General features: G+C 48.3%; 1 protein-coding gene across 1 annotated transcript; it reads left to right on the top strand.

Annotated features, from left to right (window-relative positions):
* The first annotated feature begins 18,472 nt into the window (after positions 1–18,472).
* On the top strand, positions 18,473–50,833 carry LOC126541506 (uncharacterized). The gene is made up of 4 exons (XM_050188291.2): positions 18,473–18,948; positions 22,565–22,761; positions 47,107–47,415; positions 50,159–50,833. The coding sequence occupies exons 1-4, from the start codon at positions 18,735–18,737 to the stop codon at positions 50,663–50,665; spliced, it is 1,227 nt and encodes a 408-aa protein (XP_050044248.1). The 5' UTR covers positions 18,473–18,734; the 3' UTR covers positions 50,666–50,833.
* Positions 50,834–52,413: the final 1,580 nt, after the last annotated feature.

Raw genomic sequence — 52,413 nt, 5'->3', positions numbered from 1 at the left:
AGTGCCTGGAGTTGCAAGGTGAGTGCGACTTACAACAGAGAAAGAAGCTCTAATTTCACCTGAAGGCGAAGCACCGAACGTGGTAGCAATGTTTAGCCGTGGTACTGGCATGGTTGGGAGAGCCGCTAGCGGCGTTGCAGGCGTCGCAGGCGTACACCTCGACAGTGCATGAAACGACACCAAGGGACATGGCTAAATTCTGCTGTACTGTCGAATTCTGTAATGGCGGCATTTTGAACCAATCATAGACGCCGTAGCAGCCCTCTGGGCCAATAAGAGCTAGCAAGATGGCGAATTCGACGATACGGAGGAATTTAACAATGTGCCGAATAGCACCCAGAAGGAAAACCATCGACGTTTGTCAGCACACCTCCCAGTCCCCGCTCGCCCCCCCACCCCCCAAGAAAAAGAAAGAAAGAAAGAAGAAAAAGACAATTCAGCTTAATGCTTACTGTCCATTACCTCTTTACAATAAGAGTGACATTGTAAATTAGTGTCCATTCCATAAAAAATTTGTGTAGGCTTTGCGAGCCACATTCGGCAGTGTTTTCGGGCTGTAGACCTTTCCAGAACGTAATTTTATTGCTGTCACCATTTTTTTTTGCATTAAGACAATATGACTTTAAATGTGAATTATCGCGGGAGGCACATTTCGTTAAAAGCAGTAGCAAGAACGCGGCGTAAAACAGTGCTTAGTATAAACCTAAAGGCCTTGTAAAATTTTCCTGAAATCCCATTGGCTCTTGATGTTTTCCAAATGAGTAGCTGATCGATGGCAACTGCCATTTATTCTTACGCAATATGTCCACTAATCACAGAACAATCATCGCCTGGCATGCAGCGGATCTACAAGGGAGACGAAATATGCTAGATTATGAGCATTAATCAGGCGAGAAATGGAGCAGAAAATTAGGAAGCCATTGTGCAATGCCTTTTAGATTGACTCATATCCCCATTGCGGGTGACAGGGTTGGTCGTTTAGGTCTACAATCTGCGTGGCATTCTCATGGCGGCGTTCGTCCAGCAACGCTTGACTTGTTGGCGCCTCAGATCTAAAGGCACGGTCTGTTCCCGAGCGGCCAAACCTTGTCAAGGAAAAGAGCTGCACCAATGGCAAGTAAGAGTGCTCTTGTCAGTGTACTGCCGAAGAAAGTAGCTGCTGCCAAGACAACGAGGAGTCTTGTTGTCGGTAACATTGCCACAGGTAGTAGCTCAAGCTCCGATGAAGGAGATTCCGTTTGATGATAAATTTGCTAAAGAAAATTGTTGCCCTGATGATGACAAGTCCTCTTATACATAGACCCATGGAGGAAGGAAACTGAGGAGAGGCCCTACCCCTCCGCGCGCTAGGAGAAAAGTGTGGAGGAAATGACGTAGTAGGTTCTCCTCTTTCTTGCTGTTTTTTATTTCTTTGCTGTAGCGGCCACGCCTTTCGGGCCACAATGGCGACGCTGTTATGGTCACGGAGGAAGGAAACTCAGGAGAGGCCCTTACGTCACTCTTTGTGAAGCTAAAGTGAAGCCGGAAGTTGGCGTTGCTCATGGCGTTGCTCCGCCTATCGGGCCAGCTCTCCTCTCTTGTTTACATTTCTCGCGAAACCACGCCGCGCTGCGCGCAACCGTGCTGCTCGGACCCGCGCGCTCCGCAGCAGTACTAAACAATCGTTAGCACGTTAGCATGATTCCACCAAAGAGGGCAAAACTTCCAGCGGATATTCCTTCGTCCGTTGCCACTGCCGTGGCGCGGTACATTGCGTACAGCGTTGCATGCGCGTTCATTTCACTAACTTTAGTTCCTCCTGTCCCACCTGGCCACAGCAACATCCGGTAGAGCACGGTCCAGATAACGCAGCGCAACAAAACAAGGAGACCAACGCAAACCTACCCGCAAGGCGCCTTTGCCACAGTAGGAAACCTACGTAGCAACACGTGTGAGCGCACAGAACCAAAACAAAGCCGCCATTGTGGCCCGAAAGGCGTGGCCGCTACGGTAAAGAAATAAAAAATGAGCAAGAAAGAGGAGAACCTACTACGTCATTTCCTCCACACTTTTCTCATAGCGCACGGAGAGGGTAGGGCCTCTCCACAGTTTCCTTCCTCCATGGTTATGGATCTGTGCGCTCACACGTGTTGCTCCATAGGTTTCGTACCGTGGCGAAGGCGCCGTGCGGGCAGGTTCGCGTTTCTCTCCGTGTTTTGTTGCGCTGTGTTATCTGGACCGTGCTCTGCCGGATGTTGCTGTGGCCAGGTGGGACAGGAGGAACTAAAGTTCGGGAAATGAACGCGCATGCAACGCTGTACGCAAAGTACCGCGCCACGGCAATGGCTACGGACGAAGGAATATCCGCGGGAAATATTGCCCTCTTTCGCGGAATCATGCTAACGTGCTAACGATTGCTGCGGAGCGCGCGGGTCCGAGCAGCACGGTTGCGCGCAGCGCGGCGTGGTTTCGCGGGAAATGTAAATAAGAGAGGAGAGCTGGCCCGATAGGCGGAGCAACGCCATGAGCCACGCCAACTTCCGGCTTCACTTTAGCTTCACAAAGAGTTACGTCAGGGCCTCTCCTTAGTTTCCTTCCTCCGTGCATAGACCATTTTCGAGAGAGCTCCGCCATATTGGGACAGTGGCGTTATCTGTCATTAGGTTGGGAAAATCCACTATGATGTTATGTGCGGCTGGCTGTAGCGGCGCTTGGCTGCGCGCGAAGAGCCGTTCGCTACCCCGCAGAATTGCTTCATTTGCAAGTTTTATTGCGATAGCAATTATGTGGACACTCCAAGCACATTTATGCCGTCGGCGTCGCCGTCGCCGCGAGGTTCCCTATAAAGTACAAGGGCGAAAAAATCTTCGTTGCGCGGTGTACGCTGTATGTGCGAGCAAAAGCGTGCTAGGGTGAGCCGGTGACCGCGGCTCAATCTCGCGCACGAAATCGAGGAAAACGGAGAGGAAGCGCGCCGTGTTCTGTCGCGCGCAAGGCTCCGGGGGTAGGGTAAAGAAGTGGGGTGGTTTCTACTCTGGGCGGCCCTGCAGCCGTGCGCGCCCGCCCGGGACGCTGTATATTGAAAGCCATTCTGGTCGAAAATTAAAGCCGTACGCCTCCATCAGCCACCGACAGGAAACAGCATGACCACTGTCGTAGGAACTCTTCTTCCCCAAGGAAGAACAACTCCTCTGACAGAAACGACAGTAGCTCAAAGTGGAGCCTCCCCAGAAGTGGAAACAGAGCGCGGCGACGATGTCCCACGGCAACTGCGTCGCACCGGTTACGCCATAGACCAAATTCCCCCGCAGCAATTAAAAGTCGCGAGAAGCGGCCACGTGAGCCGCGACCATATGTAATAAAGCGGTTAACTGCAAGTCCCGGAAACCAGTTTCCACGGCCCTCTAAAATGCCCTGGCAACGACGCACTGCTGCGGCACATGTTTATTGGATTCTTGAAGGGGGCAACTGGGACAGAGCGAAGATGGACTATGCCCCACGACTCTAGCCTATCACGCGTTGGGAGAACTTGACACCCTAGACACCACATGACCTGACACCCTAGACACCACCATCAGCCTGGTTCACGCATCCGTAATTAGCCGACTCACATACGCCCTTCGGTATCAGGCCTTGACAAACCAAGAGATTAAACAGGCAAACGCAATAATAAGAAAAGCCTTCAAAGCCGCCCTTGGTCTTCCCGAATGCACTAGCACAGAGAGATTCGAGGGACTGGGCCTGCACAATACTTTTGACGAGTACGCAGTCGCGACGTTATATGCCCAGAAAGAAAGACTTTGTTCTTCAACTCAGGGCAGGGAAGTATTGGCGAGGTTAGGCTTTCCCCTGAGACCCCAGTATTGCGGAGAGGAAACGGCATAGATAGACCGCAATGTTCGATCGCACATCGCGGTGGCCCCAATTCCCAAAAACATGCATCCCAAGTACCATCCCGGACGACGCAGAGCAAGGGCAAAGACCCTTCACAAACGTTTCGGCATGGGACCGGGGGTGTATTATACGGATGCCAGTCGAGCCAGCTCAGACACTTTCAGCATAGTCTCTACATGCAACAACAACATAACAACGGCATCCTTCAAAACCTCCTCGGCATGCGTGGCGGAGGCTGCAGCCATCGCCTTGGCCATTCAGGACGCCGAGCGCCAAACCAATTCGGCTGTCATATTATCCGACTCACAAGCGGCTTGCCGCCTGTTTTTACAAGGAACGGTACCCAAATCAATAATCAAAATTTTAGGCACTCAACTAGAGGGGCACCACACTATCGTCTGGTGTCCGGCACACGAGCGACTGGCAGGAAACGCTAGGGCAGACCGTATTGCTCGAGGTTTGAACGTCCGAGCAACGGCATTGCCTAGCGACGTCCTTCCACCGAATTCTCGTGACATCCTCCTACAGCAAAGGCAGGAGCGGAGACGTTTTGGACATCCTCACTCCGATTTAAACAGCGAACAGGAGAGGGACTGGCGTCGTATTAAGACGAATACATACCCCAACCTGCACCACCTACACAGAATACACCCCACGAGGTTCACTGACGAGTGCCCGTGGTGCACAGACACACCCACACTAAAACACATCAGATGGGAGTGCCCCAGGAGGCCTCCGCACATAGACAGTCCCATATTACACCAACATCCACTAATGAGGAATAGGCAGTGGGAGGCATGGCTTGCGGACGAGGGTCGGGAGAGCCAGTTGGCTCTTCTGGACCAAGCTCAGCGAGCCGCTCGTGCCAGTGGGGCCCTGGAATAGGGGCTCCAACCATCGTGCCTTATTTTATTTACATTGAATAAAGTTTTACTCTCTCTCTCTCTCAGTGAAAATTCGAAGGCTACGGGATATCTTCATTCCTCAGATACAATGTGATGTGATCGGCGAAGGCTGTCACTTTCACAACACCGCAGCTAGGCTGTGGGAGACCGCACACGTAAAGCTCCCTCAGTACCGAGTACAGAAAATGCTCAAGGCTGAGCACAAAGACTACTGGGGATAGAGGGCATCCTTGAAGAACACCACGAGTAATGGGAAATGGTGCACTTTCACGACTATCAATAAACAATGTGCTTCGGATATTTGAATAGGCATTCCTAATAAGTTCAGCAACAAAAAAAAAATTACGAAAAGCCAAGCTAGTTCAGTGCATTAAATGTGTAGCTATGTTCAAAGCGATCGAATGCCTTTTCTTGATCTAATGAAACTAAGAGACCACGGGCTGACCTGGTTAGCGTGTATGTCATTATGTCACGCGTAACGAAAGAGAGACTATGTATCTTCTTGCTAGGGACTGAGCATGCCTGATGGCGTTCTACTAAGGAAGGAATCAGGCTTCCCAAGCGTCGAGCGACAACAGCTGTGAAGGTTTTGTAGTGAACGTTGAGAAGCGTGATTGGCTTCCATTCCTCTGGACGAACTGGTGATGGATCGTGCTTAGGTATCACCACAATACGACCGTCGCAAAAACTAGAGGGGAATTGAAAGTTCTCAAAGCAGCGCCTCACAACAAACACAGAACTGGCACCAATGTCTTCCCAGAATGTTAGATAAAACTCAACGGGTAACCCGCCTGGCCCTGGGGCCGAGCCACGCTTCATGGAAGATAATGCTGCTTTCACTTTGTCAGCTGACGATCGCGCACAAAGACGTTCAGCGACCTCAGGTGGAACCTGAGACAGCCCATTAAGCATTTCTACGTTACCACGATCCATACGCATAGTCGTAGGCGCCATGTTTTCAATATGCGATACAAAGAGCGAAGAACCGTGCGCGGGAGGCGACATAACAGGAAGTGCTCTTGGGGCCGCAGAATCGAATGCATTCGGCTGTTTTTTTAAAAAGCGAGTTTCTTGCAAAGCGCAGAACTGCATCGCCAAGCAGCAGCTGACAAAGGCGACGCTGCGATGAGGCGTTGGAAACGCCTCCGTAGCTCACGCTGCCACGACCGCATCAGCGGAGTGAGTTCATTGACCCAAAGGGCAATACGGAACTTCGTTGCAGTATCCGCCAGTTCTGACATACGTCGTCTGAGTGGACGTCCTTCAACTGAACAATGCAGACGCCACTGCACCTTGAGCGCGTCCCATGACTCTGGGTCAGATCTAGAAAGAGAGACGCGTGAGATTTTTGAGAAACAAGAGCGCGTGCACACGTCATATACAACGCCGATGTCGAGGTGCTAAGTTTTACTGATGAGGAAGAAGGGAAGCAAACTTCAAGCATAACTGGTCTGTGATATGAAATATAAAGAGATGAAGATAAAGTTATCACATAAGATTGGAAGACATACTGAGCTAAATTGCCTGGTATATAAGCATCTAGTCCCGCGTCCGGCGTCGGCAGTCGTTACGGCAAAAGGAATTTGAAGTGAGCTTTACAGTTTTTATAATAACGCGTTGCTTGGACTGCGTATGCACTCAAAATGCTCCCTCGCTTCACTGCAATACACTGAATGCTTTTCCGCATTATATAAGTGCCATGCGCTGAAGCCATCAAAATTACCGTTTTCGTTTTATTTTATAACTGAAGAATCGTAGCAAGCTGGGTGTTTTAGTAGAGTTTCCCGCTTGGTATACGCTTTATTCCAATAAGAGACGAGACAATTACGTGTTGGCCACACGTTTTTCTTTCACGCATATCGGGTATAAGAAAATCATATCCCACGGAGAATGGGGCCTCAGAGCTAAGCCGCCCGCGAGGCAGCAGGAAAGTGCTTACGGTTCGAAGCAATCTTTGAAGGCTTATGGACGCACATCTGCAAGTATATGTGCGCTTTCCATTCCGCATGGCATACGCTCAGTCTCTCTGTGTCGTGTCGACATATTTTGGACAAGTGCGCGCTCCGCGTAACGTATGCGGCGTTAAGTCTTACATGATCGTACTAGCGTTTGCGGAAATATGCACTCTGAACTGCAACAAAAACTTAGTGTCGTCGTTATTCCTGTGTCCTCAACACATGGTTCCACGATTATGCCACCGCCTTCTTCCTTTTCTATGTGGCGCGTGTCCACGTTCCGCATGAATGCTTTTTCAGCGTCGTTGAAAACGCAGGGACGCAGCTTTCGGCAGCGAGGCGTGGCGTTGTCAAAGGCCTGCACACAACCCTTTCGCAATGTTGCACAGACGTCACTTGAAGCATTTAAAGTTGCTTCACGCGCCTCGGATACACCACAATGCAAGTGGTGCGTGCTCCTATCCCCAAATAGGCGTAAGCGCCCACTTCTGCATGCGTTCACCGTGACGGCAGCCCAGCGTCGGAGCTTAAACAAACTTAGATCTCGGAGGCAACATCGGAGGCCGCGGTCCTGGGTTCCGCCATGCTAGCGAAAGTGGCCTGCGGCGAGAGCCAGTAGACGCGCAGCTCTGACCCCTCCTCCCCCCCCCCCCCCCCCCCCGACGCCATGGGGATATGTTTTCCTTATACGCGGCCCGGTATCACACTACCCTCGGGATCGGCCCTAGTATAGGGAATGCTTAATTCCTGCTTCACATCCGCCGCGAGTCGGCCCGGAATTGCACTAACTTCGGGATCGGCCCATATATGGGGCGGGCTTAACGGCGGCTTCACCTCCGCCGCGGGTCGGTCCGTAAGTGCACTATCTTCGGTATCGGCCCATCTATGGGGCGGGATTAACGCCGGCTTCACCTCCGCCGGGTGTCGGCCCGGTGTTCCACTACCTTCGGGATCGGCCCACATATGAAATTCAAGGGCGCGTTTCAGGTTTCCAAGCCCACAGGGGTACGTGCTATTGAGTTTGGACGCTTTCTGCACTATCACCAGGATCGGCCCACATGATGATTTTTTCTGTTGACGGACGTGGAAAAAACTGCGGAAGGTTAGTCATATACAGGTTTCGCTGTAGAAAGGTTAGCACGTCGTATGGTCTCAGCACATGAGCTCCATAAGTAGGTAGCAAATACACGATGGAAAGAGGGCAACTTAAGCTGCGAGCAGTGAAATAGTGCAATACCTGTAGGGCATACATAAGTCGAGTTGCTACGACCACATTGCAATTCTGCTCGAATAAATATGGACAACTTCCGTCCCTGCCAATTGCTAACCTTACGTTGTACTTCTGCAACTTCCGCTGACCAGTGTGGAATACTATTGCGACATTGAGAGAGAGGTACACCCCAGTCTTGCCTCCACTGAATACCTGCGAAGTGGGTTAGCATCCTATACCATAGGCCGAATCGAAACCTTGAACTCTTCTCAAAGTTTACTGTTGCACCAGAGGCTGAGCAAAGCTGTTGCGTTATACCAGGGGCATTCTGTATGCTTTCCTTGACAGCACAAAAGAAGGCCATGCCATCTGCTTAGGCAAATACGCCCACAGGCGCCGACTCCGGGGGGAGGGGGGAGGCTCCGGGGCTCTGACCCCCCTCCCCCCGCGCAACGTCGAAGCCTACAACTCGCCCCACCCCCCCTCACACGTGCACACCGGAAATGTCACTACCAGAGTTTTGTCTTTGTCAGCCACATCATTTGAGGTTTCTTCTGGCTTGCTTCTACCTTTTCACTTAGTTTTATTGTGGCTAATAGCTTATTACATTATCGTTGGCGAGGATATGCACGGCTTCTAATCAATACTTTCGCTTTATTTATGCAAATCCTGACAATACGGGGACAAGTGCATTAGAAGCACTAGCGGCGGCTGCCTCATCCATATTTTCTCACTTCAACATTGTTTTAAATTTTCACTGTAAACACCATGTACATATACAATATATTTGAATATACACACAGGACAAAGTATATCAAATGTTTGAAAGAGAAGGAGGTAGCCAATTAAATATTATTTCTAAATGTATGGATAGCCTGTGCCTAGAGAATGAATATGTTGCTGTATGTTCACCTCGCTTCAAATTGCTTTTCGTGCATTTTTGGCCCTAAAGAAAGAAAGAAAACTGCAGACTTCAGTGACCCCTTCGGCTGAGTCTTTCATCAACGGCGTCTGAAATGCACGTGAATAATATGTCTTTCAGCATTGCCCCTCTTTCCAATAAGCAATGCTAACGACTCATGAAAAAACTCTTCTAATAATTTATAACATTAGGGATGAAAATATTGTAACTTGTACGCAGAGGTCATCAATGTATACAAGGTGTCCCAATTAAGTATCATGCACCCAGATAAAAAAAATGAGAAATTGCGTTAGTCAAAGAAAAACCAGTGCATATTGTTTTGGGTAGAGTGGAGCATCTGCGAGTAATTTTTTTCATTACTGATATTTAATTAATTGTAATTAATTACCTAACTCGAGACGTACTATCCTAATTATCAAAGTGTCAATGAGGCATTTGTAGTCACAGCCAAGGAACATCTAATTGCGCTATTTTCAGCGACGTACTAATTGCGTAATAATGTTTTTCCGATTGATAAATAAACCCTGCGAAATATGAAAAATACCACGTGACTGCGCTCCCACCCGCATCATAAAGCAGCGCCTTCGAACGAGCTCCCTCTGAGTTAGTCAGAAAGAAATAAAGGAAATAAAGAAAGACACCTCGAAAGGCAACGACCGAGCGAAACCGGAGGGAGGCTGCCACCCCAAAAGAGGGGCAGGCGCGGTCGACCAAAGGGAATAGTGCGGCCGCGGCCGAAGTAGAGGCGCCACACGCCGCGAAGACGTCATGGCCGCGTCACGGTAACGCCTCCCTAACAGGGGAAGGCTAAGCGTTCTGCAGGCGTTCACAACAAAGTTTCTTCACTCACTCACACACACACACACACACACACACACACACACACACTCACTCACCGCGATTGAGCTAGTTCCTTATCTGGCGCGCTCCGGTTGAAGCAACACGTCGCGTTTGGTGTTAGTTGGAAACAAGCCGTGATAGCTGTTGCCTTAACGTAATTAATTTAATTATGGGGTTTTACGTGCCAAAACCACTTTCTGATTATGAGGCACGCCGTAGTGGAGGACTCCGGAAATTTCGACCACCTGGGGTTCTTTAACGTGCACCTAAATCTAAGCACACGGGTGTTTTCGCATTTCGCCCCCATCGAAATGCGGCCGCCGTGGCCGGGATTCGATCCCGCGACCTCGTGCTCAGCAGCCCAACACCATAGCCACTGAGCAACCACGGCGGGTGTGCCTTAACGTAGATAAAGTGCTCGGATGGCCTTCTTTTTTCTTTCTTTTTGCCACAAAACCTATGACCACAAAAGCGTATTGGCAACGTCAATGCAAAGGCTTAAAGTTGCGTTTTGTTTCCTCCCAGTCGCCATGTCTTTCTCTAATGAACAGAAGGAAAACATAATACTGGCTTTGGGAGCTGCAAATGACAACAAGGGGAAGCCTACAATTATATACCAGTCATGGAAGTGTGGCGGTAAACCGAAGGCATCGACTATCATCAGAAATCATGAAGACCTAAGACAAACCGGCAGCATCCAGGAACAGAGGCGGAAGACTCCATATTTGAGTCCTAGCATACGTGCGGATGTTCTACATTTATGGCGCCAAACTTTCATGCTAGCGCGCGGGACGTGGCCGCCCATGTGCTAATTTCCAAGTCATTAGTTTGGAGAATTCTGAATGACTCGGCCTTTCGCCCGTACGTCCTTAACCTGCACTCATGCTTGAAAGGTAGAGACTTGCAGAATAGTTTAAATTTGGGTCATCACAAAATCCGATGAGTCACCGAACGTTTTGAGCAACATAATGTGCACAGATGAAGACAATGTTTGCAGAAACGGCCCCGTAAATTTGCATAATACACCCTATTGTAGGGATTCCAAACCACTCTGGGTAAAGCGCGCTCGGTACCAGTACCAGTGGTCGTTTAATGTGTGGTTCAGAATTTGCGCTGGTGCTATAATCGGTCCCACATTCTTCGATCACACATTGAAAGGACAGCGTTACGTGGATGAAATCCTTGAAGGAGTGGTGGATGAGCTTCCAAGCGAAGTCCCGCTGTCACGTCTTCCACTTATGTGGTATTAGCAAGACGGGGCTCCCGCACACAGCAGTAGCCGAGCACGAAATTGGCTAGATGCGACTTTTCATGCGCGATAGATTGGAAGGCACGGGTCTGCAAATTGTCCGGCTAGGTCACCTGACTTGAGTGAATGAAGAAACTTTATTGCAGGTCCGGCGAGGGACGCGAACTCGTCACGCACCAGGCTAGTCCCACGTCGGGACCGGCAGGTCTAGCCCACCGGCCCGGTCGCGGGCACGCCGGACCTGACTTCTCTCCACTCGATTTCTTTCTTTGGGGTTATGTGAAAGACCTTGTCAGATGCTGACGGGAAGCTTACCATTATCATTGAAAAGAAGAGCGTACAATCAATGCATTCTACCGGTGCTAACATAGGGGGCAGAAAGTTTAATGCTTACAAGGAAGCTCGAAAACAAGTTAAGGACCTCGCAAAGAGCGATGGAGCGAAGAATGTTAGGCATAACGTTACGAAGCAGGAAGAGAGCGGCGTTGGTCATAGATCAAACGGGGTTAGCCGATGTTCTAATTGACATAAAGAGAAAAAGAAATGAAGCTGGACAACTCGTGTAATGCCTAGGTTAGATAATCAGTGGACCATAAGGCTTACAGAATGGGTGCCAAGAAAAGGGAAACGCAGTCGAGGACGGCAGAAGACTAGGTGGTGTGATGAAATTGTGGAATTCGCAGACGCTAGTTGGAATCGGTTGGCGCAGGAAATGGGTAATTGGAGATCGCAGGGAGTGGCCTTCGTCCTGCAGTGGACATAATATAGGCTGATGACGATGATGATTAAAGATCTTGCTTATGATCGAGCCGGACGTAATATGAGCACCAAGCAAGGATAACGGATGTCTGTCGTAGATTTCCAACGCCGGTCATCAAGAAAGCCACAGAAGATGTGATAAAGCGGACTAAGTACTGAGTAGCTGCAGGAGGAGACCTATTCCAACACGTCCTCTAGGCAGCAGCTGGTGTCCAACGGCGCTTACGAATTAACAGATGATAAGGGTACACTGAAATCTGATGGTTAAAACCATCAGATTTAAGTGTGTCCTTATTACCTATTAATGCGTAAGCCATTCTGTCCTTACCCAACGAAAAGATCTTCCCTCCGTCCGTCCCGTAAGACGATCGCTTTCAACATAGCGCTCGCAGGAGCGAACGAATTCACCTGCGTGCTGCCTCTCGCTTCCACGCCAACAAAGCGGCGAGAACCCAGTGCTCATGGAGCTCTCAGCACATGCCGCACTCAGCCACTTTTGCAGATAGCTTTCAAGATACGGGTCGCGCCACCGCGCCAGATGTAACCGCCTTGGGAGCTTGGTTGATCACGGTTCATAATGGTTCAGTGTACCTAATAAATGTTACATATATTTCCTTCATTTGCTACACCTCCCTGGTTTTTTCGTCCCACGTCCACATCCGCTGCGGGATATTTATAACACCAGTGAACATTGCTTCTACTCCCTTATTATACTTCGACTCGTGCAGGTTTCACTTAACAGTTAACTGTTGCAACCGCGCTTCTCCGTTTCACGGCTCTTTCGCGGTCGTTCTTGCAATTATACGAAACACGCCAGCATACTACCAAGAAACACTGCGTCAGTACTACGAAATGCTTACGCATCATTCAGATAAATCCCAGAGGGGATTCTGCGTGGATTTTACTTCCGTTTCATGTGCAGACGTGCTGATTGCCAATTAGGCTCATTTAGAACTAGTACATTTACTTTCACGAAGGCGTCGGTTTTCTCTTTTCTATACATGTGAGTCGCTTCCCCGTCTGTTTATTTCGCATTTATTTTTTGCCACGAACCTGTTTTTGCTGCGCATATACACTCTAACGAAAAATAAAACAAGTCCTCTAATTTGACTTTGGTCCGAAGCAAGTTCCCGGCGCGAAATATAGCTGCGCGCGCACTCTTTCGATGCAGTGCGAGCAGATCCGGGATTCTGAAGCATTCTTTGCTTATGCCATTGCTTTTCCCGTTTAGTGAGTGGTCTGAGCGGAGCTTCAACCGCGCTATCAAGGGGATTTTGTTACAATCTGATCAGTCGGCCTTGAGAGATGGATAATAAGTGTGACGTAGAAATGAGAGGAAGGAATAGCTGCGAGGCCGCGAAACCTGCTGTTGGTGCTCCTTCCGTACCATTATCAAGGTGATGCGCTGCCTCTTCGGGTTTGCGACAGGCAAAGCAGTTGCTTTCAATCAGCTTTTCTGAGCGCGATGCTTTATGATACGGGCGGGAGTATCATACATTGGTATTTTTCATTTATCGTGGGGTTTCTTTATTAGTCAGAAAAAGAAATTGCACGCAATTAGTACGTCGCTGAAAACACCGCAGTTAGATGTCATTTGGGGGTGCCTACAAATGCCTCATTGACACTTTGATAATTACGACAGTACTTCTCGAGTTAGATAATTAATGATAGTTACCTAATTGAATCTCAGTAACGAAAAAAATTACTGGCAGCCACTCTACTGTACAGGAAACAACATGCAGCAGGTTTTCTTCGAGTAAAGCAATTGCTCTGTTTTTAAGTCTTGGTGCATGACAGTTGGGGCACCCTCTATAATTCACTCAGTAACCGAAATGAGGCCAAGCCGGATTCACTCGAAATCAGAATCAACAGCAGTCATGCGCAGCAGCGCTTATACTCGGGCTCAATGAAAACGATAGAGAGAGATGCTGCATTTTCTCCGGAAAGGCGAAGCAGTACTAGTCGTCGTCGTCGTCGTCGTCATCATCATCATCATCATCATCATCATCATCATCATCATCATAACCCTGGCTACGCCCCGTGCAGTGCAAAGGCCTCTCCCATACTTCTCCAACTACCCTGGTCACGTGCTAATTGTGGCCATGTTGTCCCTGCAAACTTCTTAATCTCATCCGCCCACCTAACTTTCAGCCGTCCCCTGCTACGCTTCCCTACTCTTGGAATCCAGTCCGTAACTTTAATGACCATCGGTCATCTTCCCTCCTCGTTATATGCCCTGCCAATGCCTATTTCTTTTTCTTGATTTCAACTAAGATGTCATTAACTCGCATTTGTCCTCTCACACAATCTGCTCTCTTCTTATTCCCCCCCCCCCCCCCCCCCCCTTAACGTTACACCCATCATTCTTCTTTCCATATCTCGTTGCGTCGTCCTCAATTTAGGCAGAACCCTTTTCGTAAGCCTCCAGGTTTCTGCGCCGTAGGTGACTACTTGTAAGACACAGCTGTTATTATTGTGTATTAGTGATAGCGAAGTATAACACAATTTCACGAAGGAAGATTACACCACCGAGAGACGCCAGATTCTTGGTGCTGCGAGGAGACGCAGGCTGTGAAATATACTCATATAAGGCTGTCAATTCATTTAACAATATTTCGAGGTCACACAATTTACGGAAAAATTTATTGTTTCCGTCTGTGAATACGCGGATCTCGTTGAATAACAGTTTAAATTTGAACCTGTGAAAGGTATGATCCTTCAGAATTCGTTCGCAAAGTGGTTTTAAGTACAAAGCGAATAATAGAGGAAACAAGGGACAAGCTTGCCTTACCGATGCCCTCGGGTCGATAGGTTCGGATAGACAACCATTAACTATTAGCCTTGTTGTGCCATTAGTATAACAGTTAGTGATGGCTTTAAAAAGAAGGGACTGAATGTTTATGTGCTCCAACACACGAAACAAGAAGTAGTCATTAACTTTATCAAATGCTTTTACCAAATCAACCTAACTATTGCGACCTGACCTGCCCTTTCTGCTACAGACTCTAGTACAGACCGCGCAACGTGGATATTTGTATGGATTGATCTTCCTCTAATGTCACATGTTTGATCGTCTCCCACCACTGATTGAATTACGTTTTGAAGGCGGCTATCTAATATCACTGGAGCGATTGTTAGTGACTAGACTGGAATAATGAAAGCGTTCGCGGAAAATTATGAAAATATTTTCCAGTGTCATATAAAGTTCTTGATAGTGAAGCTGTAACAGAAAACATTATTTCGATGCTTTCACAGCTCAATCAAGAAGAATATGATGTTGATAAAGAAATATGTATCACAGAAGTTGAAGCAACCACTGCTTCGCTAACTAAAGGCAAAGTTCGTGGGCCTGATGGCTTGAATGCGGAATTTTATCAGTGCTTTTGCTCTATATTGGCTCCCTTCCTGCTTAAAGTGTATGAAGAAGCTTACCGAATTGAATACCTAACCGCCACGCTCTATCAAGTGCCCACAGTACTCATCCCAAATAGCAGTGATGCAACTAAATTGCAGAAAGTCGAGGGATATCGCCCCGTATCATTTTGCAACGGAGTCACGGCAGCGCGTGCTAGCATGCAGCGGGAAAATGCTCTATGCAAGTAACCGGGAGGCGGGTTTGCACGACGGGGTTGACCGACATGAGGTATCCACACCTTCAACGAAATGACTGTTTATTACCGCGAATCGAGGCAAATGTATCCATCCCCGCACGAGACACTGACAAGAATACAGGCCACTAACCTCAGGAGAGTTCAGACTAGGTCTGTACTTAGTCCAAAAAGACAAGCTGCAATGACCGGTGGGGAATATCCACCAAAGTGCAAACATTGTAACTGCCCCCTGGCGGACCAAGATCACATCTTGTGAGGATGCCAAAAGAACACACCCCCGAGAGAACTCTTTAGGCGAGCTCCTTCACACGAAGAGTGGGAGATGAAGGCGAAAACTTCCAACCCGGAAGACCAGATATGGTTGGCGGATTGGGCTGATAGCGTCGCGGCGAAGTCGACGCCACGCTAGCCCACACCACTGGGAAAGAAAACTCCACTCAACCTTGACAATAAAGATTTTCTCTCTCTCTCTCTCTCTCTCTATAAGCGCGCCCTAGCGCGCAAGGAAACACGCAATGTGACATGAGCGTTGTGTAGCGTCGATACGGGCACCTTTAGAGTTGCAGTTGCACATTATTACACCAGTTGGCACGCCATGTAGCATTTGCATAAAGTCCCTTAAACTTCGTAAAGTAGCGCCACGTTTTGAAGAATGCCGCCTCCTTCACGCGCGCTGTGGCCGAGGCCGACGCCGACGCCGCGTCGCTATTGGTCTGATAGCATCACGTGGGCCTTCGCGCCGTGCTTCAGCGCCATTTTCCCTCGAGAAGCGCCTACAGAGTGGCGAGGAGCGCATGTTGGCGCCGTTGCTACACTCGAGCGGTGTAGGCGGCGCCACGGTCGAGGAGGGAACGTGAAAGAGAGAAGAAACGGGGAGTAGTGAAGGCGGAGGAGGAGAGTGTCGCTACTTTGCGAAGTTTAAGGGGCTTTACATTTGCATAGGTAGCGGTAAAAGCTAGATAGAGAAGTCTTGAGGAAGGAAAAGAAAATTATGGAGATGTATAAATATTGATGTAAAGAAAGACTTGTATGGCATACCTGATCAATTCAAGCGGGCTAGGTGAGCGGTTGTCACTGCCCCGTTTCGAAGGGAATGCCGATACATCATCATCATGATCATCATTGGCATCGTGTCGCGTTATTTGATATGCGGTGTTACATACGCCCCGCGTAGCGTCAATACGTACAAACTTTTCATTTCAGTTCCATTATATTCCACGAGGTGCCCCGACATGTAGCAGTTGTACAAAGCAGTTGCATGCTGCTTGTAGCCGGACCTGGTTAACTCAAGTAGGCTATGTGACTATTCGTCACCACCTCGTTTTGAACGGGATGCCAATAAACTGTCATTATCATCACCAAGAACAACAGCAACGTACCGTGCCACGGGTCAACGGATGCGAATTGTGCGCCACGTTGTCTGGATACCTTTCTTTACTCTTCGGTACACGTTATGGCGTCTCATCGCAAGGTAAGGAAAGCTGCTGAAGAAGCGAATAGTAGAGCTACGCACGTGGCTGCAACCAGGCAACATCGGGCTCAGGAGACCACTGTACAGGGAGCAGGACAAGCCGCAAGACAAGCCGCAGCTCGCCGTCCACGCTGGGCAGTCAGTTCAGATCGTTGTCGTGAAAACAACGAGAAGAAATACGACTAGATTTGCTTCAGGCGCTACTCGATTCGCAGTCGATCTCTTCTTGGCACTAATCGATTGTTATTCGATTCGGTCTCAAAAACAGCTACTCCCCTAGTTACGGTGGAGAAGAAGCGATTAAGAACAGACAGGCGTACAGGAGGCGCTCGGATTGATTGACGTTACTGCTAGCATAGATAAGGAGGAGTACCCGGATTGGTTGGAGCGAACGCTCACGTCATGCTAAGCCTAAGCGAGGAGGCGCGAGTGAGATGGCATGGCAAGAGTGATGACGTCGCGCGCGCTGCGTCGGAATGGAGACGCGCAGACGCGCGCGCGGCATATTATATTCGTAGTGAGCGTTTGTGTATGACGTGGGCAACGCGCCCAGCGTTTGTAAATGGTTAGGGCTGCGTAGCGCAGACGCAAAGAGAACGCTTCAGCTTCAGTGTCAGTACTTAAAAGAAATATCGACACATATTCAGCGTTTCTGCTGGCTTCGGCTGGCGTTGCGCCGTCCAGCTTCGACGCGGAGCTAAAGCCAAGAAGCCCAAGACTGGAAGCCTTTTGCTAGCTAGAATCGGTGGGAATTGTCACTCGCTACAAGGTTAGTCTCCAAAACGTCGGCAAATGCAACAAAAATCAAGAAACATAAATAAGGAGAGCGAACTGCGCCATAAGAGCCTCACATGGTAATCTACGGAATGCCCACGTATTTCAGAGCATAAGATAATGACACCGTGGAAACAATTTCGGCAGAAAAACATCTTAGGATGACTGTCGACATTGATTCGATTTTCCTTAAAGCAATGTAGCGACACAGAGTATTGCGATCGCCGAAACACGTCATGCATGAGGCGTGCGCTACAGCCAAGCTCCTCTATCACGCTTCCCTCTGGACACGCTGTGCAACGTAGCGGCACTTCCGCGAAGTTTTCGTGGGCGCGTGTCCGAAGTTGACGTCAACGAAGTTTATTGAAGAGCGCCGCACATCCAGTGACGCAAGTTAGAGTAAACTAGATTCAATGAAGAGTGGTCCGTACACATTGTGTAGGGCGGCACACACCCAGTAGCACATACCCAGCGACACGAGTTGGCGTGAAGGTGGTTCATCGAAGAGCAGCACGTGCTCAGTGGCACATACCGAGACCAACATGGGCGGGAAAAAGGTTCGTTGACGAGCGGCTCACGCCCAGTACCTCAAGTTGTTCGGATGGTTGGTTTCAAACACGGTTCCTTCAAAACAGGAGCCCGATGCTCTGCCCATTAGACCACGGAATACCCATTGACCCTTGTTGGCGTGAAAGAGGATAGATGCGCACAGACATACCACCATCGAGGTGAAGTTGCGAAATGACGCTTACCGCGTCAAAAAGCCACGGCTGACTTGGACATTTATTCCCAATGACTTCTGCCCAAATTGTTCTTCCTCCGTGTGGCAGCGCTGAAGCGCGCGCCTACACCCGCAGCATAAATGGCGGGCGGGCGTTTGGCTGGCGAGGAAAAAGAGGAAGATCCTTCATATATCTAATGAGCCAAGCGTGCGCGCGTTCACAAGGCGTGCGACCATTGGTCCGCTGCGCCTGGCGTCACGTGCACACAGCAGGAGCGGTCCCTTAAGCAGCGTTCTTTTTCACCGCTTCGAGCCGGCCACCACATCGCATCGACTGAACCGCAGTGTCCACGAGACGCGCCTTGCTGTTCGCGACGCCACAGCGCCTTTCTTTCGCCCGCGTGGATTCGTGACTCTCGCCACGGCGGCCCTCGACGACCTCTGATGCACTCCTGGCAGACCATGGAAGCAGCCAACAAGGCGAGTAACGGCAAGAGGCGCAAGAACTCCTGGACCAGTGAAAAAGAAACGCGGCTCATCGGGTTGTACCAGAAGTTCCGGCTCTTGTGGGACCACCGTCATCCGGATTACTACAAGAGGGACCAACGCGAGTACGCCATGAGGGCCATCGCCGATGGCATGTGCAACGAGTTTGACGGTGAGCGAATGGGGCTTTCTCCTCCTGTTATCTCGCTCTGTGGTGTGACGGTCGGCCAGAAGGCGACCACCGAAGCCGTCGGTACCATTGGAATTTGTGCATGTTTTCGGCCTGCACGCCAGTCGGAATAAAGGGTGTGGATGTAATATTGCGCGAGAAACGCTATACAGCTCGAGTGGATGCATCTACTTGGGAAATGTCATACTGGAATACCAGTGGAAGCAGTAGAAGTCGGCGCGGAAGGCTGGCAACCTAATGAAGCGGAGTGAAGGATAGCAATCTCACAAAAGACACTGGTGTGGCGGTAGATGACGGCTTACCGCGGTAGCTGAACGTGGGACGTGAAAAATTAAGGCAATTAGAAAATATGTAAACATCCTTTATTTTTCCGAAAACGAAATTTAGACGCCTGACAGCAGTGCAGATTAGACGCGCGCGAATGGCACTTTGAATACGACCCTGAATATCAGTCTCCCATTTCAGCTCACTATGCTACGACCACACAGACATTGTCGATGTTGGAAGCGTATAGAATGTTCCAGGTATCGCCTGCGAGGCGAGCTCACATAAACCGTACGCGTGCTGGCAGACGCACGCGTTCAAGACATAGCTTGAATTTCACCTTGGGCGCGTGAACCATGCGGTTTTTATTCATCTCATTTTTGCGGCGTTGCACCCCACAGCATTTCGATATTATATACTGGTAGTTCTCCCTTATTTTGATATACCGTGCCATGCGGCAGGCGACTTGCGGGCAATGCTGCTGGCACAGATCCCAAGAAGGCGCATATGGTGGTGCCTTTCATTTATATGTCACTTCTTCCGTAAGTCTCAAGCACTTATAGTCACTCGTACGCTTTACTCACTAGCTGAAATCATCCGAAGTTGAACGAACTAGGCACAAAATAACCTGGTTTCTGCTCCGGAGAATAATGTGAATTTGTCGGGACTTCCGAACGCGGTGGAATTTAACTGCAAGAATTGACGGGTGTCAAACGGATGGTAGCAGATTAACGATTAGTATTAAAGGATTTGTAACGGAAGCATTAACAGAGCAGATTAGTAGTAACGGAAAAAGACTCTTTCATCTGCATATTGAAACCATTCTGCCTGCGTCCCCGAAATTCTTCCAGCTGCAAGTTCCTAACTTTGCCAATAAAGAATTAAAAGAGAAAGCGATTTGAAGGGTTCTTCATTATTTGAACATGTTTTTGATAGATTCGGATACAAGAAGTGCGTCTCATGTGTCGAGATAACCTAAATGTCAGTTTGCATGAATTGTGTATGAGCTTAATTTTTAAAAATCAGGATTAACTGATGATCAAAAGTTTTGCTGTCAAGAGGGTGTTGGAGGATCTTAGGCCGGCCAACTTACCGCTTGCTCACTAAAGTTAGTGTCGCCGTTGGCCATGCCGTGCTGCAGAAATATTTAGTGTAATAATTATACAGTGCATATGTGAAATAATGATATAGTGTGAACAACACTTACCGAGCTAGAATTCTGGACGCGATATGATGCACGTCGAGAGTACTCGCGAAGTGGTGCAGCGTCGTTTAGATGGCACTTATAACCGTATTCAGAAATACATGTTAACTTGAAGTCCATGCTTGACTTTATCTAAATGACACCTGACCTGAATGAGCTAACGATACCCATTGCCACTTCTTGGGCTCGTTCACGTCAGGCGTCATCTTGACGAAGCCAAGCATGTGCATCAACTTATGGCGCAACTCTAAATACGGTGGTTAGTCAACAGCCGGTGGAAGCAACTTTCACTCGTGTTCACAGGAGGCGTTTCACCTTTACTACAGAGGTGTTGCAGCAGACAGCACAAGAAGCGGTACATTCAAGTGAATGCTACTAAGGGCATCGCTCTTTGAAATGAGAACCGCTAGAGGAAGACTAAACGCCGAGATTTCAGTCCAATAAATATTAACAGTGACAAAACAAATACACCATATGACTAGCCTTTCGACAGGGGCAGTCAGCAAGGGTAGCAGAAAATTTCCTAACTCAGATTGTATAGTGAGTAATTAATCAAAGGTCGGCGGAACCTGTCTCACGATGACTGTCGACGGTAATGCGTTTAGCACGGAATCACTAATAGCGACACAACGTATTGCCACCGTCAAAACGAGTCATGCATGAGGCGCGTACTGCAGCGGGGTTCCTCTTTTGCGCTTCCATAGGAACACTCGGCGCCATCTAGTGCCGCTTTCGTGAAGCCTGCGCGTAGCCTCCGAAAGGCATGGCGCGCCGCTGCGTGCCAACGCTGACAAACGCGTGGTGCGGCAATGGGGCTCCTCTCTCGCGTTTCTTTCTGGACACGCTGCGACATCTGGTAGCACTGCCGAGAATCCCGCGCGGGGTCTCCGAGACGAGAAGTGGGGCGCGCCAGTGCCTGCGAACGCTGAGAATCGCTCCCTCGCTCGCCGCACACTCAGTGGCACGTACTTAGTTTTCCAAGTTGGCGAGAGGTTCATTGAAGAAATTTCGTGCATGAGAGGGTTCCGTGCATTTTTCGTGCCCGTCAACAAGAATGCATGAGCAAACATGAATGCATGAGCAAACATGAATGCATGAGCAAACATGAATGCATGAGCAAAAACAATCGTCATCAGCAATGGCGCGTACCACTGTTCGCGCATTCGTCGTCGTCTTCTACCACAGCTGCCATGTTGGCGCCCCTCGGTGTAACCGCGCGAATGTCGCTCGTGTCACTAGTGGCTCGCGCGTTCGTCGTCGTCGTCTTCTTCCAGAGCTGCCTCCATTGCCGCTTTCATGCCAGCGTTCCCATAGTGCCTCTCTCTCTGCGAAGGCACTGACCGCACTGGCCCACTGCCAGTCGATGCGGTGGTGACTTCGTTCTCAAATTATTTGCCTCAATATATCGCGAAATGAAATCACGAATGTTTATAACGAATGTATAACACGAATGAACGTGGATATATTAAGATCTATCTTAATGCTTTTAGCACTTTGGGAGCTTTACCCAGTTTGCACTCTGTCTCTCTGCTTGTTAGTGCATTTTTCCGCACCTAGCCGTTCTTCCACCAAACTGAGTGACTGAGTAGCCCATGGTTTAATGCGCATGGCATCGGGCTGCTGTGCTGAGGGAACCGAGGTCAATACCAACGGCCGGACCAAATTGGGTGACTGAGTATGTGCCGTTGGACACGTGCCACTCTTCAATGAACCTCTGCGAGGCCAACTTGGGTTCCAGTTGCTTACGTCCGCTAGCAGCAGTGGGAGCTCTAAGAGGAGCGAGTCTATGGACGTTAATGCGATTAGCTTCAGATATCACAATGATCTGCTCAGCTGTATTATGCGCATATTGTCCAAACTGGCCAATGTTGCAAGCAGCAGCGGGAGCCCTAAAATGAACAAGCCCACGTCCGGCTATATATACGCCTCATACATGACGCGTTTCGGTGGTGGCAATTCGGTGGGTCGCTACATTACTTCAATGCTATAATAACTTTAACCTCGACGTTCATCGTGGAATGGGTTCTGCGATTTTGTATCGTTAACTAGGGTTCTGCCACGGTATTCGTGAAAGTTGTTAGGGGTAACTAACCGTGAATGGTCTAACCCTACTCTTTCCGTTTGTGGCAGTGGTGAACGTGAAGGACAAGATCAAGACACTGCGCGACTACTTCGTGAAGGAGATGAAGAAGGAAGAGGGCTCGCGTGCGTCGGCGTGCGCCTACACTTCCCGATGGGAGCACTACAAGTGCTGGGAGTTTCTTCGCGGCACCGTCAACGTGGACACAAGCTCACAGCCGGCCGGCGCCCCCGCGATATCATATCCCGTGAGTGACGCGCTACTTGCAGATATCTGATCATCTGTGCGATGCACCGAGAATACAATTATCGGTGCAGAGTCTAAGGTACGAGCTTGGGGTCAGGTACAGAATTTAGCTGGCTAGCTAGCCATGCATGCCTTCCGAACTACGCTGCACTAGTGGGCGAGGACGAATAAGGGTGTCTCTACACGTTAGGATTGAAAACTGGGCAAGTTGGTACACATTCATCTTGTGATTTGTGCACCGTTCACGAAACACGAAACTACAGAAAAGGAAGTGCCCAGCACACGGGTTCACTTGTAACTAAAATTTATTGGAAGAACGCTAACATAGACTAGTTCACAAAAATATATTGCGGTTTCCTATGAAAATGTCATTGCCTACATTTCTAAACTATTAGTTGCTGTAGTTTTCCCGGTGTCAACTAGCGTTTGCGCTGCTGCGACCAGAGGTGCAGCAATGGATAACATTTTGTTGACGGTATCGTAACGCTCCTCCTTCTACTTTGTTTCATTCGTCGTCTGCAATGGCCGTTGCACCCATTTCCGAATTTGTATGCGACTGCATGTATGTATGTTTATTTTCCTTTTCTCCTTTGATCACTTGTGATTAATTAAACCTAGGTAGCTTGGCCTCTCCCATTATCGTTAAAATTTTGCTCACCAGCGTGCTCGTATTTTCACACACTGATTTATGCATACGATTGCCTTGTTATATATTCCTGGAATAAGCTAAGTATTTATGCACGATGGATGGGCTATGCGGTGCGAATAATCTAACATACCAGTAAGTGTTCATAAGGCTGTTGCATTAGGCTAGCGGTCAGAGCACCAAAAATACAGATCTTATGTCTTTTTGTTCGCTCAAGTTCGTATCTAGGCACAGGAAACACAAAGAAAAACAGATATGTCGCAACACTGTTAAACTCTTACAGACATGTGTAGTCACCATTCAATTTCTGCGCATGCTAACAAATTATACATACGTATATTCATTGTCATTCTTGGCAATGGATGGCTGGCTAACGCAGCCATCCCCTTTAATTCTGATATAGAGGGTCTCAGTCAGTTCGCGCGCAAGCTGCTGTCGGTGGCGCGAAATACCATTATTTCTTCAAAAAATGGCCAGCAGCCACATTCACTGCAATGAGCGCCAAGGGAATAAGCGTTTGCTCTGGACAGTGAACGCTGGTCATCTTCAACATTCGCGAATCTTTTCTCTTTCCTATATGTGCTTTACCGTAAGGTAGAGGAATTTAGTTAACAATGCCTACGTTACATTTCACACATTTTGACACGTGTCCATGCGCGAAATGATTGAGGCTTTCCATGCCAGAAGAAAAAGAGGTTGTTGCATTAGCATGTCCCCATTCCATTGTCATGAATGACGATGAATATTACCAGCACGCGCAGAAATTGAATGGTTAGTATTCACGTACCTAGGAGTTTCAAGGTGTTGCGACATGTCTGTTTTTTCTTATGCTTCCTATGTTAGCATTCTATAAATCTTAGTTGGAGATTCAGCACGTCTTTTGCGCACTTCCGTTTCTGTCGTTTCGCGAGCGCTGCAATAATCAGAAGGGTCTAACAGCGCAGCACATCTGTCGGTCACGACCATTATAGCGCGTGCCCGCTTGCGCGCCGTAGTCTTCAAGTGACTGAAGTTCGCACAAAGACAAATATGTGGCCATCTGCTTGGTACATACGAGGTTTGTCCTAAAACTTCGCGCAGTCTGTGTTAAGGAAAATTTATTTCACAAATATTCTGATGCAGAAACGTGCTGATCTTCAAAATGCTCCAAATTAGACACAATACAACTAAGTCCACCTCTTCTTCCATTACTGGAAGCGCCCATGGATGTCGTTTTCTGTTAAGCGGACATCAGTGACGATGCATCAACTCTGCTTTGTACATGCGAACTCGCTCTACTTCCATAAAATGTGCTATACGGTGGCTTTGCCACAGTACTTTTGTATTTACGGCGGTGCACCCTTTACAGGGTCATAGTGCAATGTGGTTAATTTTTTTATCATATTGACTATAATTAGGCGCCTACTGCATATTACTTAGTCTGCGACTAATTTTCACTTCTCGTGGGCCCCGCTGAAGCTGCCTTCCTAACACCATTGTCTACCACGAGCGCTACCTAGTCCAAGCAAACTCGCTCAATTTCTTAAAATTTGTTTTGTACGGCGGCTTCGCCTCAACATACATAGATAGGCGGCGGTGCACCCTTTACAGGGGTATAGTGTAACTAATTTTTGACTATATTTCCGGTAATTATGCCTGCACTGTTAATTTTACTAACTCTCCGACTGATTTGAGCTTCTTGTCTTGTTGATACCTATATTTTGTTACTTCTTGTGATAGGCTACGATGTTTAGGAGGCGTGAAAGGGCCGTTTTTTTCTTGAAGTAGCTACAAGATACCCAGATTCCAGATATGCCAAATGCGTGGAAGTCAGCTAAGACCTTACGTGCATGTGTAGTAACATCATGACACAGAAGGTGGTCATTTGGGAGCAGGGCATCATGAAGTTCCGGCACTCGCCCTGGCTGAATCGGCCGTCTGCTATGCAGCTACATAGGTGACTGCCCAAAGGGTTATCTGCTATTTTGTGCAGCAGTATAGCAAACGACTTGGCGAGCTGGGCCGAGTGGATGGATACCTCGTTATACATACAAAATGGCCAGGAGAAGTGAGGAGAAGAAAGCGAAGGGTACATAAATATCAATATTAACCCAGTAGGCCAGCTTCCATGTGGTCCAGCAGGTGAGGAGTGTTAGGAATCAGGAGGCCTTGGTCTAGCGAACGGAGTTTATGAAGCGCACTCATTGCACGGTGGGCAGCACTGTTTCCAGGGTCACCCACGTTCCCAGGTGTGACCTAGTCCACCGGTACCTCGATATTGTTCCGGTTTTGCAGGGTTGTATCTAGAAGCTTTATGTAATGCGGCTATGAGTGCTCTATTGGCGACCTAGTCAAAGCTTTCACCGTCTGGTGCTACTGGCGCTACTGGCGCTCACAGCAACTGGCACTACTGTGGTTCAAGAACGATACAGTTCCCGTTCTTGAAAGGGCACGCATACAATTCGTACGACTCTATCGGACACTCGTTTGATCTCAGTACCAGCAAGGAATAGGCACACGTTTTAGCATTACCTTAAAGTCCCTCCCGTGAAAATGCATCGTATTTTCTGGCGACGGTGCCATGCCAGTAGTGGCGAGTAGGCTGAAATATTGAAAATCTGCTGGATTGCCTGGCACTGGACTCCTGTCGTGTGCAGGTTGTCGCTGGGCTCCGTCCAGGCCGTGATATCGTCGGCTTACAGTGCGCATTGGACTCCAGGTACATTTCACAGCTGCACAGTGAAGCCGTGCATCGCTAGATTGAACCGAACCGGTGAGATTGTTGCTCCTTGGGCGACGCCTACACTGTTGCTGCAGGTCTTCGGGCGGTCGCCATTGTCTCAAATTTCGAATGAGGGGCAGCAAAGGAAGGTTTTTATGGAGTTGATGATGCTGGTTCTGGGTTCCGCTGCTGTCAGTGCTGCTGGATCAAGTTTCGAAACGTTGTGATGTCTCGCTCCCACGTGAACACCATCTTTGTCATGACATCACGACACATCTCGTTGCATAGGGAACAAATATTGATTCCTAGAAAAACTACTATAGACGCTTATCTGGGAAACTCTGAGGCTTGCCAGTATTTTTTCCGGGGCTTCAGCGTCCAGGACGTTAACCTAACACGAAGAATGAAAATCCGAAAATATCATGTTAGTACATGTTGAAGATCTATGGTTTATGTGAACAAACCGTTCAATCTTACGCTATATTTTGCCTCGTAAGTTAGTGTTGTTTTCATCGTCCGTTGACACAAATATTCCAACTGTCTGACTATTTTCTATCATAGATTATTGATAGAACCATATCCTGATTTAGCTCGGTTATGATTCAAATACTTATTAAGAAACCATGCTCAAAAGTTTCTGTGATATCCTAAACGCTACGCATGAATAGTAATAAATGAGCTTTGTCTGAGAACTCGGCGCGTTCTCAGAAACCCTGGTCTGACTACGACCAGTAGTTTATTACACCTTCAATTGACATACTTCTTCATTTAATGTGATTAGCATTTATAGGATACTTCACGCACTTTCCAGAATCTATGCCTCAGGCCCCGTGAGCCAACTTTTCTGCAAGCTTGGGCGTGGTATGTGCTCATGGTCGTGATGCCGTCGTGGTAGTTACGTCTTCATTATTCGAGAGTTGTCGTCCCAGCTTTGTCATCAAACTCTTGTCATGCCATTGTCGCCATGCCGTCGTCGTCACGCTGTCGTCGTACAGTCGTCATCGTTTCAGAAACGTAATCCCATTGTCGTCAAGCCAACATCGTCGAATCACCTTCGTTGTTCCATCGATGTCGTTCCTTCTTCGTTATTCCATCGTAATCATGCTGTCGTCACCCAATCATGATTATGCCGCCATTTTCATGCCATTGTCGTGGTGCATTTATCGCCGCACCGTCATCGTGGGACACTTTCGTGATACCCTCGTCGTCATATACTTCTCGTCATACCATCGTCATTTCAGAATTGTCATGTCTTCGTAGTCATACCGTCATTATCATAGAGCCTTCGTCGTTTCATCGACATCATTCCTTTTCAGTCATTTCATCATTGTCACTGCGTCGTCGTTATGCAGTCGTTGCCACGCATACATGGTCATGGGCCGACCCTGGCGAGCGAAGGTCATAGCAAAGAGGGCCGATCCCCCCGGATACATTGTACGTCGCATATATCCGAAGCAATGGAAATCTCAGAAGAATCACTACACAATATACATAAGTCTTCCATAAAACCATATTTCGTTAGGTTAATTGAATTCCAATGGCTTTGCCGGATTTAAAGAAACAATTATTTACTGTTGTTCATACTTAATTTGCCGATTTCCTTTCCGTCACGCCCATCCTTTATGCTGTTTCTCCATCATCGACGTCTCTACCCTCTCCGCTCACACTGTCCATGCTGTAAGCATAATTAATACTTGCGGGTTAATTCTTATAGATCAACGTTCTTTGTATGCTTCAACTCTCCGTACTTGATTTCCTCTGTTGTGACGGCATTATAAGTAATATCATTAGACACATTTTGGAACCTACAACTTCCCCTTCCTCTCCGAAGATATTGGAGAGAAGCTAAATATTTACCTTACTATCTGCTAATAGAACAATGTTACTTGCGTATATTAAACCCAGAAGGCATCGCTCCACCTCCAGACCATCGTGTTTATACTAGAAATTATAACGAAACTTATTTCCTTCCTGTCTCCTTTCTCTGCCTGTTATGTACATAGTAAATAACAGACTCTTAAAAGGAGGCTTTAGTCGGTATTTATGGTAGGGAAAGTTGATTTGTATCAACTGTAGGAAGCATAAATGTGATTTAGCACTTCATAGCTTTTTAAAGAAATGGTGAAGATAATAAAAGCCGGTAAGAAAACTGAAACACGAAGTTGACAAATACGTAACTCTGCACCCAAAACAAATATCGCAATTCTGTAAAATTCGTGTGAGAGCATCTAAGGTGGGCAAGTTAGATATGCGAGTTTAGATATTGCCTGAAATTGCTATAGTGCTGTCCAGATTATTGGAAAAGTTTAACTCACAATTCAGTGATATATTTGAGAGCTGTACATAAATTTTATTCGCTTTAGACGTGTTGATAGCGCAGTTTGCAGAACTCTGATATCACTGTTTATTGCTCAGTTATAGAGTAGGTACTTGAGCTTTCTTCAATTTTGTGACTTAGAACAACTTTTTGTAATAAATATGGCCTAAATAAAGAAAGAATGCTTCATAAAGCTTAATCAAATTCGATGCAGTGCATGCCGAGCAAAACCATTCCTCCATTAGTTTTTATTGATATGACAGATGCCGAGGTAGAGCTTTCTCTAGTGCAGTTAACTCACAATGATATGGGAAATGTTTACTGCTGGTGAATCTATTGCTCCATTTCGTTGCAGGCACGCCTGATCGCTGCTGATGTTTCTTAACCATGTACCTGGTGTATCATAAAAATTCCTCTTTAAGGTCACAAAAGATATGCAGGACCACGGTCATAAGAGAAAGCGCCTTCGCGGAAATAAAGAATATAATTTGGTTAAATTAAAACAAATTTCACGGAATGAAGAAATTTTCTCTGAGACGTATGCCGATGCGACTGCTGGTACATTATAGAGGGCCAAACTGCATAAGGGAGTCCTTACACCTTCCGTTAATACTTAGGGGGTCTGTTTTGGCACTATCTAAGTTTGCCCTAAGACTATCATTATCAGCCTATTTTATGTCCACTGCAGGACGAAGGCCTCTCCCTGCAATCTCCAATTACCCCTGTCCCGCACCAACCGATTTCAGCTAGTGCCTGCGAATTTCTCAATTTCATCACCCCACCTAGTCTTCTGCCGTCCTCGACTGCACTTCTCTTGGCATCCAGTTTGTAACCCAAATGGTCCACCGGTTATCTAGCCTACGCATTACATGACCTGCCCAGCTCCATTTCTTTCTCTTAATGTCAATTAGAATATCGGTTATCCCTGTTTCCTCTCTGATCCACACCGCTCTCTTCCCGTCTCTTAGCGTTATGCCTAACATTCTTCGTTACATCGCTCTTTGCGCTGCTCTTAACTTGTTTGCGAGCTCCTTTGTCAGTCTTCAAGTTTCTGCCCCATATGTCAGCTCCGGTAGAATGCATTGAATGTGCACGTTTGTTTTTAATGATAAAGACAAGCTTCCAGTCAGGAAGTGACAAGCTGACAACTGCCGTATGCGATCCAACTCTTTTTTATTCTTCTATGAATGTCCTTCTCATGATCAAATTCCCATGTGAGTAATTGACCTAGATAAACATACTCATTTACAGACTCTAGAGGCTGACTCGTGATCCTGAACTCTTGTTTCCTTGCCAGGCTACTGAATATTTTATTTGCCTTCTGCATTTTAATCTTCAACCCCGCTCTTACACTTTCTCTGTTTGTTGCATTTAAAAGGAATACGTAAAATCAAGGCACACTTGGTTACGAAGTTTTGATTTTGATTGCAAAAACCGAAAACATCCAGAAAACGAAACTATCAAGTTTACAACTCTGTAACTCAGCAATGAAAAACGATATCACAGTTCTGATAATTGCATACAATAGTACATCTAAAGCGGACAAAATTGGTATGTTACACGTGAATCTAAAAAAAATTTGGTAATATGAAAATACAGCTTTCGCAGAACCGCTGTACACAACATAACAAATTCACGTAATATATAAACTGACATATCGAATTTGTCCGCTTTGAATGATCTAATGGACGCCATTTACAGAACCGCTATATGTGTTCTTGATGCAGAGCTATTAATTTGTAGACTTCGTCCTTCTGTTTTTTTTTTTTTTCAGACTTGAGAATTTCTGAAAATATTTTTAACAGAATTTAGGCCCTAAATCGAGAATCCGCTTCAAGAAGTCACTAGATTTTAACTTTCTCTTTCAAATGCAACAAATTTCCTTAAAATCGATCCAGGAGTTATCTCAGAAAAACGTTTTTTTGCGTCTACCATGTATTTGAATAGGCCGCGTCGGAGTTGGGCCCGAACTAAAGCTTCCTCTTAAGCTTTGCCTTTAAGAGGAAGCTTACATCACTGAATCCATTAGATCATTTAAAGCGGACCAATTCGATATGTCATTTTACATCTTACGTGAATTCGTTACGTTGTTTACAAGGGTTCTGCAAAAGCTGTATTTTCACATTACTAAATTTTTTTTTATTCATGTGTAACATATAAATTTTTTACGTTTTAGATTCACTATTAGATGCAATTCACATAATTGTATTATCAGTTTTCGTTGCTGAGTTAGAGTTGTAAGCTTGACAGTTTCGTTTTCCGAAAATTTTCGATTTTTGCCAATTTTTATAAAAAAAAATGACGTCCAAAATGAAAAATTCGAAACAAACTGTCACTAGATTTTAAGTTTTTCTTTTAAATGCTACAAATATTGTCAAATTTGCTGCAGTGGTTGCCGAGAAAAACGAATTCTTCTTTTACATGTATTTAGATAGGAGCACCCGAGACAAAGCTTCCTCTTAAGAGTAGAACGCGATAGCAATCAAAGAGCCCTGACTGCTTCTCACGCTTGCCGGCAACTGCAGGGTATGTAACCGTAATGTCTACCGTGAAACACTGGCGGTGAACGCTATGGACGAAGGCGAGCTTTCTGGTATAAACGTGGCCTCTTGCGTGCGCAGCGGATGCGCGGAGGCGAGCGCCATCTGGATTGTGTTGTAAGAAAAAACGGGGGCGCGTGCCTCTGAATGAATGGTAGAAACAGTTGAAAATGGTATTGTGCTTGAGTTTCCGCGTAACAGTATTGTGTTTCCTCGCATATTCAAATTACAGTCCGAGGCTATCATGTCCGTAGGTTGCGTGTAAGTCGTACTTTATACCATGTTACAGCGAAGCTGTTTATGACTAGGTTCTGGTGGATCTTTTGTCCGTGGACATAGACCAACAATTTTATTGCGAGAGCAATTATATTGCTACGGGATAGTATTTCCAATGACGAAGAGCCGAGCAGTAAGAAGACGACGACGACGATTAGAAGCTAGCGCGGGCTGTTGCCTCTTGGCCAAGCGCAGCGTATTTTCTTGTAAATATACTTGTAGATAGCTTTTCGTCTGCGTCTTCCTACGTAACATATCTGGTGAAGGTGGACGTTCCCTGTACCTCGTCACGGAGCTTCGCAGTGGACGGTACGTCGAGCCTTCCTTCATGGCTCCCGGCGACGACAACCCGACTCCGCCGGCTCCGACACCTGCTGCCACCTCGACGACCTACATCACTCTCCCCGCTCCCCGTAATCCTGGCGTATTCTCGTGCAAAGATGGGGAAGACGTCGATGACTGGATCAGCCTGTATGAACACGTCAGCCGCAATAACCGGTGGGACCCTACTATTATGCTCGCCAACGTAGTCTTTTACCTCGGTGGCACACCTAGAGTTTGGTATCGCACTCACGAAGAAGAGCTCACCAGTTGGGATTCGCTTAAGGCACAGCTTCGATACTTTTTCGGCAACCCCTACGGTCACCAACTTGCCGCGCAGAAGGCGCTTTCCGGCCGTGTGCAGACGTCAACAGAGCCCTATGTCACGTACATTCAGGACGTCTTGGCTCTGTGCCGCAAAGTTGACACCCACATGACTGAGTCCGACAAGGTTGCCCACATCCTCAAAGGCATTGCCGATGACGCCTTCAACTTGCTCGTTTGCAACAACGTAGCGATGGTGGATGCTGTTATAGAAGAGTGCCGCCGCCTGGAACTCGCTAAAAGCCGACGTATTGACCAGCATTTTGCCCGCCTGCCCAACACCCCAGCGACATGTTCCTGTGCCGACACTCCTCGTCCCAACAACAATGCCGATGTTACAGGATCGTCCGGCGTGAGATCGAGGCCGCCTATCCGGCTGCCTTCGACTCCAGTCCCACCAACACATCTTCAGTCACGGTCCCACTGATCCAGGCAGTTGTCCGCCAAGAGTGCGAAAACATGGGTCTTCACACCATCTGCTCGGCCCATCATCCTGATACCCGCCCGGCTTCTTCGATTCCGCCCCATCCTGCATCTTCTTACCCACCACGTTCCCGCAACTCATCTGAATGGCGCACTGCTGACGACAAGCCCATTTGTTTCCACTGCCATCGAATCGGGCACATTTCTCTGCACTGTCGCAGTCGCTAGAGTTCCCCGACCCGGCCTATTTATACTGCCTACTCTCGCCCCCCAGGTGGCCCTTCTGGTCCCTATGCCGCACGCTCCGATAACGCCGCCGCTGATTCTCCTGCACCGAACCGCTCCTATTCTCGTTCACCTTCGCCCCAACGACGACAATCTCGCTCTCCCCAGCCCCGTCGCTCCTATTCGCCCACTCCCTTCGGACGCCGCTCCCAGCCGGAGAACTAGACGATGCAGCGCCTCGAGGTGACGCTGCATTGCTCCCTACGCCGCCAAATCCTCTACTGACGTTGCCCACTCATCTGAACCTTCTTGACGTGCAAGTCGACGGTGTTTCTGTGTCTGCACTCATGGACACTGGGGCGCATTTGTCGGTAATGAGCGCTGACCTTCGTAACCGGCTCAAGAAAATTATCACGCCCGCCACGACGCTTGTTGTCCGTGTGGCCGATAGCGGAACAGCCCCCGTAATTGGTATGTGTACCAATTACATGCTCCACAATCGTGCTATTCACAGTCATCGCTCACTGTCCCCACGACATCATCCTCGGCTTAGACTTCCTCTCCCCACATTTTGCTTTCATCGATTGCTCCGCCAGTACTCTCCGCCTCGACCTGCCTGCTCTGGATCCCGCGGAACAACACCCTACTCGCCTCAGTTCCGTCGACTTCGTTCGCTTGCCACCTTCGGCCCTGACTTACGTTGACTTCGTGTCATCCCCACCAGTCCCCGACGGTCACTACATCGCGGCTCCTATGCAAGACGTCCTCCTTACACACGGGATCACAGTACCTCACACAGTTTTATCTATTACGGCGAATTGCGTCTGCCTGCCAGTGGTCAATTTTGGCTTGACGACACAAGTGCTGCCACGCGGAATGTCTCTGGCCCAACTTTGCTCATTCGAGGATCACTCTGTAGCATCGATTTCACTAGACGACCATTCAGCCGATCCTCCTCTACCGTCGCAGTCCGCAACTTGTACCATCGCCAACTTACAAAAAATGATTGCACCCGACATGCCTTCCGAGCACGCTCGTGCGCTCTACCGCGTTCTCATTTCCTACCAAGATATTTTTGACTTTAACGATCGTCCTTTGGCCCAAGCAACAGCTGTCAAACATCGCATTAATACCGGCAATGCCCCTCCTATTCATCGCCGCCCATATCGAGTATCACCGGCTGAGCGTCAAGTTATTCACACCGAAGTTCGCAAAATGCTTGCCAAGAACATTATTGAACCGTCATGTAGTCCATAGGCGTCACCTGTTGTGCTGGTAAAAAAGAACGATGGCTCATGGCGCTTTTGCGTGGATTATCGGCACCTTAACAGGGTTACCAAAAAGGACGTGTATCCCCTATCTCGGATTGATGACGCCCTTGACTGCCTCCACGGTGCTCGCTATTTCTCCTCTATTGACCTTCGCTCCGGCTATTGGCAGATTGCCGTGGACGATCTCGACCGCGAGAAGACTGCCTTTGTAACACCCGACGGTCTTTACCAATTCAAAGTGATGCCGTTCGGTCTAAGTAACGCTCCTGCCACTTTTGAACGCATGATGGACTCCCTTCTTCACGGTTTCAAATGGTCCACGTGCCTGTGCTACTTGGACGACGTTATAGTATTCTCCCCATCATTCGCTACACACCTCGAGTGCCTCTCAGCAGTCCTGGACGTTTTTCGGCGAGCGGGTCTGCAACTCAACGCATCGAAGTGCCAATTCGGCCGTCGCCAGATTACCATCCTTGGACATCTCGTTGACGCGAATGGAGTGCAACCGGACCCAGGCAAGATCCATGCTGTTAAGCACTTCCCTGTTCCGAAGTGTGTCAAGGATGTGCGCAGCTTCATCGGCCTTTGTTCATACTTCCGCCGTTTCGTGAGAAATTTCGCCGCCATAGCACGACCACTAACCGAGCTTTTAAAAAAAGACACCCCTTTCCAGTGGGGCGATAACGAGGCCTCTGCATTCTCACATCTAATCGACATTCTCACAACACCTCCCGTTCTGGCCCATTTCGATCCTTCTGCGCCTACCGAAGTCCGTACTGATGCCAGCGGTCACGGAATTGGCGCAGTACTGGCACAACGCCAGCGTGGCCACGACCGTGTTATCGCTTACGCCAGCAGGCTCCTCTCGCCCGCGGAGCGCAACTATTCCATCACTGAGCGTGAGTGTCTGGCCCTAGTTTGGGCGGTTGCGAAGTTCCACCCATACTTATATGGCCGACCCTTTTCCGTTGTCACAGACCATCACGCGCTTTGCTGGTTATACTCATTGAAAGACCCTACGGGAAGACTTGGTCGCTGGGCCTTCCGCCTCCAAGCATATTCGTTCTCTGTCGCCTACAAATCTGGCCGACTGCACAAGGACGCTGACTGCCTGTCTCGCTACCCGGTAGACGAGCCTGACGACACCGAGAGTAGTACCGCCGACGGCATTTTCTCTGTGTCTGCCTTCGCTAACATCGCCGATGAGCAGTACCGAGACCTATCGCTGCGAGTACTCATCGAGCATCTGCGCTCTACACCTACCGACGCATCCGTTCGCCGATATGACCTCCAGGGCGGCATTCTGTACCGAAGGAACTTCCTCCCTGATGGCCCTGGTCTTCTTCTTGTCGTGCCAAAACATCGACGACAGACTGTGCTCTTTAAGATGCATGACGCACCCACTGCAGGACATCTTGGGGTAACCCGCACGTACGACCGCGTCCGCCGCCGCTTCTATTGGCCTGGTCTCGCTTGCTCCGTCCGACGCTATGTTGCTGCCTGTGATACCTGCCAGCGTCGGAAAACACCTCAGGTGCTACCTTCCGGTCATCTCCAGCCGATCACCGTCCCTGTGGAACCGTTCTTTCGTGTTGGATTAGACCTCCTCGGTCCCTTTTCCTACGTCATCCTCTGGGAACAAATGGGTAACTGTAGCAACTGGGGCTTCACATTTCGGTCGGAACGGCGAATTTTTCATACGTGGGCCGATCCCGAAGATGGTTCAATGCAGGGCGGACTTGCGGCGGAAGTGAAGCAGGCGTTAAGCAATCCTCATACGTGGGCCGATCCCGAAGATAGTGAAATGCCGGGCCGGCCCACGGCGGAGGTCAAGCAGGCGTTAAGCACTGCTCATACGTGCGCCGATCCCGAAGATAGTGCAATACCACGCTGACCAGCGGCGGAAGTGAAGCAGGGGTTAAGCACTCCCTCTACGTGGGCCGATCCCGAAGATAGTGCAATACCGGGATTATCCGTGGCTGAGGTGTAGTGCAGAATTAAGGGGCCTACATTCACAGCTTCGCTGGCCTTCCTTTTTGACAGAGTGGAAGGGCACCGAGTTTTTTTCTGACGCATTTTACTTTGAGAAATTCAATTAAGTAACGTGTATTCGCTACCCAGAGATCCTGCGTGCTTGGGCATGCGTTGTTCGGAGTGATTTTTCGTTCACAAGACGGACGACGCTAGACGTGGGACACCGAAGCAGGATTTTCTGCGACACGGGGCCCTTATCACTATCGCGTTGAAGTAACGAGATGATTCCGTTTGAAAAAATCTGGTTTAAAAAAAAGTTGTTTGAGTGAAAATGACACTCGACAGTTTCCACCTGCGCGAGAGTTCTGGGATATATGCAACTCATTCAAGGGCGAGAAAAGAGGCCATATTTGCCGAAATTGGCCGCAACCTTATTATGGTGAACGCCGCGCTTGCGCAATGATGATGACGATCATGATATGGCTTTCAGCTTGGTTTTGTCAGTTCTGGTTAGAGTCGCAGATTAAAATCAGTGCATCAGTTATGGACACTTGGAAATTATATCAGTCGAGGAGACTCGCAAAAGTAAGAATACAAGTCATATTACCTTTCTTCTCTATTGTTTAACAGAAAAAATAAAGCCTGAAAGCTTTCACACCTCCTCCTCCCCCCCTCCCCCAAAATAAAGAAAGAAAAGAAAGAAAGTCGCCGCCCAAGCACTTCCTACAAATGGTTAATTAAACGTGTGGTCCCGGTGTTTATCGCTGAGTAAATCCCGACGGTTGATTAAAGTCTTTCTCAATTATTGGTTACGTCCTTGTGTTTCTTAATGAGGTTACACATACGTTCGGCTGCGACGGAAAGAAAGACGTCAGTGACGGTATGCCCGCAGTCCGCCGTTGTCGGTTGCGTTCGATGTCTCGAGTTCGCTCGGCGGCGTGGTTAGCAGCGTCCGCCAGCCGTTGAAGCTTGCGAGTCTTCAAAATTAAATTGCTTCAAAATGAAATCTCTCCGTCACGTAAGACAATGTATGGCTGATACCCCCTTAAGCAATGGCTCACAGCCCCGTAAGCGCTGCCTGTCTATTATGACGACAGAAGTGAAATTCTTCGCTGGAATGATGAGCGTATAGCCAGCTGTGGAAGACGACGACGACGACGACGAATACGAGAGAAGTGGCACGAGTGCGTCCGCGCGGTAGTGCAACGAGTGCTAGCTGTGGAATAAGACGACGCGTCTCGAGATCTTGCTGATGATGATGGTTGTCGGTACACAGGCGCGGACAGACGGAGTTTCATTTCGCCTAGCCTTATAAACATTCCCTTTAAAGAAGGCAGAACACGCGACTGACAATTCTACAAATGGCTCAGCGAAAACGAAAATCCCAAATTCGCTTGTGATAAGAGAAAATGTTCGCGCTTTTGAGGCCACGCCATCAAGAGTTGCACCTAACAGCGATCTTTCGGCTCTGCGGGCTCGGCGTGAGGTTAGTTTTCATCTGAGTGCACACTACGCCACTAGGGAAACCCTCACATATGAAGAGGGTCTGAGGCTTACTGCGCCTTATCTTGCCACCTTGATCTGTAACTAGAGTTGACACACTGCATCCAGCATCCCCCATAAGTTCTTAAGGAAACCACGAAATAAAGCACGACCGATAGATTACTCCCTCTGGAGTCCATGCGCCTTTGTCCCGAGAGAAAGAATTGTGACTTACCGTAGAAAATGAAGTTCGTCACCTTCTCGATGTTGCCGCTTGAACCACTATATACCAGGAAACGGCAACAAAAGTTGCCAACGCGCATCCAGTGTCCAAAGAAAGATTTAGCACAGCCTTAACAGTCATCTGCTCTCAGCCAGGTGTACCCTAACAATATGCAAACTATGCAAACAGCCGCTCAGTGTGAGCGCTAGTGCGAGCGTGCAGAGCGCTGGCCACGCTCACCTGCAGAGCCCATTGAGCGGAGCTTCAGGCTGCGTCCACTTGGCTAGCCCATATATGGCTTGTCATTCGCTTTTGTAGCCAAGCTGACTGCTTCTCACTCGTGGCTTTGGGAGGCGCGCTTGTGAGGAACGCGAAGTCAACGCATTTCTCTGCAGCGCCCTGAGCGCTATAAATGTGAGCGGAGCGTAAGCGACGCTCTGCAAGGTACGCATAATAACAACAATAAAAAAAAATAAGACGTTGTGAGCGCGCACAGACGGCAGATTCGGTACATGTCGAAGATCAGTAACGCGCATGGTAGCTTTAAAAAAAAGAAAGAAAACAAATTCGCAGTTCCGCCCAAAAGGCGAAGCACCGATTGCGATGGCAAATTAGTAGATAGTTGCACGAAGTAAGGATAGTAGTTTTATCAGCCATACAAACTTGTGAAAATTCGCTTGCTAACTAAATTAACGATGATAGAATACGCATCCGGGCCGCGTTCCTCGCTCGCGCACGCGAGATTGAAGCGCGTTCGCCGGCTCACCCTCACAAGCTTTCACTCCTATGGAACCTCATGGCGACGGCAGGAATGTGCCTGGAGTGTCCATTTAATTGCTATCGTAATATAGAAGCATCGAATAAAAGCGACGTTCGGTGCGGAGTCTACAAGGCTGCCAAATTGCTGGAGCAGTTACTTCTCTGAAGCAATCCTCACGCGTGCGCACGATACCATACCAAGTTACATGCCATGCATTATCAATATCTCTCTCCCCCTCTGCAAGTTGTAGCCCTGCGAAGGAGAGGCGACTAACTAATAAATGTGTTGCTCGTTCTTATTATTTTTTCGCTGATCAACTGTGGGCCGTCCGGCCCGCCGAGGAAGCCGCTCGTATGCAGCTCGTATCCAATGGCTCGAGGCTGTCATCTAGGCTGGGGTGCTTATGGCCCCGCCACACCCAAACCGCCGCACATTTCAATTAAAGTTTTTACTCACTCACTCAGCCTGCTTAATTATCACATATGGCTGACGAGAATAAACTGACAATATAATAAACTGACGCTTGTCTTAAGTGAACGAGAACTCTGTATTTCTCTTTGCCAAACATCGTAACAAATCCCTTGAACACATATAAACGGTCCTTCGTACAAGCTTATTTGGAGTATGGTGTACAAAAAATAATTACTTACGTTTGGTTCCTTTGGCAGATATAACAGCAATGAATTCAGGTACAGTAGGAAGATACAGTAGAAAAAGAAAAAAATGGCTGAGGTTTACAATCTTGTAAACTTAGTTACAATGAGCGAAAGGTCTGTGTGGCTTGGTTTTGCAAAGACTATGCCCACGGTGTTTCATTAAAGTTAGGCCACAGTCTTTCACACACGTTACACGTGCTGCCGAACGGCTTGTCCGCGAAGACGCGGTGAAACGTGGCCGTCGAAGTCGAGCTTGCCGCCAGCCGAAGGGTGTGGTTCTTCGAACGGCAGAAAGCTGAGCTAGTTGGTAAGGATTCATTATGCAAAAAAAAAAAAAAAAAAGGTGAGGCGTGCAGACAGGACACAAGAGTAGAGAAGTGGACAACACGAACGCCGGTTCTTCAACACGAACGTGGTTCTTCAAGCGTTCGTTGTGGCTGCCGTTCCTTGTATCCGCGGCTTCATCTCCTTCTCGTTGTTGTTCGTGTTGCTGGACGACGGTGGCGGTTGCAATAGCTTCGATCTTGGCACGCTTTCGCGCTTGGTAAGCTTCTGTATAACGTGCTAAACTGGTCTCCCTTTGCTCCGTTGTTTCAGCAGGCAACTTTGCTCGAAATTTTGCAGCTTGCCGTCTAGCTATATCTACTTGATGATTGGATTCAGCATGTCGCTTGCGCTGAAGCGCACGCACAGACGGTACAGCCGGCGCACCATCCATGGCGAGACTGAGCCCACCGAGCGACCAAGCGTCGGCGAAGCAGCCATTAGAGAGTTTTAGAATAGCTGTGCGGGCGTTAGCACTCAAAGAGCTGTGCCGGTGTTAACGCTGGGCCACGCAGGAGTGAATAGTTTTAGAGTAGGACTTTGCGTTTGCGGATAGCGTCCTACGCCGACAGCGCCACTGCGGCGTTAAAGGGGTTGGGACACCAAATTTTGAGGCTATAAAAAGCATGTTGTAGGCTGCTTCCGTATGCAAGGACACCCAGAACGAGGTATTGGACGCTGCAAACATTCTAAAATAATTTTAATTCAGCTACAAAAAGTCATTAAAAACTCCTTCTCGTAGTCGAGACCCATCGCTAGCGCGGCAGTTACTACGTCACAGAGGAGGAACGAAAATATTGACGTCATAGCACACTAGCACAAAAACGTGACGTATGATGAGTAGCGATGAAATGCCGATTACGGAGCCTGCTGAGCCGAGTGACCGAGCATAGCCTCCACTATGACCGAGCTACAGGCATATAGAAATCCTTTCTTAATGCAAAGAATGGGTAAGGCGTGCAGGCACGTACGGACACAAGAGGAGAGAAGTGGACAACACGAACGCCGCACGGCGGCCCGCGAACGGCACACTGCGTGCGGACGGGCCTACGTTTGAGTGTAACACTAGCCGGCCGACTCCGAAAGGGACCAGGATATGCGGCGTTCGTGTTGTCTGCTTCTCTCTTAGCATAGTCGCATAGTTCGGCAGCTCGGAGCGGTCCCTCGTTCGCTTGGCCTTTCTCAATGTTAGGGCCCGTCCACGTTACCGGCACGGAAACTCGCCGCACGCCGTTTGCCGTTCGCGGGCTCCCGTGCGACGGCGGTTTTGCTCGCGAACGGCGAGATTTCCTTGTCGTAGAGAGGACGGGCCCGGGACCCCTTTGTGCGGCAGCCGTACGGCGAAGCGGCCAATCAGCGACCAAGGAGTGGTCACTCTGGCACCGACGGCAGCTTCACCGCCTCTGATCGTTCGGCGCCGCCGATATCGTCGCTAGGCCTTTTCCGGTTCACTTCAAAGCTAAAGCTTACGGCGCTTCGGAATGAATCACCGACTCTCACAAGCCGCAATATTTTCTTACCGTTGTTGTCGCTCTTCGCAATAATTATAATAATCGCGACATGCACTTCGAATCGCCAGTTGTTGACATCTGCTGGCAGAGCACGCGTATGCGCGAGCAGACGACGCAGCATAGTTTTACGTCACTATTTTTTGTGGCCCACGTGACCAAGCCATGTTGCGTTTCCTCCGCTGTGACGTCATAGCATCCTCCGGAGCCCAGAAACCGAAACCGAAATCGCTCGGTATAATAATGCTATTATTAAATTATTTATCGGATATATATGAATCCCGTTGTGTGTATCGTGCTCCCTGAAGCATGACGCAACGTTTAAATCAACGAACGCATGAACGAAAATTTTGATGTCTCCACCCCTTTAAAGAAAAGCTATTCGAAATAATAAATAAAACATACCATTTTATGATAAGAATAATAAGTTTGACTTTCGTGTATTCGCGTTTAATTACAATTTGGAGGTTATTGTGTAAGCAGCAAACAATTAGTTGCGCTTAGTTTTGGGTAACCAACTTAACGTGCCTTCACCAGTCAAGCTAAGCCTTGTTAGGCCTACGAGCCATAAAATCCCCAATCGAATTCGAAATCAGCGGTGCCTAATGAATCAATCTTCATAACACACGCTAGAGATAGAGATAACCGCAGACACTTCTACTAGCTTGCGAACTTCATGCCTTACCACGAATCGAACCCAGTTTGGCGCTGGGTTAGAGCCGTCGCTTCTATGGATGCCGCCATGTTTGTTTACGCAAATCTATTAGGGCAACTTTTGGGGCTCCCTCTAAATCAGTGAAATAGCGTGCTCAACGGAAAACCCAAACGCAGTTTGCGTCTCACGCATGCGCAGTGGCTTCCACGCTATTTCTTTGGGGCCCCTGTTCTAAAACTCTCTATTAAAGGGACACTAAAGGTTACCAGAAACTCAAGTTAAAGTGGTAGAGCAATGTTCTAGAACGTCTAAGGCGTCTATATAATCGCGAACAGAGCTTTAGTAACCGAGAAATTGAGGTAAATGCATGACACGATTTGAGACCCCCCAGCGACATTCCGGTACTAGCCCGATGACGAAAGCACTCCTCATAATTTGTGTTACTAATACTCAACTACTCGTATTAAAAATATAATTTCATTCGATTATAAGACGGAAAAAAATGCTACTTGTCTACATCTATTTGATTCTAAGAAAAAATAACATTTTGACGTTACCCTTCAGTAATATGGGTGTTCGAAAGGTTTCGTTTTCGCTCGACTCTGCGCGCTCGACTCTGCGCCACGCACTCTTTGGAGTTTCAGTAGTTTGGTTATCGCGTCGTGCTGTGAAGGTTCTGCTGGCTCGCGAAACTTTCATTTGGAACAAGCAGCGAGAATGCCACGTCCATGTGATGTCGTGGGAAGCCCTCGTTGCTTTCCCGCTCCGGAGAGCCGGTGTCGAGGCCGCCGTCGTAGTACGCAACGACGCCGGCAGCGCGAGCCCTCAGCAGCAGGTCGCGCTTGTCAGTGCTCAAATCGCTGAAGTTGAGCCCACCATCGCGAGCCAATCTGTCGGTGTCAGGGTCCATTACGACGAGCGTCGAAGTTTGCGTCATAGAATGAAGTACCAGCTTATGGGCGTCTTGCGCTGGAGTTTGAGGTATAGTAGCGGCGCCTGGTGGCGGTGCGGGAAACGACATCTAGGTCGTACCAGCTTGGGTCGTATTGAGCCCTGGCTGTGGCGAAGCACGTTTCTAGGCCGAGTTTTGCGTCGATTCGCACTTTTTTATGCCCTGTTGCGAGTGCGAAAAGGCTCGTCACTTCTCACAGACCACGCCGACCACGCTGCGAGCTCGCCGCAGCCTATAGTTTAACGAAAACGGATTCTCCGTGTGCCGTGGGACGTAATGCTGGGAGCAGAAGGAATCGGTGATGCCGATCCGGAGAGACCCAGCCCAGCCTCGAAAAGGCGTCACCGTCATTACTTCTGCGTCGTGGGCTGCCATGAACAAGAAGGCCTGAATCCCAACATCAGATTCTACCGTTTTCCTTCAAGGCCTCACGAAGTGGAGCGGCGGGCGCTCTGCATAGCTGCAGTTCGTCGCGCTGAGTAAGCGAAACTGCGTGCCATGCTGGCTGCTTCGCCTGTCTTGAAGCTTGCTTGATTATCTGCGTTCGAAATTTCGGTCTTTTGCACCTACAGTCCCGACAGCAGACCGACATAGCAGCAGGCATGGCTGGTAATTCACGATTCGAGACCCGGCCACCGCGACAATTAACAATTCGACCGATGCGAAGTGGTGAAGTGTGTGCAAATGAGCACAAATGGTCGGGCTCATTCGATGACAGTTCACTACTCCACTACGAGCAGCACAGGTTAAGAGAGTTAAATGCGCTCATCCTTGATCTCAAGCCAGCACGTTGAGGCAGCGCAGCAAGGCAGTATTGATTGCAGCACATCGATGTTCGAGCGCTGTCATTAAAAGCTACATCAAGCGAGCAGCACACAAGCTCGCGCTACAGCGCGATTCGCACGTACGTGCGAGCTCATATCCATTGCATCAGTTTAGCGGCATGCAGTCAACAAAGATTGCAGGAGGCCCGCTGTTTGGCGGCATGTCGAAAGACCGCTGCCGTCGCGGCGCGTACGATCGTGCGCTCGAGCAGTTCGTACATCGCGGCGCGTACCGTCGTGTGCTCGAGCAGTTCCGTACACATGATGTCTGCTTATCGCTGCTATGGATTCATTTATAGCACGCATTTCCTCGCGTTTGTGCGCCTGAATCTAGCAGCTAGCGTGCAAACCTTACCTGTAGTTCCACTTCGTACGCGACTCGCTTCACTTACGATTGACACCGTGCTAAAACTTCGCCGCCTAATTCTTGAACGGCGTACACGTATTCGGCACTGCATAATTTCCTGCCTTTACGCAGCGTGCCACCCCTGAAAAAAATCTTCGGCGCCCGATATACGCAGCAGGCCGTGCTACAACACAACCGAAAGTGGCGGGTCCATATTGTAAACGTGCTTTCCGAAGCAGACGACCGAGCTTGGTACGACCCATTTTAGGAAATAGGGCGCTTTTTAGCACCTTTCTCGCAGCGCCCCCTGGGCAATGCAAGAGCTAGGGTGCATCACCATACTCCCGCTTTCGCTCTGCTGTCGGCTCTGTCTTGGCTCTGTTTCTGGCCGCGCGTTTGCGTTTTGCGCAGAAAAGCCGTAGCGCCGTCTGCGGACGCCGTTCTACTCACCGATGGCGCAACGTCACTATGAGACCATGATGTCAGTACTCCTCGATCGGAGGGCGGGCGATTTGAACTGCGCTAGAGGTACGCGGACGCTTCAGAACGCATTTTCTCTTAAAATAAGTCTCTCCTTGGCACGAAACAAGCGTTTCGAGGTTTCTGGGATGGTATTTCAACAGTCCACGTTGACTTAATAGTAACCTTTAGTGTCCCTTTAACTGTCGCGTGGCACCTCCGCGGCGAGGCTCCGAGCGAGCGCAACTGGGACGCCTCTCCGCAGCGTATCAGGTGCGGTGGCGTCGCACCTGCCACTCGTGTTGCGGCGGCTCAAGGTCATCGCGACGCGATGAATGACCTTACGAGACATGGCATACTAGAGCGTTCGCTCTAATATACGGCAGGGACGCATAATAATGCTAAGGTGTGTGAATTATAAAGCATTATAGAACCATCCGATTTTGCTCAGTGACGTAGCCTGCTAAATGGAGCGAGCAAACAAAGCATCTGCGGCGATATCGGCTAGCAGGAGTGCATTAAAGTCTAAGCCCGCAGGTTTTCGACACTTCTCCTGTGTACATAATGACAATTTTACAAGTCAAGGTTGCCGTAGGTTATACGAAAAATCTTGTGCGTTAGTCTTGAGAAGTAATGCGTATGTCTTTTATCTCAAAATTAAAAACAGACTTTCCACTCAGTTAAACAGCTTAACATCGCGCTTTGTGTTCAGTTGACTGGTAAGGCCAGTGAACGGAAGTTACTTGGGGCCGCATTCTCGCTTTGAGAGTGCGCCCCCCAAAAACGTTCGGTCACGGGCCTTATCACTCTACTTCACCGGAACACAAAACACGTTTTTAAGTTGTTTCACGGGCGGAAAGTCTATATTGAAGTTTTCAGATAAATGACGTGCGCATTGCGCCTCGAGACAAATAAATTTTCGTGTAACCAGATGGCTGCGATGTAATGTGCGCAATGACGCACGAACTAGGCATACATTTCGTTAATCAGAACCGTGCAGCCACGGTTGCGTCGGGGAGGCGTGCTCGTCTCGCACCCTGGAGCACCGGATTCGATACCCACCCTGACTGGCATTCTTACCTAATATTCTTTCCGAAGCCATTAATTTAATTTGCTAAGAGGAACCCCCGTGAGAAACTTGACGTTAATCTGAGTATTTCTTATTTGTTCTTACTCCTTGCCGTCGGGCATTTTTGGTATCATCATACCGTCCCCCCGCCGACTACAACGCTGGATTTTCGCGTAACTGTGCATATAATGCTTTCGCATTAAATACATAGCATGAACTTATATGCCAAAAACCTCAGTGCCCTTCCACTCCGTGAAGAAGGATGACCAGCGAAGCTGTGCATGTGGGCCACTTAATGGCGAACTGCACCCCCGCCACGGGTCGGCCCGGCATTGCACTATATTCGGGATCGGCCCACGTATGGGGAGCGCTTAACGCCTGCTTCACCTCCGCCGCGGGTAGGCCCGGCATTGCACTATTTCTGGGATCGGCCCACGTATGGGCAGCTTTTTGTTTACCACAACGACACAAAACTTTCCTTGCACGGTAGAGGTATACAGCTTCGCTGTAAAAGTCATTGCTCTGCAACACGTCAATGCCCTGCAAATCGACTGTATGATGCGAGAAACCAGCACGGATTGAATGCGACAGCGGCTGACCCATGGCTGGCCGCACAAGGCGCATGTATGCACAGGCTAAGCTCAGCGAAGAAGGAAATGTTTTTACATCCATACTGATCAGCATACGCATAATCATGGTACGGCGTCGCGCACATTTTATTTTCTATAGTCTTATTAAAATGACTTTCCTCACTTGCACGGTGCGATAATCTTCTCAGTTGCCTAGCACCGTTCTCAGAAGTACGTGTAATGCGTTGAAGTGCGCACTTCGTTGTCTAATAAGCAGAGGCCGCAGAACGAGCATCTTCTAAGCGCTTCAGCCAAGATGGCGGTGCCCTTCACGCATTTTATGTGGTAGTCGGGCTTGTTTTGAACTGTGTGACTGATAGGCTTGTGTATTCTATTCTTTTAGGCATGGGGCCGGAACTATTTTTTGCTCAGAGAGTGTTTGGTGGCCAAAAGCAAAAGAAACGAATGTGAATCCAGGAGCTTTCCAATCATATGCTATCAGCCATTGTTACTTGAGATTATAGAACGCTATTGCGATACATCCGCGCTGAGCACCTAACGAAAGGGCAGCTCTGATTTTCTAGCGCGCACTAAGCAGTGTGGTGACCAGCCCGGCACTGCACCGTCACCGTCGATATGACCAGTTGCTTGGATTGACGTGACTTCAGGTAGCATGCGCCAGCATACAATGACCTTCACACGTAGCAGTTCGCGCTACAAAACATCTGAGTCATTACGTGTGCATACGCACAAAGGCGTCGAAACGGGGATTATAAGATTATTAGGCATGAAACGCACGATGTGGCATCCACATCGCGTCCTTCAGCGATGATACCCTCAGACTAACGAAAATCAATCGCGGGAAACCCAAAGCCCTTATTTTTTATTTTGCTTTTCTGGAAGCGGATTTCGTATTTTTGGAGTGACTTCGGACGCTTGTTCCGACTAGGAGTCAGATTCTCATCCGGCAGGCGAACGGGCACCGCCGTCATTCGCACATGTGGGGGCGCCCCTGTGCCGAGGAAGACGACGCAGGCACGTGCCCTGCAATAAATGCTCCAAGGGGTTCTCCTACTTTCGCGAGTTTGTCAGTCAATTGATCTTGCTTTGTGCTCGCACCTTCTCTATCGCTGTTATTCTGCTGCGTGGTATGTTGGGGGGGGGGGGGGGGGGTAGAAGTGGGTATTCTGTATGCGTCTACTTATAGTGGACAGTCCATTTCGGCCGCATCGATTGGCTGGAGCTAAACCAGAGAGAAGTAAACCGGCCGTGGGCAGCTGTCTCCTTGTCGCCCTGCCAATCGGCGCTTCAGCAGCAGACGAAATGCCCCTGTCCACTAGGTGGACATAGGTAGACACGTGCGCCGGACCGAACCGGACGCGAACCGGAGCGCGTACCAGCCGAATCGGTTCGCGCCTGGTCCGCCTCCCGTCGCCTGTGTGCACCACTGACGGAGTCTCTGCCGTAACGTCAACGTACGTCGCTCCATGCTTACACGCAGGAGGTGAAGCAGGAGGCTCCCGACGTGTGCCAGGCGTTACCGAGCTACATGGGCGAGAACGACATGATCCTGCCTTCGACGCCCGACTCCATATCAGATGAGGAGAACCTGAGTAGTCCGAGGAGGCGACCCGCGCGACTTCATCATCCAGTCAGCAATGGATCACCGCTAAATCGTTTCACTCTCGGGTCCGAAGCCACGGTGCCTTCAGTGACGAAGGAACCCGTTCCTTCGTTTCTTAACGGCTTCCGAACGGCGTCACTGTGTCCTCTGCCGACGAAGAGACTACGCCAGTTGACAGTTCCTGAAGTAAGTACGCCAATATTTAGCAGTGAATGATAGGGTCGAACAAGGAATGTCAACAACGAACAAGGAGGGTATGGACGAATTCTCTTGCTGACAGGTTGACTACGGCGACATTCCTTCTTCGACTACTATTTGACCATTTCCTTTGGCCATTTCCTGACCAAGCAGAAGGCTCAAAATTACCGCTCGACTAGCCGCTCGAGGCCCTTTGCGTATATTCGCGGGCTTCTTTCACGACCGAAAGAACACCTTTATGTAGCACGCATTGAGCATCAGGAAGCTGTATCGGGACTTTTTCATGCCGCTCTACAATCTTCTCATTGACATTTTTCATCTAATTATAATAATTGATATGGTGAGAAATAAATAAAGACTAATTATCTAATTCGGTGGAACGCAAAAGATATAATCTGAGTATCTCCATGCGACGGCAAACAACATTACCTCGGTTCTGTCCAGCTACGTAGCATTTACACATTTTTAATATTTGGCTCCAGTTAACTAAAATACCCTGGAGAGGGGTGTATAGAGGGAACCTGCACTCTCTCTAACTTGCTTTATTCAACGCTACAAGCAGAGTCAGTCAAGCAGAAACAGAACCCCATGTCACTGTTTGTTGTAGACCTGCCTGCACCGAAAAGCGCATCGACACCTTTGTTGCTATATATGACTACCTGCACTAAAAAGTTAGGGTGGTAGAAGTTGCAATAATTAACAGAAATATTGATGTTAAGTTAACGAATGTTATGAGTCAAGATAAACTAGCAATCTAAGACAATCAGCACAGCAATATATCAGCCTGAAAACATTTCCCCCGTTAAATACAATTTCTGGACGCTTAGCTCGTTTAAAATTTATGTTTTTGTACAAGCAATATTTTCGAAAGAAATAGCAAACGTGGACCAATTTTTCTATTTTAACGGTTTGTAAAAATAGAAGAAATGGCTGATAATCAGTTATTTAAATTTGACGTGTAAGGCTTATCTTCAGCCTCTTCAGAAAGATAAGTCGTCTTTTTTAGTAATGGAACGCAGTATTTGGCAACGCTTTTTATGGTGCACACTTTCATGCCGTATGGCAAGTTTGCCGCTGTTGCTTGAGCTCGTGAAAACAGCTTTTTTTTTGTCGGGAAATAGATTTCGTGGAACGGACTTCTCGTGTTATATGGAAGCACCTTAATTTTTTTTTTTAGGAAGAAATCGCAAATGGTCGAGCGCCAAGGTCGGTACAGTTGACGTAGATTGACCCACAGGCGTTCAACGACTGAAACAAAGCGCAATAACTTCATCGTTGTTCATCGTACAGACCGTACACCCCGATGGTTAAATAATTACCTATTATTAGGAGTGTCCAAATAGTGAAATTCCCGAATAAAATAGAAGAGGAAGTATTTGAGAAAGAAAGAAAAAACGACCGTCGAATCTCGAATTGAATAAAGCACTTTTGTCACATCTAAACAATGTGCTGAATAAAGTCTGCAAAATCTCTTTTTGGCTGATAAAAAATGTCGCTCATTTGCGTTATTTGATACATGGATGTAACGCAGATGGCGAGTGCACACCGGGCCACTTGAGTTGCTCGTACGGGAGAAACAACTGCTTTCAGTTAGTTGGGGTGTAGCGTGACACTAACGAAAGAAAGCAGCCGTGCGTCGCCAGACGCGCGAGTCTGTTGTCTTGTTGAAGGAGCGTGACAGTACACAGCACCGCACAATGCCTCGAAGGGATGCAAACATGTTGAAACAGGCCAAATAATAAAATTTCTCTCCATATATCGAAAAAGACATTGTATATTTGCTGCATAAAAGCGAGGCATTTTCACTGCGCTAACTTAGCAGGAGTTAGCTGCCCCGTACGTCCGGTTAGTTACCTGGTATCTCTGCGCAACACCCGCGGCAGGTTCCTGAAGCACGATACCTATAGAGGAACAGTTCTCAATTGAGTCGGTTTTTTTTTTTACCTCGAGACTTCGACAAGTTTTCTTATCTTGCGCACTCGTACAAAAAGCTATTATTCAATAATTTCGCTAAAGAGAATTCTCGAATGAAATACGAATCGAATAGCAAAGATTATCATTCGAAACGCATTCGGAATTTCGATCATCCCCCCCCCCCCCTCCGCCCCCCCCCCCATTTGTACAATACTGATCAGTTTCGTCAATTACTCACAGAAAAATAAAACACAGATGGCGGTAATGGGAAACTAATTCCAACATGCAATGATTCGTTCGATAACGGATGGACCAATTACTTTCGGTCTCCCAAGGAACGCATTTTATCCTCAAGCAGTTGTGACCCTGCCGAAATTCACGTGCGGATGATAGAGCTTTACTGACATGGTAGAGATGTTAGCCTGGCTGTTCGCCTGACATGCTGCTCCAGGTCCTGGGTGATGATTATGATATATACAGTGATACACTTAACAGCGCATACACATATCCATATGCGCATGCAGGGGTACGAGAGCTAGTCGACGTGATGTAAGACTACGTATATTGAACAGCATTCATGAAGTGAACGTACGAAGCAGGAGCGATGGACCGACCCGTACTAAACAGTTGTTTAAATTGTGGCACAATTGAACGACGGCCCTATAGTCACGCGGTTGCACTTACATGAAAAGAGCAGTCAGGTTTTGAATTAATTCTATCTCAGAGACGAGCTATACTTGATGGTCACGACTTAGCATGCAGCGTGTCTATTACGTCTACATAACGCTACTCGCGCACTCTTCTTTCTTATTTTCAGCGCACACCACCACAACAAAACAACCACGTCGACTTCTCAACCGGCAGCCAGCTGTACGAAACCAACACGTCACCGCCCAGAGCCGTCCATGCTTGCACCAGCACTTCCACCAGCGTCGAGACGGGAAACCACGCCGGGCCGAGCACGAGCGCGAGCAACGTTGCACTCTTGGCCGTGAGCGATCTCAACGACGGCGAGGCCCTGTTCTGCCAGCAGATCACCTCCGAGCTACGCGAGATGGCGAAGTACCAGAGAGACCTGGCAAAAGTGCGCATCCAGCAGGTGCTGTTCGACGTCAAGTACATGAGTCAGGCGCCCGCCGTTGGGGGCACCACCGAAGAGCTCCAGCGGATCCAGCCGACGAGTGTCGCGGTCGCCGCGTCGCAGCTGGGCCAAAAAGCGGCGAGCGTCCCGAATGTCGTCGGTGCCGCGCGCTCGAGAGAAGATCCGCTTTTTTCGAAACGTCCCCGGCATCCAGCGTTTGAGAGGGCGGTCCCTAGCGTGTGACAGTTGTCACGGAGGAGTTCGAAATCAAGACGCAGACACTGTGTGCAGTGCAGGATGATTCTTTTTTTTTTTACGTGCGTGATAGGAAAGCTAATCTTTTTCTTTTTTCTCTCGATGAGGATAGAAGGTCATCCGAACAGTCTGGTAATAAAGAAATGCCTTCACGACCGTCTTTGCTTTGTGTTTTGTAGCGCTGTCTTGCTTTTTCTTATGAATGTATTTTTCTTGCGTACCTGGAGCATGTCGTACTCTCAGCTACACTACGACTCGTATGCGATTATGTCCAACTTATGCACGTCGACCGTAACCATTGGGATACCTTGCTCAAATATAACAAAAAATAACCTACCTATTTATTTTACTATCCCCAATTGAGGTGGCAAAGTGGACATACAATGTACAGTGCGGTACCGACTGTTAAAGGGAACACTCAAGCGTGCGTGTCTCACTTTGCTGGTGCCTTAGTTGCAAGTGGCTGCGGAAGCAATGTCAGTGCACTGCACAGGTCCGTCGAAAGGAAGAGCTACCAAGTATAAGTTTATCTGCTACAAATTTAGGTGATTGTACTCATTCGCTAAAGTGCACTCTTGTACACTAAATAACATTTTAATTATGTACTTTACAGCAGGTGTTTCAATTTACTAGTTGTGGCCGGTGAGTTCGCAAGGCGTATCCACTTGGAACAACCCCTCAGAACTACACAAGTTTCTTGAAGATTATTTTCAAACGACCCAACGAAATGCAATTGCGTTCCATTTACTTTTGTGCTTCAATGCATAAAACAGCGTCTCTTTTTAACGCAAGTGGAGCAACAGTGCATTTTACCGCAAGTGTGACGGCGTATCTCTCGAAACCGGTGACATCCTTAGAATTCGTTATAAGTCCGTATGCCTTGCAATCTGACTAGCTACAATTTCGTAGATTTAAATAATTGCGGTAAAGTAATTTTTTCAAAGTTAATTAGTAGAAATAGGTTAATTATTCAACTAAGCATTTTGTTTTTTCCTATAAGTAATGACCGCTTCAACCAGTCATTTAGCTGAAAGGTTGAAAATTGTGCTATCTGCCATAGGTAGTTTTCAAAAATTTGGTGCAGCTGGAAAACAACACCATATTGTATAACGCTTATATGTGTTCCATGGGGATCATTCAGTCGTCACACAGTCGACGTCTTACGATCGTGGTCATCCCATCGCTGTTATACCGTCCTTGCAGTTTCAAGTTTCGTCATCCCTTCGTCATGTCACCGTTGTCATTTCATAGTCATCATGAGTTGGTCGTAATTCCTTCGTCGTCACGTGTGGGATTAATATGTTGAAGTGCCATGTGTTTTTGCTGAGCGACGTGCTTCCCAGTAAATATGTGTTCAACTTCTTCCTGTGCTCTGTGATGGTCGCTAAATAAAGAACAGCATTCTTCGCCAACAACAATAAAAGCTTCGCTTTAACGAATTCCCACAGTTCGAGCTATGCGCACATTATAATGGGAGCTCTTCTTGACGAGTTAAACCTAGTTTCCTGTAGCAGGAATCTGGTATCGGGCCGTTTTCGTGGGTCGATCCTTAAGATGGTGCGGTTTAAAAATGTGGACCGTACCCGTGGGTATGTGGCCCCTGGGTATGTGCTTCTCGGCATGTGCCGCTCAATGAACTTTTGTGACACCAACTTGGGTATCTGCCACTGGGCTACTGGTTATGTGTCGCAGTGTAGGTGCCTTGAGTATGTGTCACAAGGTACGCAATTCTCTGC

This window comes from Dermacentor andersoni, chromosome 2 (genome assembly GCF_023375885.2).
Source record: "Dermacentor andersoni chromosome 2, qqDerAnde1_hic_scaffold, whole genome shotgun sequence".
Classification (NCBI taxonomy): Eukaryota; Metazoa; Arthropoda; class Arachnida; order Ixodida; family Ixodidae; genus Dermacentor; species Dermacentor andersoni.
Note: the sequence above shows the minus strand (reverse complement) of the source record. Positions and strands in the feature narration are given on the sequence as shown.

Bases quoted from the DNA above. Each gene is read 5' to 3' on its own strand.
- LOC126541506 (XM_050188291.2), top strand. From the start codon at position 18,735: ATGCACTCCTGGCAGACCATGGAAGCAGCCAACAAGGCGAGTAACGGC. The intron at 22,762-47,106 runs GTGAGTGACGCG...GCTTACACGCAG, and splicing joins CCCCCGCGATATCATATCCC to GAGGTGAAGCAGGAGGCTCC. The intron at 47,416-50,158 runs GTAAGTACGCCA...TCTTATTTTCAG, and splicing joins GCCAGTTGACAGTTCCTGAA to CGCACACCACCACAACAAAA.